The 72,089-nt window shown below is 33.8% G+C and overlaps 5 protein-coding genes across 13 annotated transcripts in view; 1 reads left to right on the forward strand and 4 right to left on the reverse strand.

Annotated features, from left to right (window-relative positions):
• Positions 1-12,655: 12,655 nt before the first annotated feature.
• LOC125860873 (dormancy-associated protein 1-like) lies at positions 12,656-16,203 on the reverse strand. 2 transcript variants are annotated; one of them, XM_049540906.1, is made up of 3 exons: positions 16,075-16,203; positions 13,616-13,859; positions 12,656-12,968 (listed from the first exon to the last, which is right to left on the reverse strand). In XM_049540906.1, exons 1-3 carry the CDS (start codon positions 16,157-16,159, stop codon positions 12,932-12,934), a joined length of 366 nt encoding a protein of 121 aa, XP_049396863.1. In that variant the 5' UTR covers positions 16,160-16,203; the 3' UTR covers positions 12,656-12,931. The 2 variants fall into 2 exon arrangements, with proteins under 2 accessions (XP_049396863.1, XP_049396862.1); XM_049540905.1 differs by lacking the exon at positions 16,075-16,203 and adding an exon at positions 15,062-15,226.
• Positions 16,204-29,876: 13,673 nt separating this feature from the next.
• Positions 29,877-42,175, reverse strand: LOC125858539 (protein FRIGIDA-ESSENTIAL 1-like). Its single transcript, XM_049538341.1, has 8 exons — positions 41,798-42,175; positions 41,114-41,263; positions 40,856-40,957; positions 32,685-32,852; positions 32,379-32,580; positions 32,010-32,230; positions 30,526-31,904; positions 29,877-30,429 (listed from the first exon to the last, which is right to left on the reverse strand). The coding sequence occupies exons 1-8, from the start codon at positions 42,054-42,056 to the stop codon at positions 30,400-30,402; spliced, it is 2,511 nt and encodes an 836-aa protein (XP_049394298.1). The 5' UTR covers positions 42,057-42,175; the 3' UTR covers positions 29,877-30,399.
• A 5,461-nt stretch (positions 42,176-47,636) lies between these two features.
• LOC125860145 (receptor-like protein 4) lies at positions 47,637-53,871 on the forward strand. Its single transcript, XM_049540045.1, has 9 exons — positions 47,637-47,837; positions 49,269-50,324; positions 50,493-50,640; positions 50,864-50,935; positions 51,257-51,328; positions 51,585-51,656; positions 51,737-51,814; positions 52,783-52,964; positions 53,166-53,871. The coding sequence occupies exons 1-9, from the start codon at positions 47,777-47,779 to the stop codon at positions 53,294-53,296; spliced, it is 1,872 nt and encodes a 623-aa protein (XP_049396002.1). The 5' UTR covers positions 47,637-47,776; the 3' UTR covers positions 53,297-53,871.
• Positions 53,872-57,796: 3,925 nt separating this feature from the next.
• LOC125859680 (ethylene-responsive transcription factor 8-like) lies at positions 57,797-58,688 on the reverse strand. Its single transcript, XM_049539476.1, has one exon. It carries the CDS (start codon positions 58,602-58,604, stop codon positions 57,897-57,899), a length of 708 nt encoding a protein of 235 aa, XP_049395433.1. The 5' UTR covers positions 58,605-58,688; the 3' UTR covers positions 57,797-57,896.
• Positions 58,689-68,807: 10,119 nt separating this feature from the next.
• LOC125860715 (protein NUCLEAR FUSION DEFECTIVE 6, mitochondrial-like) overlaps positions 68,808-72,089 on the reverse strand; it is a 4,653-nt gene continuing 1,371 nt past the window's right edge. Inside the window, exons 3-4 of one of the 8 annotated variants that reach the window (XM_049540728.1) lie at positions 70,713-70,774; positions 68,808-68,976 (exon numbers count right to left, since the gene is read on the reverse strand). In XM_049540728.1, the coding sequence (XP_049396685.1) occupies positions 70,755-70,774 (20 nt within the window). In that variant the 3' untranslated portion in view covers positions 68,808-68,976; positions 70,713-70,754. Of the gene's footprint in view, positions 69,191-69,346; positions 69,584-70,488; positions 70,775-71,647; positions 71,794-72,089 lie in introns of those variants that run through there. The other 7 variants (XM_049540727.1, XM_049540729.1, XM_049540732.1 and 4 more) reach the window with 7 other exon arrangements.

Here is a 72,089-nt window from a genome sequence, read left to right on the forward strand (position 1 = left end):
CATATGGTCCCCACGGCCAAACCGATCCATTTTCAAGGTCAAACGCCCAGAGCAGGTAAACCCCACATTTTGCCGATTTTCGTGTGCATAGTCCATGGATTTTTGGCGATCCAAAATTTCGATGTCATTTTTTGCCAAAAGTTTTTATGTACGTCCGTTAATACGTTATCTATGGTGTCAGTATGTCCCCACGGCCAAACCGACCATTTTCAAGGTCAAACATGCCCCAGAGCAGGTAAACCCCCCTATTTTGCCTATTTTCATGTGCTATATTCCATGAATTTTCGGTGATCCAGAATTCCAACGTCATTTTTGCCAAAAAATTTCATGGACGTCTATTAAGACACTAGCTATGAAGCTAGTTTGACCTCGTGGCAAAACCGTCCCATTTTCAAGGTCAAATGAGCCCCAGAACAGGTAAACCCCCCATTTTGCTGATTTTTGTGTGCTATAGTCCATAGATTTTTGGTTATCCGTAATTTCGACGTCATTTTCTCCAAAAAATCTCAAGGACATTCGTTAAGACCTTAGCTATGGAGTCAGTTGGTCCCTACGGCTAAACCGGCCCATTTTCAAGGTTAACGATCCCCAAAGAAGGTAAGCCCCCCATTTTTCCGATTTTCGTGTGTTATAGTCTATGAATTTTTGGTGATTTGAAATTTCGACGTCAATCATGCACAAATTTTTCATGGACGCTCGTTAAGACCTTAGCTTTGAAGTTATTTGGTTCCCACGGCCAAATCGGCCCATTTTAAAGGTCAAACGAGCCCAAAGCAGGTAAACCCTCTATTTTGTCGATTTTCGTGTGCTATAGTCCATAGATTTATGGTGATTCGGAATTCCAACGTTATTTTTGCCAAAAAAATTCATGGACGTTCGTTAAGACCTTAGCTATGGAGCCAGTTGGTCCCCACGGCCAAATCGGCCCATTTTAAAGGTCAAACGAGCCCAGAGCAAATAAACCCTCTATTTTGCCGATTTTCGTGTGCTATAGTTAATGGATTTTTGGTTATTCGGATTTCGACGTCATTTTTGCCAAAAAAATTCATGGACGTCCGTTAAGACCTTAATTATAGAGTCAGTTGGTCCCCACGACCAAATCGTCCCATTTTCAAGGTCAAACGAGCCCCAAAGCAGGTAAACCCCCTATTTTGCCGATTTTCGTGTGCTATATATAGTCCATGAATTTTTGGTGATTCGGAGTTTCGACGTCATTTTTGCAAAAAAAATTCATGAACGTCCGTTATGACCTTAGCTATGGAGCCAATTGGTCCCCACAGCCAAACCGACCCATTTTAAAGGTCAAACGAGCCCTAGAGCAGGTAAACCCTCCATTTTACCGATTTTTGTGTGCTATAGTCCATGGAGTTTTGGTGATCCAAAATTCTGACGTTATTTTTGCCAAAAAAATTCATGGACGTCCGTTAAGACCTTAGTTATGGAGCCAGTTGGTCCCCACGGCCAAACTGACCCATTTTCAAGGTCAAACAATCCCCAGAGCAGGTAAACCCCTCATTTTGCCGATTTTCGTGTGCTATAATTAATGGATTTTTGGTGATCCAAAATTCCGACGTCATATTTGCCAAAAATTCTCATGAACGTCCGTTAAGACCTTAGTTATGGATCTAGTTGGTCCCCACGGCCAAACCGNGGTCCCCACAGCCAAATCGACCCATTTTAAAGGTCAAACGAGCCCTAAAGCAGGTAAACCCTCCATTTGCCGATTGTCGTGTGTTATGTCCATGAATTTTTGGTGATCCAGAATTCTGACGTCATTTTTGCCAAAAAAATTCATGGACGTCCGTTAAGACCTTAGTTATGGAGTCAGTTGGTCCCCACGGCCAAACTGACCCATTTTCAAGGTCAAACAATCCCCAGAGCAGGTAAACCCCTCATTTTGCCGATTTTCGTGTGCTATAATTAATGGATTTTTGGTGATCCAAAATTCCGACGTCATATTTGCCAAAAATTCTCATGAACGTCCGTTAAGACCTTAGTTATGGATCTAGTTGGTCCCCACGGCCAAACCGGCCCATTTTCGAGGTCAAATGACCCTAGAGCAGGTAAACCCCCCATTTTACCAATTTTCGTGTGTTATAGTTCATGGATTTTTTGTTATCCAGAATTTCGACGTCATTTTTGCCAAAAAAATTTATAGACGTCCGTTAAGACCATAGCTATGGAGCCAGCTTGTCCCCACAGTCAAACCGGCCCATTATCAAAGTCAAACAATCCTAGAGCAGGTAAACCCCCCATTTTGCCAATTTTAATGTGTTATAGTCCATGGATTTTTGGTGATCTGGAATTTCGACGTCATTTTTGCCAAAAAAATTCATGGACGTCCGTTAAGACCTTAGTTATGTAGCCAGTTGGTCCCCACGGCCAAATCGGGCCAATTTCAAGGTCAAACGAGCCCCAGAGAAGGTAAACTCCCAATTTTGCCAATTTTCGTGTGTTATAGTCCATGAATTTTTGGTGTTCTGGAATTCCGACGTCAATTTTACCAAAAATTATCATAGACGTCCATTAAGACCTTAGCTATGGATCTAGTTGGTCCCCACGGCCAAATCGGCCCATTTTCAAGGTCAAATGGTCCCAGAGCAGGTAAACCCCCCATTTTGTTGATTTTCGTGTGCTGTTGTCCATGGATTTTTGGTGATCTAGAATTTCGACGTCATTTTTGCCAAAAATTTTCTTTAGTATGTAATGTATTTATAAATTACTAAAAAAATAATACTATAAATTATAAAAATTTGGGAAAAGGGTCTGAAATGTACTCCAACTTTGGTCGAAATTGTTGTTACGATACCAAACTTTATGGAAGACCTTTTACCCTCCCTGAACTATTTAATAGTCTATTTTAAAGGTATATTTGTGCCCACATGGACACGTTACTATTTATAATTATGCAATATTTATGATATTCACGCGGGCACATATGTACCTTTAAAATACATTATTAAATAGTCTAGGGGGGTAAAAGGTCTTTTCCATAATATTTCAGACATTTTTCCCTAAAATTAACAAAACAAAATATTATATAGAAGTGAATATAAGAGGCATAGGGTCATATTAGTTTTAAAAAGAAGTTTAATTGTGAGTTTAATCTTTTTTATATACATTTATGTGGTTGTAAAAGAGTTAACGAATATAAAATATAAAATTTAAAATAAATTTGCTAAGATATTTTTCCCAAAACAACTAAGAAAGAAATAGTCATCTTCTCAAGGAACCTCGACTCAAGTAAATCATATTAAAATCAATTCTTGAAAAAAGAAAAATAGCGAAGATGCCATATATTTCCTCTATTTCAATTTGTTCGTCTTACTTTCTTGGGAAAAGGCATAGATTCCCCCTTGAACTTGTCCCGAAAAGTCAATTACACACTTAAACTATCATGACGACCTATTACACACATTTACTACTTAAAAGTGAATTATTAGAGAAAGAAAGTTTAGTGATAGTGGGTGGGATTTAGTGATAAAAAAGATATAATTATTAGAGAATTTCAATAATTAATTAGAGATTAATTAGTGTAAAATAGAGTTAACAAAAAAAAAGTTAATAAACAAACAAAAAGAAATTGTAAAATATGACGTGGCGCTGACGTAGTGCTTATGTGACAATTGAGTGTAATACACTACATGCTTTGAGAGTGGTGTTACACGTCTCAAGGTGGTATTAAATTCAATTTTAAACAGTAAAGGTGTGTAATAGGTCGTCATAATAGTTTAAGCGTATAACTGACTTTTCAGGATAAGTATAGGGGAGAATTTATGCCTTTTTTCTACTTTCTTTTTTAGTCTATTTCGGAAAAAACATTTTTCCCTTTTTTGATAATTTTTAATTTCAACTCTTCACATTGCACGTTTAAGACTATGAAATTAAAACATATTTTGATATATTTTACCTATTTTCAATTTAAGATCACAAAATTCAAAAGTTTTATTTATTTTTATTTATTTTTAAATATCCATGTCAAATTAAAATTAACCAAAGAAACTAAAACGAATGGAATAAAAAATAGTGGAGAAAAAAAGTCAACAACAAAAAATAGTATGATAAACAAAGTTAAGAAAAAAACAGGTAACAATAAAATCGAAGAACACGAGAAAAAGTAAATAATTCTCAATTACCTATTACTACCTTTCTATCCTAATTATCGACTTTGTCATATCATTTTATCTAGAATCATGTCCTCGATAAATTGTATGTGTATCATGTCGACCTACTTATACCTCTTATAAAACCTATCATATAATGAGACTTGAGCATGCAAACGAGAAAGAAACACATATTACATAGAAATCGCATTTGACAGACGCGTTTTACCCTTTCTTTATCATAAGGGCATTTTTGGTATTTAAAAGCTTACGTCTCTACTGCCTTGCCTGTAAGTGCCACGTGCAATTCTACTTTTGCTTTGCATTTTAATTTTTATCACCAAATAGTTATCTTGTATTTTTATAAATGAAATGTTTTCATGTTTTATTTTAGTGAAAAATTTCTCAATCTTTTTGTACGTATTTTTCGTTCTAATTTATGTAATAGAGTTAAAATTTGAAGATTTAATCAAGTTTTTTTATTGGTACATTTTTATGCATTTTAAATAATTTAATCTGTTAATTATTATGTTTTATAATATTTTTTATGTAATTTCAAATTTATATATATTACATTTCATGAAATATCAATTTATATATTCAAATTCACGATTAAAGTTTAAAATTTTAAATATTCATAATTTTTTTTATTTTACTATTAGAATATTGGTCCGCACGGGCAAAACACCACTAATGTATCAATAGAGATGTACCCATATATTGTTTTCCATATACAGTGTCTCCATTGTAAGGGATAGATAATAGACAATTTGTGTTGAATTAAGTTTTAGTTATTAAGTCTAAAAACTGTGTATTATGCCTAGAAAAGAAATATATCGTCAATGAAATTAATTAATTTTTGCAAACTTAAAGGCTCAAATTTATGTGGAATTTTTATATTAGAGGGATCACAATAAAACTATTTGCAAACTTTTTTAAAAAATAATAATGAAAATTGGGGGTGGGGGTGGAAAGAGGAAATGAAAGAGGGATTATATTGGGTAGGAATAACAATGGAGCGGTGCGGAACGTGGATGGGGTGGGTTGAGCTTAATCCGCAAAAAAATTGATCCCCCACACATAATAATTTTTTTCATTTTTAACCTGTCCCACATAGACCCGCTCCACATAAATTTTGTAATAATTTTCTTTCTAGTTATGTTCGATACTAAAAATTAAATTCATAAAAATAAATTTATTTTTCCATTAAGTTGTATTAACTTAATAGATAATGACTTAAAAATTTGTTTGTTAGAGGTCAAATGAGAAGCATATAAGAAATTGTATTAGTTTTGATTGAACCATTTTTATGTATTATCTTGAATATTTAACTAACTTTAAAGAAATTATGATAATGCTCTATCACTCTTATAACATGTAAAAAGTTAAAATTAAGTTTGAAGTCACATAGACCCGCCCGACAGTTTTTTAAAAACCACTTTAACCCGCTCCACGTAATTTTAAATTCGCCTCACCCGCTCTTCATAGCTTTAAACCGATGTGCATCCCCCCTCCCCACCCCTCCCATATTGTCATCCCTATACCTGGGAATCAACCTTTCACCAACAAGGTAGGAGTTCAGGTAACCAACAAACTAAGCTAGTAAGATTCTCAACTATTTGCAAAATTCTTAGTCTATTTGTCTCAATTTATGCGACAATTTTCTTTGTATTCTATCCCAGAAAAAAATGTCATCATTCTATAATTAAAAATAATTTAACTTTAAGTTCTCATTTTATCCTTAATAAAATGATTTATAGTTACATAAGTAGTCAAAGAATATTTTAAAACAAATTTTTAAACTTTTTTTAAAAAAAAATTGTATCAAGTCAAACAATGTCACATAAATTAAAGGACAAATTACTTAACTACACTCCTTTACTTACCTTAATATCTATTTATCCCTACTTATTTCAAAAATCCCTTATTTTACCTATGTATCCCGTGACGCTATGTATCCCGCTATGTGAAATGTATCAAACGCTATGTATCCCGCATGTATCCTGTGCACAACGCTATGTATCCCGCTATGTGGAATGTATCAAACCTAATGTATCTCGTGCACAACGCTATGTATCCCGCTATGTGGAATGTATCAAACCTAATGTATCCAGTGCACAACGCTATGTATCCCGCAAACATCATTTTTAAGGGATTTTTGGTAAATAGAAAACTAGAAGGGATAGGATGTTATTTAATACTTATAATATGTGATTCCTATAATTTATACTAAATTAAAATCGAAACAATATTTGATTAGTGTTTTTCTCTTAACCAAACAAGACGGCCCAGATTGCACCGACCCAAACTTTGATGCCGGCCCACAAATGTAGCGTGCACATAAGAGCCTCATAAGTTTTGAAAAAATTACGCGACGTAATAAATATTTAGATTATATTTATAATAAATAACATATATTAATATATACGAAACACAATTACATTCATAAATCATATTTTATGAGCTCAAAATTTCAAAAATAAATTATGTTACTTACGACTAACGATGACCATTAAAATAAACTATGTTAGTTACAATTCATGATGACCATTAGTTACCTAATAAATCCATCATAATTCGTCATTAAATTCAAAAAATCAATTCATGTTCTAATACACATGAAAAATACCAAACTGATAAATTCGTGTTTCATGACAAATTGACAATAAAATATCAAAACAAATAACGCTAATCAGGAGAGAGCAACAAATACTAACCATTAAGAAAATCAACATGTACAATAATACAAACAACAAAACAATCAACTCATTTGGCGAAACCAACAGTATAAGCTGGGAAGCAATTACCATCCTACATTAATGGAGGTTGAGCTCTCACCAACAATCAGAGAAGAAAGAAAAGATATTACTGAGAATGAAACACTTGCTTTAATCAATACAATGTATGTGTGTATATACACACACTGATAGAAGTCTAACAATCCTAACAAACTCAACTGACTGTGAAATTACAAACTTGTAAATTCCTAACTAACTAACTAACTAACTATGTGAATGAACAGTGCACAGTCAACTAACTAATAACTAAGCTAAGCTAATCTTATCACCCCCCCCCCTTCAAGTTGGAGGTGAGTTACTTACAGACAACTTGCTCAATAAATTAGTATGTTTGACTCCAATTAAGGCTTTAGTGAAGACATCAGTCAATTGTGAATCTGTGGGAATGTATTGAAGTGTGATCAATCCTTGTTGCAGCTTGGTTCTGACAAAATGACAATCCACCTCTATATGTTTAGTTCTCTCATGAAAAACTGGGTTCTTAGCAAGGAGCACTGTTGCTTGACTATCACAAAACACATGTATAGGTAAGGAATAGTTCACTGATAGCTCAGCAAATAACCTCTCCAGCCATACTATTTCACCCACTACTTGTCTCACAACTCTGTACTCTGCTTCTACTGATGATAGTGGCACTGTGGGTTGTTTCTTAGACTTCCAACTAATGGGGCTATCACCCATGAGAACCAAATAGCCACTCACAGACTTCCTTGAATCAGGACAAGAGGCCCAATCTGAGTCACAATAAGCACTGATGGTGAGGTCAGAGTTGTTAGAGATGAAAACTCCTAAAGTGGGGTCCTGTTGTAGATATCTAAGCACATGATAGGCTGCCTTCATATGAGGCTCTCTAGGAGATTGCATGAATTGACTAAGGTGCTGGACACTATATGTTATGTCCATTCTTGTGTTGGTAAGAAAATTGAGCTTGCCTACTAGCTTTTTGTAGTGAGTAGGATCTGACAAAAGTGTGCCTTCTGTGAGCTTCAATTTTCCAGTGGAGTCCAACGGTGAGGTAGTGGACTTATAATGCAGAGAATCAAACTCCTTCAAGAGATCAAGAGTGAATTTTCTCTGTGAGATGAGAATACCATCCTTTCTGTACAATATTTCCAAACCAAGGAAGTAATGCAGTCTTCCTAAGTCTTTTATTATGAACTTTTCATGTATGAAAGCTTTCAAAGAATCAATCTCATTTATGTCAGTACCAGTTAGGATAATATCATCAACATATACTGCCACAAATACCAGGGAGCTTCCATTCCTCTTATAAAATAGGAAATAATCACTGTCTGAATGAGTGTAACCCTTTGAGCAGAGACTGTTGGCCAGCTTGTCATACCATTGTCTGCTGGCTTGTTTTAAACCATATAATGACTTCTTTAATTTGCAAACTATGTCACTACTGTCCATTGCCAGGCCTGGTGGTAATGTCATGTATACTTTCTCATTCAAATCACCATGGAAGAAGGCATTATTGACATCCAATTGGTACAGGTTCCAACCCTTCTTAACTGCCAAAGAAATCAAAGTCCTGACTGTGGTCATCTTTACCACAGGTGAGAATGTTTCATTGTAGTCTATTCCAGCTTGTTGAGTGTACCCTTTCACCACTATCCTAGCCTTGAACCTTTCTATGCTACCATCTTCCTTGTATTTAATCTTATACACCCAATAACATTCTTTCCTTTGGGCAATTTAACTAGCTCCCAAGTATCATTTGCATACAAGGCATCAAATTCCTGTGTCATTGCTACTTGCCAAGCAGGATTCAAAACTACCTCTTCATAAGATGAAGGTTCAATATCATGTGAAACATTATGAATTAACTGTTGACTATCAGGCTATAATGTAGTGAAACAGACATGAGCAGGGTGAGATATGAATTATGTGAGTGAGTGTTGAAGATTAGAAACATCAGTTATGGGTGGAGAAGGATGTAGGTTGGGTAATGAGTAGGTGTAATCTTTCAAGTAGCTTGGGGGGTGAAGAGACCTAGTTGTTCTTCTAGGTGCAAAAGGAGCATAACCAAGGGCAGATACATTTGGTCCAGCAGGAGGTATAAGGGTTGTAGGTTCAGTGACAGGTGCAATTTCAGGTGCAGATACATTTGGTCCAGCAGGAGGTATAAGGGTTGTAAGTTCAGTGACAGGTGCATTTTCAGGTATGGGAACATGATCACTAGTGACTTCAACCAATGTGTGAGAATTCAACATTTCATCATCAACAAAGTTATTTGTTTTACTAAACATGTGAGACAACTTATCAGAATGATGTATAAGGAACTGTAAGACAGAACTAAAACTGGAACCAACAGGAGAAATAACAAAAGGAAAAATAGTTTCATGGAAAAGGACATCTCTAGACACATGAATTTTCTTGGTGGCCAAATTTAAGACCTTGTAACCTTTTGTATTAAAAGAGTATCCAATGAAAATGTGGGGTGTTGTTCTTGGTTCAAATTTGTCCTTATGGGTTTTTAAGGTAGTTGGGAAACAAAGGCATCCAAAACTTCTAAGGTGAGAATAGGTTGGTTTCTTATGGTATAACAGTTCATATGGGGATTTGTTTTGTAGGAGCTTTGTAGGCAATCTGTTGATCAAATAGGTGGCAATTAGGACACATTCCCCCCAATATCTCATGGGCATTTTTGACTGAAACAGAAGTGCCCTTGCTGTCTCAAGAAGGTGCTTATGTTTCCTTTCCACCACCCCATTTTGTTGTGGTGTGTAGGGACATGATTTTTGATATATTATGCCTTTTTCTTGAAAGAAACAGGTTGCCTCAGTGCTTGAGAATTCCAGGCCATTATCAGATCTGATGGTTTTCAATTTGGTATGAAACTGGTTTTCTATGAGGGATATGAAGGCTTTTATAGTATGGAGTGCATTGCTCTTGCACCTAAGAAGTTGTGTCCAGGTTGATCTACTGTAATCATCCACCATGGTTAAGAAGTAGTGATAGCCATCATGTGTTGGTACATGGTATGGTCCCCCTAAGTCAATGTGAAGCAACTCAAATATTGAATTAGTTGCAGTTATACTTTCGGGGAATGGCATTCTAGTTTGTCTGGCCATAGGACATATTGTACAAATAAAAGGTTGTTTGTTGGAAAATTTTAAAGGAATGGTAGATATGCTCCTCATCTTTACAAAAGGCACATGGCCTAATCTAGCATGCCATAAGAATTCAGTGTCATTACTATGAGTAGGATTAATATCAAGAAAAGAATTAACAGCTGAACATGAAACAGGATCAATAGAACAAGCTTCTTAATTGATTTCATGAGAGTATCTTACATTTGGTGATGAAGCTGTACATTCATTTCCAACTGAAACTTTCTTACAGTAGTTAAAAAGAGAAACAGGTTGACATCTTTCAAGAGGAACAGCATTACCATTTGTAGGTAGATAACTATGACATTTTGGACAGAAAAAATACAAACCATTCCTTGCCTTACCAAGTGCTAGAGGGCTCTTCAGAGAAGGGCCCTGTAGTAAGCAAGAAAAATTGTTAAAGCTAATTATTCCTTTGAGTTGAACAGTTAAGCATTGAACTGATATTAAATTGAACTTGAAGCTAGGTATAAACAATACTTTGTACAGAGTCAGTGTTGAATTCAAACAAACATCACCAATTTCAGTCACTTTAACTTTGTATCCATTAGGTAAGGTGATTAAGAAAGGATAAGGTAGTGTTCTAAGGTTGTAAGATTGTCTTTTGTGTAGGTCATGTGGTAAGATGCTCCTAAATCTATAATCCAAGAGCCAGTAGTCAATCTATCACATTTACATGACAAATCACCTATCTTAGTAATAGAAGAGTAGCAAGCAAGTATACATGTTAGGTTTCCAGTTCCACTTGACATATTTCCTGAGCAATCAGCTCAATTTCCAACCTGTAGGGTCCCAAGTAGGTTGAGTAGATGTTCATACTGGCATTTGGACAGATTCAATGGCACTTGCCTTCCCTGCTAAGAATTTTCCTCACATTGACTTCCATCATCCTCAGAAGTATGCACATTTGCTGCAGATCTTGTACCTCTTCCTCTTGGGGTTCTTGTGTTGGCTGGATAACCATGGAGCTTGTAGCACCTGTCTCTGGTGTGCCCAGTTCGTTTGCAGTATTCACAGAACAGATTTGATCTGTTGCCGGTGCTAGAATTTCCCCTAAAAGTGTTGGTATTGGAACTGCCTGCACCTCTTCCTGTACCTCCTCTATAAGAACTATAGTTTGTATTAAAACCTTTGGGACCTGCATTGTGTTAAGGTGACACAAAAGCATTTAGTTAGGTGGATTCCAAAGCCATGTGACTGAGGGGCTTCATTTCCCTCTGTCTTTCCTCTTGTGACAAAATAGCAAAAGTTTGAGCCATAGTAGGCAAATTGAACATCATGAGAATGTTCCCTCATACAGGAGTGTACATCTCATTTAGGCCCATCAAAAAATGTATGTCTTCTATCCTACTCAACCTTATGCATTTTGGTTTTTCCCCCACAAATACACACACAACTACACTGGGAATTAACATCAATGGTATTCATTTCCTCCCACAATTTCTTCATCTTAGTATAGTAACCAGTGACATCCAGAGTGCCCTGCACAAGGTCATTTATTTCTTTCTGCAGTTGATAGAGTTTACAGCCATTAGTCTGGTCATATCTATCCTCTAATTCCTCCCAAAGTTCATTGGCATTGTTAATGTATTGCAAGCTATCTCGCAGATCTGGAGAGAGAGAATTTAGGATCCAAGAGGTCACCATATCATCACACCTTTCCCACTGCATGAAGGTTGGATCTGCAGGATTTGGTTTCACAATTTTGCCATTGATGAATCCAGTTTTACTTTTAACAGTTAAGGCCCTAAGAACTGCTCGTCTCCATGATCTGTAGCTAGTTCCATAAAAAACAGCAGGAAGTAAAGTAGAACCTGCATTTTCTGAGGGATGCAGATAGAAGGGACTATTGAAATCTAATCGAGTTGAAGTGTTGGTGGCAGTCGCATCAACTGGAGCATCACCCATGGAAGAAGATGAAGATGATTGTGAGGAAGAATGCGATTACAGTAGAATTGTGAAAGTGAACTCACAGTGAGCTAATTCGAATCAAAACAGAGGACCGATAGTGAGATCGTCCAGAGAAAGAAACAGGAAGAAGAAGAACTCGTAATGAGCAAACTCAAATCAAAAACATAAGAACGATAGTAAGATCGTTCATAGAAAAATAGGAAGAAGAAGATGATAACGAAAATAAGGGCAAATCAAACTCAGTTCAGTACTCACGACGAGAGAGAGAAACTGGAATCTCCTAGCTCTGATACCATGGCGAAACCAGCAGTATAAGCTGGGAAGCAATTACCATCCTCCATTAATGGAGGTTGAGCTCTCACCAACAATCAGAGAGGTAAGAAAAGATATTACTTAGAATGAAAAACTTGCTTTAATCAATACAATGTATGTGTGTATATATACACACTGATAAAAGTCTAACAATCCTAACAAACTCAACTAACTGTGAAATTACAAACTTGTAAATTCCTAACTAACTAACTAACTATGTGAATGAACAGTGCACAGTCAACTAACTAATAACTAAGCTAAGCTAATTTTATCATCATTATCTATCGAATTCGAATATAAACAGAAATAGATAATCACTTTACCATTAAAAAAAAATATACACAACAAACTTATTATTATTATTATTTCAAAATACATAGCAAAACAACATTATAGTTTTTTTTAATTATTATAGTACTACTAATGGATATAATAGTAGTAGCAGTAGCTAGAAAGCCACTGAATATACTCAAGTTAGCTTTCATCAAAACCTAATTACACATACTTTAGTACTAGTTAATTAATACTTATAATAATGCATTAACAGAAAACATAGGACTAACATCCACTAATTAATCTCCATGTTTCTGTAGCATAGCAACTCGTACATTAAAAGGGAAAATACGTTATTTACATGTAACATTATTCAGATACCGCTCTGTCACGATCCAAAATCTTTTATTCTTTCATTTCACTGATGCTTGGATCGGGTATCCCCACTGTAGAGCCTGCCATTAAATCAATAAAGGAATTTAATTGAAATTATTAAGTTCCCCTACTGATACCACTAAATTATAAGGTTGTTTAATAATATCTCTCTATGATTTTTTGTGTTAAAGAAATTTAAATTATATAGTAAATTATTATTCTATTTTTCAAGTTATCATATCAAACTCGTCACAAGAAACTCGTACGTTAATATCAAATTATTAAGTTCCCCTACTAACTGATACCACTAGATTATAAGATTGTTTAATAATATCTATTTATGATTTTTTGTGTTAAGAAATTTAATTATATAGTAAATTATTATTCTATTTTTCAAGTTATCATATCAAACTCGTTACAAGGAATTACCTATTGTTAAAAATCAACTTTACACTATCATTTAAAAATAAATTGTCATTACATCAAGCATAAATTCATCTTGTTTATTATTCTTATGTATTTTTTATGATTTATGTGTCACAATTCACAAACTAATAATATTTGCGCGGGATCTTTTTTTCATCTCACAAATATATAGGACCCAAAGTATGTGGACCTTTTGTAAGATTTGAATTTCAACTACTTGTGAGACGAAAAAAAACCTCATTCAACTACAGTTACAAATTGATTATTGATTTATTTTTTTTTGAGGGGTAAAAGGACGTACCAATCATAAACAGTGGGAGCATTGGGGTGAGACGGTTTGTCAAAGACTTCAGCACCAATTCTCTTGGTGGCAATGTTGCTCCCCGGATTGAACACGCTCCTCCACACATTATCTTTACGCGCCGTTGGCGAGTAAGTGTTTGGGGTCACTGGGGTTCCCGGTGTCCCCGGGCTCGACAAGCCCGAGCCCGGCATAGACAGAGACCTTTGGTAGCTCTTGCTTGCTCCTTCTCCTCCTTCCCCGCCTAAAATCATTACCCAATGAATATTAAAGAAAAAGAACAAAAATAAAAATAAAATTTATTTGTGATTTCTACTAGATCTCTATAATAGAATCAGAGGCGTATCCAGGATTTTGAGATGATGGGTGCACTATTACGAAAAGATGGACTAAGAAATAGATTTTGATCAGTTTAACATTTAGGTTCTTATCACTGAAAATCATTCAAATTTTAAAATTATAGGTCAAAAATTATTTTTTATCTATCCAAACCACTTAGAGAGGTGTTACCCAATTTTAGAAAGAAAATAAAACAAGATAAATGAAAGATTCAAATTTCTAGCCTCAGAGGTGCACCCAATCATCATCGCACAACATTATATGATACTTAAGTGTGGGTTCACACATCTGTGTTTACATATATTTTTAAAAATATAACACTACTAAATATGAATTCAGGAGGGGAGCATGGTTTCACGTGAACCCGGTGACCCCCTCCTGGATACGCCTCTGAATAGAATATTGCATAATTTATTGCATATATATAACCAAAAAATGATCATATTTTATAAAAAAAATACCATAAATCTTATCCACGATCTATTGAAAACAATCTCTTGATCTATTCAATCTACCTATATACAATACAGAAATTAAATAAAATTTCACAGACCCCACTTATTAGTTAACATCGATATATTGTTATCAATAAACAAGATTGTTCTAGTTTAGTGCATAAACATAACAACAACAACCAAAAAAAAAAAAAATAGATGGTCATATATTAGATACAAGATAGTATGAGTCTTATCGATCTATAAAAAAGCAACTTTTTACTTGTATAATCTACTTATACAACATAGAAGTAAAATCTATACACAAAATATCCTTCTCCGACTTCATTTATGAAATAACTAATATATAATATATTGTTATCATAAACAAGTGTGTTCTAATTTAGTGAATAAATATAACAACAACAAAAGATCATATATTATAGAAAAAAAAAGTATGGAATCTTGTCGATCTATCAAAAAAAACAGTCTTTCTACTTGTCAATCTACCTATACAACATAAAAATAAAATTCACATACATCACGTTTTTCAAATCTCACTTGTGAAATAACACTAATTTATATAGTTATCATAATTAAACAAGAGTGTTCTAATTTAGTTTATAAATATAGCAACAACAAAAAAAAGGATCATATATTATAAAAAGGTTACCATGAGTTTGGATTAGAGTAATTGACTTTCTAAGTTTGCCAAGGCCTTTATCAGGTTGAGGTCCAGCCATAACATCATCCCAAAGCTTTTCAATTAACACCATCTTTTTCTTTTTTCTCTTTTCTTTTTTAACTCTGAAATGTAAAAATGGTTGTTTGCCTAGTAGAAGTATAAATAAAAGAGCTTTGGTTTGGTGTATATGTATAAAATATCTTCTTCTTTTTCTTTTTTTTTTTGTAAATTTTGTATAAGACACAAAAGCATGGACAAGTGCAGGCCTAATATATATATATTATTATTATTTGTTTTAATTTTACAATATTTTAAATTTTTTAAAAAATAATATATGTGGCACATGTGATATTTTGAAAGTTTTAATATGCAAGCAATCACAATAAAACTAAAATAACTAAATTATCCTCAAACTTAAATTTTATTTCCAGGAAGCACACACGTCGATCGATCGAGACGTGTGTGCTTAGTCCCTCTTATATATTAGTAGTGGATATTTATCTTATAGTTTATGGAATTTTTTTTCCCTTTCTTAAATTTTCCAGATTGATGAAAATTCGCGGTAAAAATAGCCTTTTAATTACAAGTTCATTTGAATTCATAATTTTATTTTTTTATTCATCTTGATTAATTTAAATTTATACGGAAAGATCTACTTTTTAGTATTAACATTTTTAACAAGATTTTTTGATATATTCATAATTCAAACATATAATCTCTAATTAGGAATACAGATATCACCCCACCACAATCTCTATTAATAATAACATATTAAATTAAGAATTGAAGTCTGATAGAATAAAGTATTTCAACATTGAATGTCTCATTTGTTATTCAATATCTTCATTGTAGTCTCTCAAAGCATACAAACCATTAAGAAACTATTAGAAAAAAAAAATTAAAACAAGAACTCGAATCTAAAACTTCTAATGAAATAACTTTTTAATAAATATAATAAAATTAAATACCATCATTATGGAGGTAATATAAAAAGTGATTACCAGAAGTGTTGATAGAGAGGTCCTTTAGAAATCTATTAGTAGGACGAGGCCCAGCCATAACATCATCCCAACCATCTAGAACCATCTTTTTGCTTCAATATTTTTTAACTCTTACTTTATTATTAAAAAAATAAATAAATAATACCAAAACAATAAATGGAAAAAAAAAATTGGGTTAAATTTATAGAGCTTTGGTGCTAATATATCGCCTAATCTTTAGTTATTACACGATGATCTGAATTAATCGGATAAGTGGATAATAAATACCGTTGACTTATCATATTTAATTTTAAATTATTTAAAATGTGTACTTTTTTATCTTTTTGCGCAAGAAATATATTGTTTACCTTTAAATACAGAGACATGATAATTTAACCAAACATATAATTGATCAAGAGTATAATACATAAAAGTATCCGTTAACTTGACATTAGTTGATAGTATATTTTTAATTTTGAACTTATATAAGTAAACACTTAAATTTATATAAAATTAAATAAATTAGTTCACTCATTAGCTATGTATATGAAAAGATTATATAAATACACATTTTATTTTTATCATAATCTTTAAAATTATCTACCATTTAAAAAAAATACAAAATTTCCTCTCAGATATATCGATATCCTCTCTCGAATACATCCTGCGAGCTATGTATCCACAAGTTTCCTGGTATATATGAAATCCTAAAATTTTAAGAATTTTTTATAATTTGAAAAATAATAAAAATAAAATATAATTAGCTCTTAATATTATTATGAGATTTATATAATTTTTACTAAGTATATTATCGTTATTGTTGTGATCGTAAATAATGAAACGATTAATAATTCTGAATTATATATAAGTGAAAGAATTAAATATACTTTATCAGATATAATATGCGAAATTTATGAATAAAAAAAATTGTTAAAAATTTTGGAAAAAAAAGAGGATTTTGGATGGGGTAAATCAATTTTTGGATAAGGATGAATTTGGGACCCACCAAAGAGGATGAGTAGGTTATGGGTTGCTAAACAAGTGTCAGTTGTCAGATTAAAATATTGTCCTTTTATTTAGCTGTATATAATAATGGAACACGTGCCTTCATTTAGGATTTACTTTGGGATTCTCTAGAAATTTATTTGTATTACGTGTTTATATCAAATTAATAAATACAATAATATAACTCAATGTGATTTCAAAAGTGAAGTCTAAACAAGGTGAAATACAATAAAATAACTTAACGTAATTTTAAAAGTGAAGTCTAAAAGAGACTATTTTCAACATACCATTAACTAAAAGAATTCAATTTCAAAACAAGTTTGAAAAAATACAAGAACAAGTTGTATATATTACTACATATATTTCCACTATTCAGTTATGATTTGAAATTACATATTCATAATGAATTTAATTGGTTCAATATAAATATTTGTTAAAGATAAATACTTAATTTGGAACTAGAAATTTAATTTACCACTTCTTTTTTGTCAATTTGACAATATTTCATTTATTTTAATTAATGTGCACTTTTTTATACTCTATCTAGAAAAGAATGTCAAAGTTAAATGAAAAGAATGTTAAAGTTAAATGATGTCACGTAATTTGAGACAAAACTAAATCACAAGAATAGAGCATCATCATCAATCGATTTGTATCGATTGATATTTGATAAATTTGAAACTTTTGTAACATGACCAAGGGTTAGAAATTGTCCTTTTCAAGCTTGGTGTGCTGGACGATGTGGGTTAAACTACACCAAGAATCAATTTCTAATTTTGTATAATATTGAAAATTAAATCGAATACTATACTTTTTAGAGGCACGCATACACAAAAGAAATTCCTTTCTTGTCCAATACGAAATTGATAAAAAGAAAATACTTTCCAAAAAATCTTCACTCATAGTCAATTGGTTGGCGAGATAAAGAGTAATAATCTCAAGATATGGCATAAAATTAGAGATATCAACACAATGACTATACTCTACGACATCTTGCACAGATCCTTCAAAAATGTTGTCGAATTTGCCAAAAAAAAGGCACTGGTTGTGTCATTCACATCCTCCAAAAAAAAAGTTGTTCGTTGTGTCGAGTTGACCAAAAGTTAGCAGTTTTGAAGGATCCGACAAGGATGCAGAGCGCATTTGAGGATCCGAGCAACATAACTTAGTGATACCATCAGGCCTTGAGTCCACAACTATGGAACTTGCTTTAATACAGTACAGCTAATGACAGTAAAGAATGTATAATATAGCAAGAAAGGATACATAGCAAAATGACTAGATCTCCAACGACAAATCAAGAAGCTACAACAACATACATAGTGTAGTCTCAGAACGTAGGGTTCGGAAAGGGTAGAGTGTACGTAGACTTCATGCCTACCTCAGAGATAGAGAGGCGGTTTCCAATAGACAAATCAAGAAGTTTATCCACTTAAAAATAAGATAGCAACTTAAAGATAGTTGGAACATTAACACATTAGAACAACCTTCAAAAGCTCAATGCCTATTAAAACCAACAGCACTGTCTCCATGTCATTCAAATTGCTGCAAATAACAGAATCAATGAAGAACTAAAGAGGATGTAACATTTCTTAGGGACATGACATTCTGGTGTCAAAGAGGGACCATGGGGTTTGATCCAAGCGTTCAATGTACACAAAAGGTAGTCATGGACTACGTTTATGGCACCACACGGATGTTAAGATATGACACTAGGGTTTTTTCACAAGTCAATTCGGAGACCAACCTGCTGTATCAACTACATAAACAGTGCTCAAGCTGAGAGAAATTAGCAAACAATGTGTGCCCTCAAGAGGAGTGGCTCAATACTTATTCCTGCTAGGATGAAATAGAAGTAGAGTCAGAACCATATGTGTTATGAAGTAAACAAGTTTAACAATTTTAATTCAGAATTCTCCTAGATGAGTCCAGCATACTTGTATTCCACATTAGTATTTTAAGGAGTTCCAACAACTTATGATTTGGTGTGTCCAACACTATACCACCATTCAAAAACTCAAAATGAATCCGTTAACAACTTATAACATGACGTTAACAACTTAAAAACAGATTTCCGATTGAAAGTTGTGATACCAAATGGATCGAACACACATCTTAGCAAAGGGCATGCCACGATCAACTGAAAGAGAATTCATTTTATTCCTCAATGGAGTCATTGTAGTCTTGTCCCATGGATGCGTTGTTCCATGGTTGCAGCATTCCTGGATTGAGTCATTTGGTGTTGTTTCATGGATGTGTTATTATACGATTGCATTTCCTGGATTTGAGTCATTCTGGTCTTCTCCATCAACTCTTCTAAAAATCACATTTTTCAGTTTGCCAGCCAAGAGCTATAGCACATAGTATTCGCTAACCCATGAAATGATAACCTCATCTACTATCCTAGCTTTAGTGCTAACATTCACATTCAAATAGTGACAGGAACAAAATTCAAGTGCACATACAACAAAAGCACTATGTTGCTAATAATAGAGTAGCATGCACTAAGGACCTCCAAACTCATCGGCACATAAAGATGTCAAACCCCACAAAGCACTATGTTGCTAATAATAGAGTAACATGCACTAAGGACCTCCAAACCCATCCGTACTTAAAGATGTCAAACCCCACAGTAGTACCAACAACAACATACCCAGTGTAGTACCAAACACCATAATCCGTAGTATACCACAATTTCACCATTTTTTGGGATACCTCATATACTATAATTAGTGTTCAGAGTAATACACACAAATAATACTCATGTGTAATTTGCAGAGGCAACAGACTGCAAGATATTAGTAAAGAGGATAATTGTAAACTATACACAGAATCTTCAAGGTAATGAGTTGGAAATCAGAAAGGATCTTTAAGACAAAATCATGATGCAAACTAATAAGTCATTGTCGCATCGTGAACATGGAGGCTTAGACAGTCATATGTTCTTGCAACTCATCTGTAAAATTTCCCATGAACAGTCACAGAGCCCATCCTGAAGGGAATTTATGAACTCTTTCTACATAAACAGCTCCGCTCATTTGCACTTAAGGACCACTGTTTGGCTCAAGACCGCTTTCCTTTTTCTTTGATACGTTCTGCTCAACTCCAGACTAGAAAAATGCAACTTGTTTTTTTGCTTTGCTTTATTAAAACATTGAGATGACGAAAAGGGTGAAGGAGAATAATCACAATAACAGAGCTTTTTAGCTATGCCTTCCATAAAAGATTGAATTAAACTTCATTCAACTACAGCAGGCAGCTCCGAGAATAGTTTTGAGTATCGAAATGATGAAAGCATGGTTGGTAGGTTATTGGCATGAACTGTAAGTAATTTTGTGACTAATGTAAGCCTAAGGAACAAGGGAAGTTGAAAAGTACAGAAGGGGCCAAAAATCCAAACAAAATAACACAAGGCTTAACTTCAAACGTTCATCTCTCCCAACTTAAAATGAATTAGGCTTTGGAAAAGGAATCAAATTAAAGCACTCTAACTCTAGTTTCTAACGCATCAAATCGTTGGTCATTTGGTCATCCTATTAAAGTTATGAGCATTTTACTAAAGGTTGTTTGTAAGAGTCTTCCATGTGTGCGGACAGAACAAGGCATGCATCCAAAAACAGCACAGTGGGATTTAGCGAGCATGGGCAATCCCGGGCCCCTGTCAGCATGCATGTCCATCAGGTCTGGAACTATTAAACAGCCTAGGGTCGAGGAGAGAGGGTTATGAACACATTTTTATGAATATGATTTCTCTCCACCCCATTCGACCAAGGCATCATTTCCACTCAGCTAAGGTGAGATTTTGGGGTATCTTGAGTTAATTACAACTTACTACTACTACTACAACAACAAACCCAGTGTAATCCCACGAGTGGGGTTCGGGGAGGGTAGTGTGTACACAGACTTTACCCGTTTATCACAACTCACAAACTCAGTATTAACATGATCAGCCTTGTAATCCATAGATTTTTCTCTCAATGAGAAAGAGGCCCTTATCACTGGATATGAATACACCATAAGATTAAATTACACTCATGCCTCTCTCGAATCAAGCACCCCCCCCCCCTTTCCCGTAGTTATCTATCAATCATGTACGTAGGTAGCACCCCCCATTCTGATTAATCTTCAAATAGATCAAGAACACACCAAAATTTGATCTTCAAGATTTAATCTATTTAAGTAATTCCACCACTTTCCAATTCATCTAATGAAAATATTAGTGAGGGTTAAGAGTATTTATGAGATATTTTTTAAAAATAAATAAATTGGGGGGTAGGAAAATTGGGGAGGATTACAAGGTGGGGAATCAAACCATCATCAACAAGGTGAAAGTTCAGGTAGCTAACCAACTAAGTTACTAAGATTTCCCCGTATTTATGAGATATGTTGAAGGTTTGAAGTTGAGAACTCATGAACCCTAATAGTAGCCATTAATGGTGGTAGTAGTTGTCGACTTTGTGATGGCATTCAAGGTAGATTCCAAGCGTTTGATGACCATTAATTGACTTTGAAGCTACCTTTGCTTAAAAGGGAGGACCTTAAGATGAGTTAAAGCATGGCTTTACCAAGGTTCTTTTCTCATAAAAAGCATACTGTCAAGGTGCTTGTAAATGTATTAAATGTGTTTGATTGGATATCTTAAATGTGTGTGATTGGAGCAGACAAGCATGCATTATCCATAAATATTTTAAGCCAAAGTTAACATGCTTAAGTACGGAAACTAGAAGTGTTTTGTTTTAAGTGTTTTCCAATTGTTATGAAATCATACTGATACGACCCCACCTTTGAAGACATATTTCAGAAAAAGAAGGCATGAAAGGGGAAATAGAGAATCTGGAACTGCAGATGGAAACAGTCAGCCAAAATTAAGCAACTGCCTCCTAAGATATTCTCCAGCAGTTACCAATATCATTAACTACTATCAGATTAGGCTTTACAATTTTTCTAGTAGTTTGTTGTAGACAATATGTTTCCTATAAATATCTGGTTAGGATTATTTTTAGGTAGGATTGAGTAAATATTTGAATATCAGTTTCTGGGAATTTTGTCCACTCCATATGGACAAATTTCTTAATTCTTGGTTGTAATTTGTGTTTAAGATTCTTGCACAATCTATTATCAATAGCAATTTCCTTTCTTTCTCATTTACCTTCTTAAGCTTCCAGTATCTAATACATACAAATTTGAAGTTTGTTTCATGCTTCATATGAGAAGTTCGAAGACTTGTTTTACGATTCAAAGTGGAGAATTCTATAATGAACTTTACATGATGCAACCTGCAATCAGCCTTTATTGCTACCATGGCCAGGCTGCCTTCACTACAGCAATCGCAACCACCAGACTGCCCTCAGAAGTCAGAGCCCTAATCGCAAAAAAAAATTAACCCAGAACCATTTCATCTCCGCCACCGTCTTTAGTCACCATTAACCACTTTTCTCTACCTCAATTTCTTACCCATCAAATGATTTTTTTCATCAGAATTATGTCAAACCCAGTAGCAAGTGTAGCAAGAGTTCTTTATGGAGGAGTAGGGTGAACTTGTAGAAGCCGGAGAGGTAAAAGGAAGGGAAGATGGAGAAATAAGGGATGGGGAAAACGAAATGATTCAAGAAAAAGTAGAATAGTTTGTCCATATAAAGCTTCAGATACCAGTTTTTTGCATTACTCGCCTCGTGTGCAGACCACACAAGTGCCACATAGCTAAAAATGGCGTATTAGACACATTTTTGAAAGATTTGGTGTGTAACGACTCCAGTGATCAAGGAGTATGAACCTCGAGGGTAAAATTGTATTGTATTTTTTTATTTTTGGTGTAAAGAGAAAGGTTTAGAGCAAACAGAACAAATTGTAGAATTATTAGGATCCTTGTAATTTGTAAGTATTTTTTTCTCTTCTTTTGTTCCCCTCTGTTTTTTGAAGGTCACCAGCATATCCTTAATGCTGAAAAATACAACATTACCATTTTCAAAAAAAACTCGGGGGTAGACTATGTATTAAGCCTCTCTGAAATTAATGATTGCATGGCTTGTTAGACCAGAGCAGAACAGGTGAGATGGTTTGGTATGTCAAGTAAAAGCATTGCGAGCCGGCAACGGATAGACTAGAAATCAGACAGTGACAGCTTCTAAGTTTCAGAATCACCAACTAGACAATAGATTCCAGCAAGTAAGTTCTATGATTGGGCTTCCCAAAACTGTTGTAAAATTAAAAATTGAGCATTTTAGCATATAGAAGAGATGAGTAAAACAGATGAAGAAGCAGAAGATTCACGAGTCTAAAGAATAGAACATAGGTGATGTGGAAACAGATAAAAGAGAAGAACACGGCGATATAAAAGAACAGAAGAGTGAGGAATAGGAGCACCAAACCAGAAGACAGATTAAAGAAGCAGCATATACACTGAAAGCAGAAGTGGACACAGTCCTAAGTGTGATACGCTGAGCACTTTGCAGGCAGCAGTGTTTCCAATTACCTCAACTAACACAAATGGTACTTCTCATTTTCAATCTGCTACTGAAACTGTAAAGAGAATACGCACTCAAGTCAGTGATATCAAAATAATTATTAACAGGAAATCTCTTCTTTTAGTTTCTAGTTTTAGAGCGTGAGAGGGCCACTTACATTTAACTTGAATCTCCTTGTTACAGTTAGCTTTAAGCCTAAGCACAAAGCGCAGTTAAATCATGGATTTTAATGAAGAAAAGCGCATTATAAATTAACATTTTGAAATACATGAAGTGCAGGAAACGCATAATAGACACAAAAAACAGTTATATGACAAGACGTTATGAATAAGAGGAACTAAACATGATTAAAGAAAACTATGACAAAAAAATGTAGTCATAGGCGGATGGAGAAAAAACGGTGAGGCTTACATTATCAAACGTTTACAGAATCCCATGACAGGTCTGAGGTGAGGAGAGGTGAGGTGAGGAGAGGTAGAGGTAGGCCGAAAAAACATTGGAGAGAGGTGATTAGACAAGAAATGGCACACCTGCAGCTTACCGAGGACATGACCCTACATAGAGGATATGGAGGTCGAGCATTAGGGTAGTAGGTTAGTAAGTAATCGAGTGTCGTCTAATTTGTTGTTGGCACATCGTATTATTTGTTATTGCCTTTGTTCTTTTATTCATTAATTTCATCATGACTTCTTCGTAATGTATTCCCTTTTCATACATGCTTTAATTTGGTTTACTTGAGTCAAAGGTCTATCAGAAACAACCTCTCTACCTTCACAAGGAGGGGTAAGGTATGCCTACAGTCGTACACACCATCCTCCATTTGAGATTACACTGGGTTGCTATTTCATGCCAAAAGGAAACTATTTTTTTTATCAAGTAATAAGATTTTATAAACAAAGGGCATAAAACACCCGCGTATAAGGAGTATACCCAATCTTCTATACATATAAGGACCTCATGGGTGCACCAAAAGGAAATCAGGAACAAATGGCTATTCCTTAGATGTATGCTATCAAAAATTCTCCTATTTCTCTCTCCACGCAGTCCACACAATTGCTAGTGGAGCAACAACCCATGCCCGGTGTCTTCTCTTCCACCCTATGAAGGTCCATCTAAAAGTAAAAGGAGATTGTAGTAAAAAACATCCAGGATTACAAGAGGAGTTTATTGGACTTGGAATTAGAAGGAATCTACAGGACTGGCAGGTTACTACATCAATTTTGGTTTCATAGTTTCCGACTTATAATCCTGCTCCACTCTTGAGTACTCATCAAGTGGTTGAATATCTCAGTAATATTACGTTGGTGATTGTTTAAACTAACTTGTTTCAATGAAGAATCAACTACAACTCATTCTTCTTAGTCAGGTCATAAATTCTTTTATAAGCAAAGGGCATAAAATACCCACATACAAGAATTAGAATTGTAAGTAGTTTTTGGTGTTAAAAGATCGACATAGATTTATAAGAATTAGTAGATCTGTTAGGGTCATTGTAAGTAGTTTCCTTCCCCTTTCTCCCTGTTTCTCTTTTGAAGGTTGCCAGCATTATATGCCGAAGAATACAACATTACCAGTTTAAAAAAAAATACCTACATAACAAGAAGTATACCAAAAAGCAAAAAATCTTACAAAAAATGACTTCCTAGGAGCAACACCTGATCTTCTATACCTAACTAATGTAACCTCATGGGTGTACCAAAAGAAATCAAGGATACAAAGCTATTCTTTAGGTGTACATAGTCCTTCGCTATACTTTTTTTTGAAACTGGTAACTTACCTCAGCATTAAGGGCTATTCTGGCCACTTCCAAAAAGTATTAACAGAGAAGAGAGAGAAAAAAAGAAGAAAAAAGAAACAGAACTTACATTACAAAGAACCTATGAAATCCACTAATTGGATTTCCTCTTCTATATTTTATTCTTTACACCAAAAACCTAAGGAAATACTTACTTTCCATTTAACTTCTGTATTGAGCATTCTTTTCCTTCAAAAATCCTCTGATTCCTTTCCCTTCCAAATATTCCACCAGATACAAGCAAGTACTATCCTCCACCACTTCTTTTGACTCTTGCTGCCCCCCTTTCTGATCCAACAGCTCAATAAGTCTGCTGTGTATTCTGGCATACACTAGTTTAGGCTAGCTAAATTGAAGAAGAAAGCCCATACTGGTGTTGTTACTTCGCAATGCAAATGTTTGTTGGTTTCCAGTGCCTCTTCGCATAGTAAGCATCTAGAGGCTATGTTGATGCCCCTTTGCTATACTGTTAAAAGCTCTTCTTCAAAAAGTCCACATAAATGCAAGTGGAGCCACATCCCACGCCCTGTGTCTTCTATCCCGCCCTCGAAAAGTCCAGCCAAACAGTATTTCTTTGACTGTGCCTGGCATCACCCATTGAAGACAAACCAATACAGTAACTCCCACCACAAACTAACGCCATTGGGCAATGTAAAAGGAGGAGATTGACATCTTCACCCAAATTTTCGCACATTTAACACCAACCGACACATGTAAGCCTCCTCTTCCTTAAGTTCTCAGCCATCAATATTACCCCTTTCACAACTAGCAAGTGGAAAAAACACACCTTTCTCGGTACTTTGGGGATCCACATTGCAACAACAACATACCCAATGAAATCCCACTAAGTGAGGTCTAGGGAGGGTAGAATGTACACAGACCTTACTACTACTTCGTGGAAGTAGAGAGGCTGTTTTTGAAATACCCTCAGCTCGAGTGCATCAAACCCAAATAAAAGAAGAAGAAAGCATAGCAGTTAATAAGAAAGCAGTATAACGTCTACAAGAAAGAAACAATAACAACAACAAAATAGTGTGTTAAGATCCACAACACAAGCTATGGAAGGAGTCTATTTTTCCATTTCTTGTGGTGTTACCATATCTTGCAATCCACACCCCGAGATATGGAATAATAGACTCCTTCCTATTCAAAAGATTCCCATAATAGGACTTAACCAAAAGTACGTCATGACTCATGGTTGCCATGTGACGTACTTTGTTTTTTTAAGCAACTCCATCGTAGTCTGGAACTATGTGACCTCCCAACCTTGCAAGTACCTCCAGAATCTCAACTCCTAATGAACTTCTTCATCTTCTAATCTCAACTACAACATTTAGTGGTTCAAATCGTCAAGGAGTTGCAAAAGCAACAATAACCTATATTGGTTTCCAATCATCATAGGAGAACGATATTTTTTAGGTTTATCTAGTAATTGAAGCATTAAATAAAGACAATCTTATCTTTAAGATGAGATTTTCTCTCCTTTTTTTGAAATAGGTAACTTTGTATTCACACAAAAGAACTCATCAAGAAATTAATGAGGAGGGATTTACGGGGGTGCCATATTCTCAAATCCAAAAACAAATTTTCAAAAATTTACAATTGGCCTATAAACTCCACTAAACTATCTACTTCCCCCACTAAATCCTGCTTACACCAAAAATACAAAAGACTACGACATCTCATCTTGACCATCTGGGAGCTGCTAACCCTCCCTTCAAAGCACCTCTCATTCCTTTCTTTCCATACTGTCCACCAGATGCAAGCAGGGACATTTTTCCATCAATCTTCCTTTGATACTCTCTTCCCAATTCCTTGCCCGTGTGTTAGTACCTCAAAAGTGGTTCTGGGTATTGTCCAATTAACCCCGAGTATACAAACGAACATGTTCCACAGATTTGTAGCTATCTTGCAATGCAGAAATAAATGGCCGTTTACTTCAGCCTCTTGACATATAGCACCTTGAACATGTAGCAAGATGAGATTTTCTCTCGTCTTTTAGCGAGAGATAAGATTTTATCTATTGGTGTTTTTACCTCCTAGTTATAGATAGAAATTTCTTTATTTTAGGAATTCCAAATTCAGAGTTCCTACTTTATATATAGGATACTTACAAAATTTGTTTGCTATACACTTAACTTAAATAATATTTGATAAATTGATATCTCTCCATTTCTTTCTTATTCATTTTCTCTATACTTCCTTCTCCAATCGCTATTTCTGTCTATTTCTCCGATACTTCCTCTCTTGTTTCTCTTTTTGGCACTACATCATAGATAATTTCCAAATTCATAAGTCAAAGCCTAAGCATATGGCTATGGTCTCAACAGATTCCTCACTCAACAATGTAGGAACGCCTAGCCAAATGTTATAAGATCCATCAATTTGTGTATACGTAGTTACGCAGTCAAATACAAAAAGACAAAATGTCAAAACACTTTTTACTCAATATCAGAATGGGTGTTAATGAAGGCTCAATTGAGGCGCATTTAAGCCTTGAAGTTGAACATCGTTTTTGGTTAGCACTTAAAGCTCCAACAACAACGCAACTATAGTGGGAATTTTTTTCGCTTTTAGCCTTTGATAACATCAACATACAGAAAGTGTCAAACTATTCCCACTAGGGTTGCGTATCGGTCGGTTCGGTTCAGTTCGGTTTTAAAGTTAATCGGTTTGACTTATCGGTTATTAATTTGTAGACATGCTAAACCATTATAGAACCGTTAAGATATTGGCTTATCGGAGGAACTTCAATGACTGGGAAATTGATTCAGTCATTAAGTTCTTCAGAATGTTGGAGGAATTTAAAGGGACTAGTGAAGAAAGAGACTGACTTAGGTGGAAGTTGGATAGCAAAGGTAGTTTCAGGGTGACCTCTGCTTACAAGTTTTTGAACCAAGGAAATCTACAAAGACAACATTGGCCATGGAAGCATATATGGAAGATCAAAATCCCCTTCAAAGTTGTCTGTTTTACTTGGTTATTGGCAAGAGAGGCTGTTTTGACACAAGAGAACCTCAAGAAGAGGAAATTCTCCTTGTGTTCCAGATGTTACCTTTGTAGTGAACAGGTTGAGACAGTTAGCCATCTGTTTCTACAGTGCAGGACAACTACTCAGTTGTGGAGAATTTTTGTTAGCCTTAGGGGTATTAGTTGGGTCATGCCTAACAAAATAACTCATTTGCTATATAGCTGGGAGGAAGCAGGAGTAGAAGCTGCTGACAAAGATGGAGGATTGTCCCGGCTTGTATCTGCTGGACAATATGAAAGGAAAGGAAAGGAATTCAAGATGTTTTGAGAGCAAAAATTGGGATCTACAGATGATCAAACTAAACTGCATTAGACTTTTTTGTTTCTGGTGTAAACAAATATACTTAGAAGACACTGACTCAATTATAGACATCCTAGGAACTTGTTATAATTAGAGTCAGCTATATGTCTTTTTTTTTCTGCTGTAAATATGGTGTCAGTGCAACCCACAAATGTTACCTTCTCAAAAAAAAAAGATATTGGCTTATCGGTTATTGATCGTTATCAGTAAGTTTTGTTACTGTTTACTGTTTAACCGTTAAGATTTGACACAAAATAAATTATGGAAAATCACTTAGAAACAAGGTGACAAACTAAATGAACCATGCACATGAGTTGCCAGAATGCATCTTGCTCAAAAGCAAACACTGTCACGTTGTAGAATAACCGAAAGTTTGAGACAACCTAAAATAAAAGTATGAAACTAAACTCTAAGTCAAGGACTTAATATACCAAATGGTATAAATATAATTATTTAATTTACTATCGGGTTATCGGTTAACCCGTTAAGAAAAAGCTTCAAACAGTTAAGAATTGATACCCCGATAATAAAAAAATCAAAACCATTACCAAAATTGCTAACCAATAACCCATTACCGATGAACGAATAACTTTTTTTTGGTTCGGGTTATCGGCTTCGATCCGATTTCGAACCGCCCTAATTCCCACTACAACATGTACTAATACACCTCAAACCAGTTGGGGCCGGCGATATGAATCCTCATGAATCATGTTTCTCCAATCAAACTCATCTCAAACCAAAATTATATGCAAATACAAAGAAGTACTATAAGTTCTCTACATTTTCATTTCTGATAAATGGGCATTTTATAAACAAACAAAGCACAAAGATTGTGCAGTGATTACATCAGGATCCTTGCAAGTTTTTTTGAAATTTCCATATCCAGGAACCTTCCAAAAACTCAGTTCATACCTACTGTAGCCTGAGAGGTAACTGAAAAAATCTAAAAAATCTATCTACATCATATTACATTTTCATAAGTTATGTACAACCAAATTCAGATAACCTTTTCACTGGCCCAAGTCCCCATTAGAGAAGTACTATTTAGATATTGATTAGTGCCATAGGCAGAAGGTAAGTTTTCTTTTTACATATTTTAGTGTATTTTCTTAGGTTGAAACCATCTCAAAGTAAAACCCATAAGCCAGTGGAATAGACCATGATACTCTTTGTGTGCCAGAAGAATGAAAACAGAAGTTATTGAAACCTATGTGATCAGAGAATAAGAGAAAAGGAGCAGATATATTGATGACTTGATAATTTGATCAATAAATGACGCCTATTTGTAGGTGCCAAACACATACAAATATAATATTACGACCCGGACAACATTTAGCTTAAAACCTTAAACAATTTTAATATTCTAAACTAACAACACTCAATACTCTTAACAACATGAATCACAAAAACCTATTTAGGAACTGCCATTGCTATAACCCCAATGAGATATACGATAGTTGACTTCAGTCATGGACACAAGTGCTACAACTCAGTAAACACAACAGAAAAATTCTTCCAACCCATAAAGGTAGCAGAAAAGTTCCTAGCTAAACAGACAAAATCCGTACACAAAATAAATGGTTTCGAAGTCTTCATTCTAACCCCTAGAAGTATCAAATTAGGCTCACAAAATTGTGCTTTACCAATTCACTATTGTTGGCAATATGCTTAGCATAACTGATTTAATAGATTCAAGATTTTCCATATATATCCACGCACCCCTTATGCTGACCAAAGCTCATTTAATGTTATCACGATTTTCCATATTTTTCCACGTACGCCTGCAAACACAAATTACTTGTCAAATTAGGGATGAACAGACTTCACATGGACTGAACTCTTTAAAGCATAGGTATTATTTTCGAAGCATGTCTGACCTCAATGAGCTTAGCAAGTTTTTGCTGAGATAAATCAAGATACTGTCTGATTGATTCAGCCGTACCAGGAATCTGATTGGGGTGTAAAGAGTTGACAACTTTATCAATTGTCTTCTTGACTATCATCTTGTAAGCATCCTTACTCATGAGACCTTCACTCCAAGTTGGCCTTAATAGTTCTTTAACAAATTCTACAAGAGCAGCATGAAAATGCTTCATAACTCTAGACTCTTTGTTCACAGATCTGTCTGTCTTCCGGTCAAAATCAATTTCAGTTCCGTGTCTGAGCTTCTCAGACTCTGATTGTGTCTTTTTTCTGGTCCTGGTGCGCGGTAGTTCAGTAGATAATTGTTTATCTGCTTTTGTGGCACCTCTGAGGTTTGCGGATCTTGAATACTTCTCTTCTTTTGAAGAGGTATTGATTTCCTGATGAGCAACTGCTGTATCTGCTGTATCTGTTTCATTAGTAGACATATCTTTCTCGGACAGGTTGTCAGGCAATATATCCCTATGGTAGATATTACCAGAAATTGGAACTTTATTGGAGCTCTGTTCTGGACCCAAGGTTCCTGTTGAAACTGGATCAGCATTTGCCTGCATATGCTTGGTTACTACAGGCCCTCCTTTTGCAGAGGAAGACAATTTTGAGGGTCCATCTCCTACATTACTTTGATCAATACTATCACGAATAGGATCATATAGACTTTCAGGACATCCGATCATTTGACTAAGCAAGAATGATGGTCGAAAAGGAACAGATGGCTCCCAATCGTCAAAAGGCGCCATAGTTCTATAATCAGATAAGTATCGTGTGTCCCATGATAAATCAATCCGAGAAAGTTCAGTTTTGGAACTAGGAAATGCTGAAGACTTATGATGCAAAGAGGTGGATCTAGAAGAAGAATACTCTTGGCTACAATCCAAAAGCTTCTGATCATCAAGGGCATCTATGTTCCGCGAAGAAGAACAATGATGAGACAACCTATCTACAGAGTCATTAAAGACTCGCAAACCATGTTTTTCAAACACAGACCGGTTCCTCTTATGATTCATATCATCCAAACCTGAGGTGTAAGGGGAAACTACTGTATTTTGGTAACTGTCAGACAACAGGACTGAGTTAAGCTTTCCATCATGGAGGATATTCTTATGTAAGAAGCCATCTTTGAGTAATGGTGAAGAAGAGGTGCTATAACCAGCCAAGTACGGTTTACATCCAAGACTCTCTCTTCTGAAGTCTGGGGTGGACGAAGGTCCATCTGTACGCATATGCAATTCCTCGTCACCTCTCAATTTCAGATTTTCTCCAGATTGAACTGCTGATTGTACTGAATCAGAAGAACCATCCAGCACTGATCTTTTGCCACTCTCTTCCAAACCTAAAGGTAATAAGGAACCTCGTCCCAATTAGTTAAGCAAGGTTTCACAATATCAAAGTAAAGTACAAGTTAACAAAAACCTAAAGGACTACGGTTCAGGATTACCTTTGTCATCTGCAAGTTTGCTTTTTATCATTGTATCATCTAGACCACCATCCTTATCATGGCTAGTCACATGATCCTTTATATGAAGAAATCTACAAGAGTTCCCTTTGATGCACCAACCCCTGGCAAAAAACTCACATCTCATTGCTAATCTTTTGCTTTCGCCCCTAGAATCAGCAGCAGGGGACGAACTTCTTTGCCTTGTCTTGAGAACATCCAACCTGGAAAGACTAGATACTATCAAACTTGGTTCTACTAAAACTATATGGAAAAGAACTTCCAATAAGAGACATTCAAAAGCAGCATAAACCCGCAACTTCCAACTACAACAAAAAATACCGAACAAGGAATCGGCAGTATAACTAAAACCTTGGTGATGTTTGCTTTAAATCGTCCATAGCTTCTTGATCACCTCCATCAGTAAACTGAACACCAATAGCCACCTTGCCAGAAACATCAGTCAATGTTTCAGCATCCAGTTCTTGACCAGAACGCTGGATTCTCTCTGTATTTGTTTCACCATCCTCAAATCCAGAAGCTTGAACATCAGAATCTATGTAGGTTCTTTTTCCTGCAAGAGCTCCAAATGGATCTCTGTGAGTCTACAGAATACCATATACAATCTTTCCTTCAAAACTACCCACTGTTCCCATATGATATAATACGAATTCTCACCATCTATCCTCTCTCTTGTTCCATCTGAATCAGAAATTCTGCAACTCTCATTAGCACCCTCAATCAAAGGGGTATGCTGTGGTAAATTTGCTACAAGTTCTTGTTGAGAAGAAAAGTCTGATCTTAACAGGTGTTCAAGCGCCAAAGGTTCCAGAACTTGGATACCATCTACAAGGAAGAAATATATCAATAAAGACTCTTGCCAATGTAAATGTCTCCACCATAAAACACAAGCAAGCTCTCTGTGGCAGAACCTCCATGATGAAGTCAGTCTAAACAGAAAAAGAGGTTGTGTAATCCTAACAGATCGCCCAAGGACACTGGAAACTTAGTGCATCCCAGAACGAGAACATCAACACAAAACACAAAAGAAGCACTTTAAGAAGATTCTAGACTCTTTTTTTCCTGGATCAACCCTACATCTTGAGATTAAGACTGTTCAATGCACATGTAAAGTTGAAAGAAATTTCTACTGAATTCTGCAGACAAGTGATATTAATCTGGGTAAGGTGTTGTTGAGTGATATTAATATTAATAACATGTTAAAAACAATGGAATCGACCTTAGTATGAGAAGACCCAAATATAGTAATATATCTGGACTGTATGGGCTAAACACCAATACAAATAACACACATGAGGGCACACGTCAGACACTATCATGTACCTTTTTTATTTTTTGATGAAGATCCCGTTTTCTCCTCAGACTTGTATCCTTGACTTACACATCAGCCTTCCTGAATTCATACAAAATGTGCAGATTGTTTCCTATATTAGATTGTTTGGTCACCCCTAAATCTTTATGAGAAGTATGCCACCTTATAACATTGCTAAGATGAAATAATGTCTTCATGATTTGTTATTTACTCCATTAAATATCAATTCCAAGCTATATGTTTAAATTACACAAAAATATTGTACTAATGGTATCATGTTCCCTAATTTAAAATGTGTCTTTATTCTCAAGTTGTGCCTGATCATGTCTATGTCCATGCTTTAAGACTCCTTTCTTATATTCTGAAATTCTTTTATAAATTAATTATTTTACTGAGGTCATGTGAAAACCAAGATAGGAATTCAACTAAACTGAAGGTGACCTTGTGCGTACACCAATAATTCACAAAAAACAGAAAAGTCTATCCTACTCAATCTCCAAAGTACCCACATGGGTCAAAGGAAGAGCATCCCTGTGCATCTTCTTCTCATTCTTCTGAAAGTTTAATAGTGCATTACATCCTTAATAGTAGGTAGGCATCAACTATGATATACCAAAGAGGTTCAGCACCATCCACCCTATGGAAGTACCACAACTAACTTGTGACAGGCAGTGCTCTAATTCTTGTCAATCGTTTGCATAAAGCATTAGTAACATAGCTGTTTTTCCAGTAAGATTTTCGGCGATCAGAATACCCTCCTTACTGACTTACCTGTCTCAAAAAAATACCCTCCTTAGTCCTTACAGCCAGTAAAAAAAGTGAATAAACCTCCCTTGGCTCACTAAAAATCAAAACAAAGAGGTCCCCAAACCTGTATCCTCTCTTTTAGGTAACCTGTGGTACTAGGAATTTCACCTAGAAGGCTAGAACAATACCACCTTCCATCCCAATTCCTAAGTGCCTTCTTCCAACTGTGTGATGTTTTGTTTACAAAACATTTCATCAAGTTTTGGAATTTATCTCTCCCAATCTTGTGGATTTTTCCTGAACTTCAAATCCCAATAAATATGTCATCTTATGTCCTGCCTTGTAAACCTCATGCGTCATCATATCCTTTTGGCCAAAATGTAGTTGATAGTCAGAAAGGAAATTATCATAATATCATCATCACACCACCTATCCTTCCAAAATCTGAACTATTTCACTGCCAACTTTAAAAGTGATGTGATCGCTAAACTTCATCTCTCTTCGTGATATATCCCCATAGTCCAAATCCATAGGGTAATAAAATGTTTCTAGCCACCCGGCCTCATTCTTGTTGTCATGTGTTATCACTTGCCCTCCACAGAGTCTATATCCAATATATGAACCTCCAAGGACACTTTCCAAGAGATCCGTCACTTGAGCACACCAAACCTTTTAAGAGATGTGATACCACCTCCCAATGCGTTAAATATAACTTGTTTATTGTATCTTACAACAATTCTTTGTAGCCTCTTCAACAATTTGATACCACCACTAGTGCATGTGCATGAGACGTGAATACACGAGTGCTTGGTCCTGATGGTTTCTCTTGGCATTTTTCCAGCGGTGCTAGAATACGGTCAAAACCAATGTGATGGATACAATTGTCATGTTCCAAGATAGAGGTGAATTCAATAAAAGTATGAATGGTTCATTCATAGTCATCATCTCCAAACGGTTGGAGCTTCGAACATGAAGGACTATAGACCTATCAGTCTGGTGGGAAGCATCTATAGGATCATTTCTAAGGTGCTTTCCATTACACTAAGAAGGTGTTGGACGAGACCGTCTCTACTTCGCAGAATGCTTTTGTGAAAGGTAGACAAATTTTGGAGGTTGTGTTATGCAAATTTGACATTGAAAAGGCTTACGATCATATGAATTGGAGATCTCTAGATTTCATTATGCTACAAATTGGGTTTGGGGAGAAGTGGAGGAAATGGATTCATTTTTGCATCTCTTCGGTGAGATTTTTGTCATGGTAAATAGTAATAATGTGCAGTTTTTTGTGAGCTCAAGGGGTTTGAGACAAGGGGATCCCCTACCACCGAAGTTTATTTTTGTTACAGAAACTTAGATAACGATGATGAATAGAAGTGTTCTAGGGGATAATTTGAAGGATTTAAATGTTGTGGTTGAAATTTTAGGGACCGTTTCAGTGTCTCATTTGTTATTTGTGGATGATACCTTGATTTATGTGATGTAGTGAGACCCGATTGGATTACTTAGGCCAAGTCCTTACTTGGTTTCAAATGGTATCAGGCCTCAAAATTAATTTGAGGAAGTGTGAGATTATTCCAGTTGCGAAGGTGAATAACTTGGATCACTCGCTCTAGTTTTGAATTGTAGGGTTGGGGCCCTTCCAACTACCTATCTTGGAGTACCTTTAGGCGCTACGAACAAGAATCAAACGGTGTGGAATTCGATTCTTCAGAGGATTGAGAAGAGACTAGTAGGGTGGCAAAAAAGATATTTGTCCAAAGGCAGAAAGAAATGCTTATTAGGAGCTGAGCATCCCCACTTACTACTTGTCTTTGTTCCTTGCTCCAACTTTGGTCACTGAAAAGTAGGAAAAGATTCAGAGAAATTTTGTATGGGATGCGGAGGATGGGCAAGAGAGTTTCATTTGGTGCGTTGGGAGACAGTCACATCTCCTCAAAAAAAGGGAGAATTAGGAGTTGAAGATTTAAAGGTTTTTAACAATTTTATTGGGTAAATGGTTGTGGAGGTTTGAGGTGGAGGTACAAGCATAGTGGAGGGGGGTGATAGTAGATTAAAATGAGGTTATGGAGGGGATTGGAGAACTAGAGTTATCATTTTGCCATTCGGTTGTGGGTTGTGGAGATATCTTGAATGGGCAAGATAATTTTCGGGAAAATATCTCATTCAATGTGGGAAATAGGAGGAGGGTAAAATTTTGAGGACGTGATTATGAAAGATGAATTCCCAAGTTTGTAGAAAACATCTTGCCAAATAGACTTGACAGTTCAACATATTAGGAAGATAGGGAGATATTTTTGGGGACTTGAGATTTAGAAGGGAATTTCATGATTGCCCTCCAAACACCCACCCCATATGTAATATTTACCTCATTTGAGCACAAAGAGTTGGTATGCCCATACTAATGAATAATTGCTTGCTTCCAAAGAGAGGACTCTTCTTCACAAAATCTTCAAAGCCACGTCATCAAAAGGCTATTGTTTTGGGTCCTCGGATTCCTTATTCCTAGTCCTCTTTGGCCTTTGCTAGATTGAGTCACTTCCCATTTTACCAGATTATAACCCCTCTTTTATTCCCTCTCCGCAAAAATTTCTTCTTAATTTGTTCAGTTTTTCCACCACATTGTCCGGGATGAGAAACAAAGAAATCATATAGGTGGGCAAGGAATCCAACACTGAATTAATCAATGTGACCCTTCCCCCTAAAGATAAGTATTGTGACTTCCATTGGGCTAGTCTGCTTTCAGACTTCTCTATAATTCTATCTCATATCTCTACCTCTTTGAACTTCCTGCCTAAAGGCATGCCTAAGTACACATTGGGTAAAGTATCCACACCACATCCAAGCACACTTACAAGATAGTTGAATATTTTGAGAAGGAGAAGAGACTTGAATGTTTGTGACTCTTTAATAGGGAAAATATTGTTTTTCCTCCAATTCACCTTTAGACCAGAGATGGCTTCAAAAACCACCAGCATGACTCTAATATAGCTAGCTTGCTCCACTACAGTTTCACAAAAAATGATAGTGTCATCTGCATATAGCAGATGAAATATCTCTAGGTCACCCTCTGCAATTCTGAAACCCCTCAACCAATTGTTGCGAATTGCTACTCTCATCATGTTGCTAAGTCCTTCCATTGCAAGTATGAACGGGAAAGGAGATAAAGGATCCCCTTTCTTAGTTCTCTTTCGGGAAAAAACCTAGTAGGTTCTCCATTCACTAAAATAGAGAACCTGATAGTTTTAATACAAAAACTAATCCACTTCAGCCATCTTTCCCCAAAACGCATCTGTTTCAAAACACTCAGTAGATAGCCCCAATTCACACGGTCATAGGCCTTATCAATATCTAATTTGCACATCAAGCCAACTACCTCACCCCTGATCCTTGTATCTATATATTCATTAGCTATTAAGGCAACATTCATAATTTGTCTTCCTTCCACAAAATCCAATTGATGTTTGTTGACCAGTCTCTCCACTACTTTTTTTAGTCTTTCATCTAGTACTTTTGCAATTATTTTGTACACTCTTGAAATCAGACTAACGGGCCTAAAGTCCCTTAGTTCCATTGCTCCTGCTCTTTTAGGGATAAGGGCTATGTGTGTAGCATTCAAACTTCTTTCAAATGCTTGGTGCTCATGGAAATAATAAATTGTACCCATGATGTCACCCTTAACTACCTCCCAGAACATATAAAAGAAATTCATATTGAAACAATCTGGGCCAGGTGCCATATCAATTGCACATGACTTGATGCTCTCCCATACTTCTTCCTTATCAAAGTTCCTCTGTAGCCACATCTGATCTTCTAATGAAATGATTTTTGCACCATGTATATTGAGATCAGGTCTCCACTCTTCAGTTTCTTCATACAAGTTTTGGTAGTAGCTTTGAATGGCACTCTTGATTGCTTCCAGCTCAGTGATGACTTGACCTTCTACCTCTAATAAGTCAATGGATTGTATCTTTCGTGGTAATTAGCCATCCGATGGAAGAACTTTGTGTTCTTGCCTCCACTTTTCAACCATTGTACTCTTGACTCGTTACCAACCTATGTGATTTCTTCTCTTTCATATGCCTGCCAAAGTACTCCAAGTTCTAGACAAATTGAGAAGAAACTTCATATGGCATGGCAAAAGGGAACATAAAGATTTCAATTGGGTGAAATGGAACATGGTGCAACAGAGTAAGGAGTAGGGAGGTATGGGGTTAGAAACCTAAAGCTCCAAAACAACAGTCTACTTAAGAAATGGTTGTGGAGATATGCTAAAGATAGACCAGCCTTAGGGAAGAATGTAATACAATAGAAGTATGGACAAAATGGGCAGTAGTGCACTTATGAGTCCACTGACACCTATGAAGTTGGACTATGAAGGACAATCAGGTTATTCTTGCCCAACCCGAGGAAGGGTATCACCTTTTAAGTTGGCAATGGTAGAGAACATCTAGATAGCTTAGGGAGGTTTTTGATTGATTGGGAGGTTTAAAGAGTGATTGCTCTACTTGGCAGAATAGGAACCTTTACAGGGACTATCAATGTGCCTGATATCATCAAATGGAGTCCCAACGCTAATGGGAAATTGCAACAGAGTCTACAAGATAGGCCTTCTAAAGACGACAGGGAGAGATAGAGAACCCTGGAAAGCTACTTGAAAAAGCGTGGCACCTTAGTAGGTGCCATGCTTCTCCTGGCAGGTAGTAAGAAAGACATGTCTCACCCATAAGGCATTACAGAAAAGGAAATATCACTTAGCATCAGTGATTTAGACGGCGAAAGACAACAAAAGGCAACAAGGGCCTGCCTCGCCATGAGGCAAGGCACTCTCCTTTTTGAATTAAGGTGCCAATTAATACCAAAATTTTAAAATTTTAATTGCATATATAAATATCCAAAATCTTAACAGCAATAACATATATTAGCAAATATTTCAATTCAAAAACTAATAGTAGATACTAAAAGTCCAAATTCACTATTTATGGACAAATAAATATTATATTAATTAGTATAAAACTACATTAAGTAGGGAAAAAGTAATTATAGAAATATTATTTTTAAAAAAAAATATAGGCAAATTGCATATTGCAGATTGTGGTGAGCAGAGCACTACAACATAGAGCACTCAGTTCACTACCACTAAAACAGAGGGAGTTCACTAGTCACTACCACAACCACTGAAAATCAGAGCATAGTCTCAGTACTGAAAAACAGAGTAGAGACTAGAGAAGAACTAGAAGAGAAGAAGAGAAGAATTGAACTCTGAAGAAGAAGAAAAAAAGGTCTCCTACAGTCGTACCTGAGCAGCAGTCACGATTCGCGAAGACAGAGGTCTCCAGGGGTCGCACAACTTGCGAAATCTAAGGAGAAGAGGAGGAGCAGTCTTGCGAAGGTGAAGTTTGCAAAAATACCCCCAAAAAAACCCTAATTTTGGCTTTTAATTATCACATCAGATAATTAAATGATCAAAAAAAAAAAAAAAGGTGACGCCTATTGCATTGCCACGTCGCCTTCGCCGTGGTGCGCTGAAGTAGCCTTGCCTTGCTGGAACTAGGCGATGACCCCTCGCCTCGCCTTGTCACCAAAGGCGAAAGGCAAGCGTCTTTCATATCACTGCTTAGCATCCATATGCCCTCTTAGTAAGGAGCCAATGAAACAAACAACCACATCTTCCTCCACTGCAAGGTAACTTCCCAAGTCTGGTCCCTATTCATTACCTTGGCTGGGAAAGCCAGACAACGCCAAAGCACACTGCTAATCTATTGAACTGCTAGATCAAAAGGGGAGGGAGCAAAAGCCAGAAGAGATGGTGGAAAATTGTCCCAGCTTGCATATGGTGGACCATATGGAAGGAGAGGAATGAGAGAATTTGCAAAGAAAGATCAGAGGGAAATACATTTCTACTTTATTTTATTTTTTTAGAAAGTAACAACATTCCTACTTTATGTTTTTGGTGTACAGAACAATGTATAGTAGATGAAATACAGATGGTGGATTTTCTAGGCTTTTTTGTAATTAGTTGTCTATGTAAGCACACTTTTGGAGGTGGCTAGCATACGGGGTATGGCGGTATGTTGAGGAATACATGTACCAGTTTCAAGAAAATAAATAGATGCATCGGCAATTAAAATTGTAATTGGATAAGTTATCAGGAATATGACAAAAAAGAACAAACGGAGGAAACAAAGTAGATAACGATAATAGATTGAAGCCTTGTAGAGAAGCAAATGGAGAAATATGTGATGGGTAATAGCATTGAATAAAACGACAATAGTAGATCCGAGGCTAATCACAAGAAAGGCAAGTTTTAAATGTAAATTGATTTGTTTCTTTAAAAAGGAAAATAATGCATACTCTTATTGAATGTTTTTTTGTCATTGGCTCTCTAAGTCTCCTTCAGGCGCACACTCACACATACACACACACCCTAAAAACGGACACAAATCAAAAAGGAAAAGGCACGAAAAATAAAAGCTTGCATGAGAGCGTAAATAGAAATCCCAATAAGACTTAAAAGTAGCAGACGCACTTTTCTCCCTAAGGCAATTAATGTTCAATTTCTTCTCACAAAATGACAATGATTTGGCATGAAAAACAACCAGACAAACAATGAAAGTTACTCGACAGAATAGCAAGCAAGCAAAAGTGACAAGACAATTAAAGATAGCAAGAGAGTAGACACCCAAGTATTATTTCCAAAAAAAAAAAACACATAATAATGATTAAGAACTAAGTATCAGCATCCTAGAGTTGATAATACAAAAGAACTAACCTTTTTGATCATCTACATTGAGTAGACTTGATCCTTGACCTTTTTCTTCTTCACCTTGTATTTCTTGTTCTTCCTCCTCCTCCTCCTCCTCTTCTACCTCTTCTAATGAAATAGCAGGCAAGCAATACAAAGACACATAAGTACAATTAAAAATAGCAAAAAAGTAGATACCCAAGTATTGTATCTAAAAGAAATTCACATAATAATGACTAACAACTTAATATCAGCATACTAGAATTGGTAACACAAAGCACTAACCTTTTTTATCATCTACATTCATTGGAATTGATCCTTCACCTTGTACTTCTTCTTCCTCTTCCTTTTCCTCCTCCTCCTCCACTTCTTCTTCTTCTTCTTCTTCCTCCTCCTCCTCCTCCTCCTCTTCCTCCTCCTCCTCCTCTACCTCTTCTGATGAAATAGCAGGCAAGCAAAGAGCATACAGACAATTAAAAATAGCACGAAAGTAGATACACAAGTGTTATTTTAAATAAGAGTGAAGGATCANTCTTCTTCCTCTCCCTTTTCCTCCTCCTCCTCCACTTCTTCTTCTTCTTCTTCTTCTTCCTCCTCCTCCTCCTCCTCCTCCTCTTCCTCCTCCTCTACCTCTTCTGATGAAATAGCAGGCAAGCAAAGAGCATACAGACAATTAAAAATAGCACGAAAGTAGATACACAAGTGTTATTTTAAATAAGAGTGAAGGATCAAAAACAATTCTTATTTTTTTAGTTTTATACCTGAATCATAGGGTGTGTGAGTTTCCTAACTAAACTATCACCAAATGATTATCGAACACACACCTCACTTGAACATTTTGGTATGGTTCATGTATGAAACTCAACAAATCAAAATACTTAGGTGTGTTTTTGACCTTTTAATTCTTCAAATAATAATGATCAACAACTTAGATATCAGCATACTGAGTTGATAACACAAAGCACCAACCTGTTTGATCATCTACATTCGGTGAAATTGATCCTTCGCCTCCTACTTCTTCCTCCTCCTCCTCCTCCTCCTCTACCTCTTCTTCTACCTCCATTTCTTCTTCCTCTTCTTCTTCTACCTCTATTTCTTCTTCAACTTCAATCTCCTCTTCAACCTCAATTTCTTCGTATTCCTCGTCTTCATCCTCTTCAACCTCTGGATTAGGTATCGATGATGAACTCTTGATAGATGGATCAACCGCCGCACCGGAAGAAGGCATCGGGAATGGCGCCGGTAAGAAAGAGGCGATGGGCACGGTGGTTCGCGGCGGACGGAAGCGGTACAGTGACGCCGAGTGATGGGAGGTTCACTGCAAAATTCTTTAAAAGCTTCTTGTAATCATTAAAAAGATTTTCTAAATATTTATATTTAATTTTTTACTTGCCAAAAAAAATATATTGGTTGCCACAAAGAAAAAGAAAAACAACTTATGAAGCTAAAACTATTAGAGCAACTTTTACATATAGCAAACAAAAAAATCATATTTGTATGTTATAGCAAAGTTTGCATAATTGCGTTTCATAGTAAATATATATATGTGTGTATAATTCACTATACATATACACGCTATACATATACAATTGAAAGTTGTCTATTTCGCTATACATATATACAAAAAGAAGCAATTGTATAATTCGTTGGCTCCTCTTCAGATTTGTATAATTTCGTTAGCAGACCATTTGTATAAATTGTTGTTAGCCTCTCGTTTGTATAAATCATTGACAAAAATAGAGTTATTTCCCTGAATAGTCACCCAAGTTTGGGAAATTACCTTGAAATATCACTTATGTTTGTTTTAGGACCACAATATCATCCAACTTTAATTCTTTTCCTCAAAATATACTTACACAAAAAAAAAAATTATCTCTTTCCTAATAGGATACCATGTCACATTATTCCTTTTTCATTATTAACATTTTTTAAAAAAAATTTAGACAACCCATATTACCTAAAAAAAAATAAATTACATTGCCCAAAAATTTCTACCTTAGTTCTAGGGGATTAGGCGGCAAATCCAAATATGAGCTCCTCCGATTCTTCAAGAAAATATGTGTCTTCCTCCGATTTTTCAAGCGAGATAATGTTTTTATATGGACACTAATGGACAATGACACCTTTTTGTTGAGTCCGGAGCCAAAAGTGTAACTTTTTTTCTTTAAAAAACAAAAACGTCACATCAAAAAAAAAATTAAACCAAAAGGAAAAAATCGCTCCTGACGAAGCGATTTTGTTCTGACAAAAATTGACGCCACTCCGCTAAAAGAAATAAAAATCTCTGCCGATTTTCTCAAAAAAATATTTTTTCTTTAAAATCGCTGCTATAACAACATTTTTATATTAAAAAAATTAAAAGAAAAATCGCTACTATTGCAGCGATTTTGTTTAAGAAATTAAAAAAAAAAAGTGCTGAATTGTTTAAGAAATTATTATTTTTTTAAAAAAAATATCCTACCCTTGCAGAGAATTTAATAAAAATTAAAAAAATAAATAAAACTGAAGCCAACGATTTTCATAAAAAGCTTTTTTTAAAAAAAATCTTTACCCTTTTAGCAATTTAAATGAAAATTAAAAAAAAAATTAAAACTAAAAATCGCTACTTCGGCATCGATTTTTTCTTTAAAAAACTTATTATTTTTTTTAAATGGCTGCCACCAAAAATTTATGTAATTTAAANTTCGAAATAAGATCAGAATACATAATTATTCTTTTTATTTTGCGAAAATTCAATTTTCAAATTTTGAAACTTCAAACTTTAACGGTAATTGGACATCAATCTTTTATTAAGTTTGTGAAAGAAAAAATAATAACAATATGTTATTGACAATAGTGGAGTTTAATTATGAAATAGGGGCGGAAAATAAGTGTTTTTGGTAAGTCGATTGAGATGGAGAATGAAGGTTAATTATTAAGATGATTTTCGAAATAAAAATTCAATCCCAGTATCTCATTGGAAATGAAGTAACTGGGTCCATTCAATTTTTCATGGTAAAAGATAAAAATTTCAAGGTATATTTGATGTGAGTGTAAAAAAAAAACTAATCGGAATCTATTGTTACTTGTTAGCAATGATGGAGTTTCATTATAATTTAACAATCTTAACAAAGTGCCAGTTTGGCATTGCTGTTAAGAGACCAAAAACACTTATTTTAACGAAAAAAAACTTTTTAAAAAAATTAAGGTGTTTGGCTAACATATAAAACTATTTTAAATTGGAAGCAGAATAAGTTTTTCTATTGTTGAGAAGAAATTAAAAATTTCTCCTTCTTAAAAAATACAGAAGCAGAAAATTGTTTTTTCAAAACCAGACTATTCTTGCCATTTATACATATTTACCAATATATTTTTATATTTATTTATTTATTTATTATGGTGAATTTTCATATATAGTGATTTTAATTTGTAATGTAACTTTGTGAGATACACTATAATGTAATTATCTCTTCCTAAAATCATTACCACGATTTTATTTTATTATTACAAATGCTAGTTTTCCTGAGTGTTCTTTTCTTTTTAAAGGGATAATATTTATTTGAGTGAATGGGAAAAATAATGAAGTCAATATTTTTACGATTTTTATACTGTGAATTATTATGTGTGCAGATTTATTGTTTGGATTGTTTATCGAACACACTTCGATTAAAATCTAATGATATGTGTAGGTGAAGTAACATAAAATATAGCCGAAAGAGCCATTTCACTGGCATCATTCAAAATGTCTATACACTTTTTAAAAAATTTAAAAATGATGCCAAGCTATATAACACATGAATAAATAATTTCATTGTGGCAAAACTTAAATAATGGAGGGGTTAAAAGTCAAAGGGGTTATATTCGGGTAAAAAACTAGAGAGAGATGTCATTGTAAAAAAAAAGGAAACTTTCATAAATATATTATATTAAAAAAATATTTATCATTTATAGCAATAATATTTTTTTTTCACTTGATCACTTTTAATACATTTATAATGCAGTTTTAATATATATTACAAATAACAATTTGTTATTCACATATAATTTAAATTTTATTGATGGGTAGTACATTTATCATGCATTTTAATACACTTATAATACAATGTATAAATTTCTTACCAAACAAACATAATATATTTAAGAAAATAGTTATAATACATATATATTGCATGCATAATTCACATTTAATACATATCGCATATTTAATATAGTATTGTTATGTATTGCTATAAATTGTACTCCTCTGTCCCTAATTACTTGTCTACTTTTGAATTGACACACCTATTAAGAAATCAATTAATGACATAGTGAGTTTACCATTTTACCCCTATTAATTATGAAGTGGATGAAAAGTTCTATATTTTTCAAAGTAATTAGTTATTTAATTGAGGGTATAATAGGTAAAAAAAAATTGTCCTTTCTTGATTTGTCAAAATGGACAAGTAATTAGGGACAACTATAAAAGGAAAAGTGGACAAGTAATTAGGGACAAAGGGAGTAATAAATAAAAAATATCGCTAAAATCAATAATTATTTATTAAAAGGTACTCATCCAAGTAATTTTTCCTAAAAAAAATAGATCTCAATTAGGGGTGGCAATTTGGCCGGTTAGGTTAAATTTGGCGGGTCATAATGGGTTCAAACAATGATCGGGCCATACAGCCAACCCAACTCAACTTTGTTTGGGTCAAAATGAGTTAGGTAATAGGTTACATAACGGGTCAAGACCCAATCTAATCCAATTTTTATCAAGTTTAATTATTTTACTTGGTCTTTTAAAATATTTTAATATTTAATAAAAAAATATTTATTATTCCTATATATAACATATCAAATTAGAAAAAAGTTTTTTTTAAAAATGTTTTGACAAGATAGCTCATAAGCCAATTCAGGTTACATATCAACCTAACTTTTAATGGGTTGAACTCATGAATGACCTGCCCAAACTTAAACGAGTCAGACTGATTGGACGAATCGAGTTTGATTTTGTCGCACCTAAATCTCAATTGTGATTTTCATCAAACTACTTCTTCTCCGATAATGATTTCGTCCCAACAATGGTTTTTCACTTTTGCAAAAGACATTCACCAATGAAGAAAAAAATAATCAACGAGAAAAAGAAAAAGAAAAAGAAAAAGACAACAAAATGAAGAAAAAGAAGATGGTTGAGAAAATCTACTATAAAGAAGAAGAAAAATGAATAAGAAATGATGAAGAAGAAGGGGAGAGCTTAGGAGTAGGGCTGTATATCGGACGAATCAGTCAGATAGTATGTCATATCGTAACTAATTCAACAAGACATCTATGTTAAATACAATAGAAAGTCGTATCGATTCTGTCATGATTACATGCCACATTTAGAAAATGCACTTCTTTAATTTCCTCTTCTTTATTTGCAACTCTAACGCAATAACAATCCAATATGATTTATAACTAGTCCAATATACATAACGTCCAGCTTGAATGTAATATAAAATCATATCAGCCAATCATAACTTGCATGTTACATTTTTTGAATATATTTTTCCAACGTGATAATTTATAAGCATATCAAAAAAAAATAATATTAAAATATAACATAAAATCATATCATATCATATCCGTTATAATTTACATGTCATAATTCGCTGATTTTAATTTAGCTTGGCATTGGAGGAGCCCCTACCTTTGGCACCCGTTAATGGCGCAATGATTAATGGCCATTTGATTCCAATTACGTGTATCAAAGTCCAATGAAGCATGAACAAATTCAAACTTTTTCCCACTAATTAAAGGACATTAATGTAAATTTAAAAAGATATGGGACCCAACTCACTTTTCCAAATCTTAGAGGGAAATATTCTCATACGTGTGCTCTTATCATGCACTCGCATTTTGTAGCTTCTAAATATTTTCCACGTTTGTTATTTTTTTCCCTAGTATTTTAGTTACTACTCATTTTCGTCATTTACTATTTTTCATAACTGCTTTGAAGTATTATTTTCCCGAAAATAATTTCTTTATTTTTAATGGTAAAAATAAGATCTGTATTTTTTTTTCAAATTGCAAACGGGACATTTTATTTAATTAATAAAGTTCGTCTGAAGACATACAATTAGGAACTGAAAGGGGAGTATTATTTAAACGTTCATTAAATTTATAAATATAACTACTATAAAATTCTTAATAGTTGTATTAAAATTTAAAAAATGAGTATTATTTAAACGTTTCAAGATAATAAAAAGGCCATAGACATTGAAATTAAAGAAAGTTATAGAGCAACAATAGAGTTTTCGTGTGAGTTTATAGGTTGCGAAGTCAAATCGTGAAAACATCTATTAATACTTGCATTAAAATAGACTATTCCTTCTTCAAATCCTAGGTGACCATGAAATACTTACAATAATAACATCTTCAGTGAAATTTTATATGTGGGGTTTGGGAAGAGTGGAATCTACACAGTCCTTACCACTAATTCACGGAGGTAAAAATATTGTTACCGAAACACTTTTGAGTCAATTACAATAACTTCAGGTATAAAAAAGAGGAAAATGTAACAACGAATAAGAAAAGTAGTGATAAGTCAAAAGAAAAGAATATGAATAACAACAAAAATAGTAAAGTAATGGAGACACTAAACAAATGATGATAAGTATCAAAAACTAGAACTCCAAGCATATACTATAATACACGACCTCCACATCCTCCTACCGAATTAATTTCAGCCTAATGTTTGGTAAAGCCAAGTGGCAGTTGATTAAGCAAGGGTACAGGGGAAACAATAGGCTGCATAAGCATAGGATCATGAACAAAAAAAAAAGTCCATAATCAAGTACTATCTACTGCACGTCCCATCAATTACTCTATACTAAGTCTACATTCCTTTTCTCTATCTATGGTGGTTGGTTCCCACAATGGGCAAAAGGGAAATGTATTTCAAGAAATTATTAGCAAATTGAAGAAAATTCAGAGCAGAAATTGGACGTAAAAATGCTCAAATTTCACTTTTTGTTGTTCTTCTTTGCTTTCAAGATTGCTTTTTGTCTACCTGGTTAGCTCCTTTTTATGGTTCTCTTTTTCTTTTTGTATAGTGTGAATTTGATTAAGGGGTTTAAAGGGTGTCTATATTATGTAGTTATCATGTGTTTAACTTCTTTTTTTTTTTATAACTGTGATGTTTGGGTCAGTTTGTGTGCAGCTTGACTAATGGATGATGTAAAATTTGTGTTTGAATTCAATTTGTTTTGGTTTGATTGATTAATGTTAACTCGGAGCAGCATTTGGACTCAAAATGCTCAAATTTCACTTTTTGCTCTTCTTCTTTGCTTTCAGGATTGATTTTTGTCTACCTGGTTAGGTTCTTTTATGTTTATTTTTTCCTTTTGTATGATGTGAATTTGATGAAGGACTTTAAAGGGTGTCTAAATTATGTAGTTTTAACATGTTTTGAGTAACTTTCTTCTTTGATATTCGTTATGTCTGAGCCAGTTTGAGCGCAACTCGACTAATGGATGATGCAAAATTGTGTTTGAATTCGATTTGTTTGGCTTGATTGTCTAATGTTAACTAATTGCAAGTACTTAGCTGTTTGTGGTTGGTTCTATGATTATGTTGTTGGATTTAGTCATGGACCTTATGGTGCCTAAATTTTCAATATTGGAATTGAAGCAAATTGAAGAAAACTCATAGCAGCATTCTCAAAAAAAATCCAACTTTTGTTGTTCTTCTTTAACTCTCCCCGTCTCAGCTCCTTTTATGTTTTTTATGCAATGTGAATTTAGTTGTAATTATGTAGCTGTAATTGTGTCTGCATTAAAATGTTTTAGTTTTGATTCACTAATCTTAACTTGTGTTGGAAGTGCCACAAGCATGTGAGATGTTGCGATTAGACTCTTTATATGGTCTTGGAAAATAGTTAGCTCATGTGCTAGATTTTTGCAAGTACTTGGCTGGTTGTGGTTAATTCTATGAGTATGTTATTGGATGTAAGATAGGATTCCTAATTATTCGTAACGTAATTGCACGTGCTCGTCAGTATAATCCTGTATATTTGCAAAATTTCTAATCGCTTCACTCCATGATATGATGAAGTATCTTGAGTCTTGTGTTAAAGAGGAAAAATAAATAAGTGAGGTGTCTTCACAAACTTAATGAGCAGCTAGAAGTCTGGTTTTTTCATAAGAGATAAATTTTTTTGGTGCAAACATACTAGGTGATTCTTCTCATATGTCCCCTGGAATTAGTCGAGGTGCACGAAAACTCGTCTGGACACCATGGTCATCAATAAATAAATAAATTGTTACAACGTTAGTGTAACTTTATAAGACGTTATTGCTTCCCTATATGTACTTTTTCTGCTGTTTTTTCCATTGCTAGCACTGTTACATGAAAAGAAAAAGGCTGCTCCTTTATTATTGATTAGCCTCTTTCAAGTTGCTCTTTTGTTTACTATCTAATTATCTATCCTGTTTATTCACTGCAGCACCATATGTAACGCGAATAAGCTGTGGAGCTCAAAATGATGTTCGTAGTTCCCCGACAAATACCCTCTGGCATAAAGATTTTGGATATACAGGAGGCATACGTACGAAAGCATACCGCCCAAGTTACATAACACCTCCACTCGGCACATTACGGTATTTCCCTCTATCAGAGGGTCCTGATAATTGTTACAATATCGATAAAGTGCCACATGGCCACTATTCAGTGAGGATCTACTTTGGATTGGTTAAAGAACCAAGTTTTGATAACGAACCTCTATTTGATGTTTCTGTTGAAGGGACCTTGGTTTATTCTTTGCCGTCTGGTTGGAGTAATCATGATGAACGAGCATTTGTTGAAACTCTTGTATTTCTTGAGAATGGTACTACCTCACTTTGCTTCCACAGCACTGGTCATGGAGATCCTGCTATACTCGCAATCGAGATTCAAGAAGTAGATGAGAAAGCATACTATTCTGGTCCTGGATTTGGTCGAGGGACAATCTTTAGAACTAGCAAAAGATTGAGCTGTGGAGATCAGGATCCAAAGTTTGACGTTGACTACGATGGGGACCGTTGGGGTGGGGATCGGTTCTGGAGCTCAATTATGACCTTTGGTCAGAATTCTGATAAGCCTATATCTACTAAAAGCACCATAAAGTCAGCGTCTGTAGCTCCAAACTTCTATCCACAAGCTCTTTACCAAACTGCTCTTGTTAGTACCGACAACGATCCGGATTTAACGCACACAATAGAAGTCGATCCCAACAAAAACTACTCTGTCTGGTTACACTTTGCCGAAATTGATCCTTCAGTTACAGATGTGGGACAAAGGGTTATTGACATTTCGATTAATGGTAACATTGTGTATCGAGATATTGACATTGTGAGAATAGCGGGGGGTGTTAACAGTGCTCTTGTACTGAACACAACCATTCCAGTCAGTGGCAGGATTTTGACAATCACATTACATCCAACAACGGGGACTCATGCCATCATTAGTGCCATTGAGATTTTTGAGGTTATACCAGTTGAATCTAAAACATTACCAGAGGAAGGTAAGTCAAATGTTTCACTTGTACTTCTTGGATGCTACATGTTTTTTCATCTCATACACTTTACACTCTCGAAAGGGGCCAAATGTAGTATGTTATTTTTTCCATTGTTCCGTGGTCAAGCTTGTGCCTTTCTAATTAAGATAGTCTTTATCTTCTTTTCTTTTTCAGTAAAGGCTTTACAGTCACTGAAACTTGCACTTGGACTTCCCCTTCGTTTTGGGTGGAATGGTGATCCATGTTTTCCGCAACAACATCCATGGAGTGGAGTAGATTGTCAGTTTGACAACTCCAGCAATAAATGGGTCATCGATGGGCTGTACGTTCTTGACCTTGACCTTAGATAGAAAAGTTCCTCCCATTCCACACACGTGCACAAGGACACACCTGTAACACTCATTGACATATATTCCTTCTATTGATGTTCTGCACCCCAATTTAAAAGTTTTGCTGGACGATACTTGGCTTTCTTTCTATATTATGTGATTTTGTTATTTTATCTTAATATGTGTCCTCTTTATCTGTTTTTCCTGTAAGCACAGTGACCTGGACAACCAAGGTTTACGAGGTTTCTTACCAGATGATGTTTCTCAATTGCATCATCTTCAGAGCATGTAAGTTTAAATGCTGCTTTTTTTTAATATAATATTTGGATGAAAGATGTGCATCTTCCAACGGTCTTCTACTGCTTAAAATGGAGTTGATGATCAATATGAGTTTTAGCAAATATATTGACACTTTTTTTCAAAATTATTTGGACATAATGTATCTGAAGGAATTACATACTAAGCGGTTAAGTAACTTCCAATTTAAGAGGTTTTCAATGTCTGAGCATTTTTTAGAATGTCTTTTTGCTCATGTATATTGCAATGCCGGCGCCCACTTCTCAAACATGATCTTCTCTGACTTATGCTTTGCTTGTGTGCATTTTACAGAAATTTGAGTGGAAACAACATTCACGGGCCTATTCCCTCAGCTCTTGGAACAATAACTAGTCTGGAGAAATTGTGAGTACATTTGCGGAGAGTTGTGCTTTTCTTTACTTGATATTATATTCTTAGCTGCCAGAGTAATAGTATCTGAAAATATGGAAACAGAATAATTTTGTAATCTACTCTGTGAGTATGTTAGGCATTCAATATATAATTACTGTTCTTTATCATCTATATGTGCCGCGGGAGTAGTGATTGTGCATACTGTTCGTTGGTTGTTTATATGATTAAATCCTCACTTTGTGATTACCTAACAAAAGTTGCACAACAGGGATCTTTCATACAATTCCTTCAACGGGTCGATTCCTGAAAGCCTTGGGGAATTGACGTCGTTACTGACACTGTAAGATACTTCAACAAGCTCAGTTGAGGACATTTGATGGATCAATAAAGAGCTCTAATTTACTACTTTATTTATTACAGGAATCTCAACGGCAATTTGCTCTCCGGAAAAATTCCTGCAGCGTTAGGCGGAAGGCTCTTGCACAGAGCTAGCTTCAAGTATGTTCTCCTAACTGCACGTTCTTAGCATAAGGCTTCTTCTTAGTGAAGCATCCTTCAAAAATTGCATCGTAACTATAGAAACATAGAATGTACCAAAATTACTCCCTATGTTTCAATTTGTTTGTCTAGTTTTGACTTGACACATAGTTTAAGAAAGTAAAAAAGACTTTTGAATCTTATGGTCTTAAACTAAAGATACGTAGAATGTACCAAAATATCCTTTAATCTTGTGGTCTTTAACATGCCATGTGGAAAGTTGAAATTAAAGAGATTGACGAAATAGGAAACAAACATTCATTTTGAAATGGACTAAAAAGGAAAGTAAGACAAATGAATTGAAACGGAGGGAGCATCACTTTCACGTAGTTTTTCTTTTGTCCAACTTTTTATCGTCAAAAATACATGCTACTTATGGTCGATATTCAATTTCTAGATGCGTCGATGAAGGTCTCCTTGTCACCATTTTGTGTTGATGATAACTGTGAAAAGAACAAAGAAGTCTACAATCATAGCATTTGATTAGAACACATTATAAGTTAAGGTTAAACAAGTGTACCGTTAAACTCCATTGATTTAGCATCCACAACTGGCGGTTAGGCCTGACACCAACTTCCACAATCCACTAGCTACTTCGATGGATGGGCGTTAACTATTACCACATATTCAACAAATAAATATGCTAGGCTTCTTTCTGGGCCACGTCACTGTCCTTTGAGGCTATAACCAATTAACATAAGTCCAAATTCTAACAGTAGCATTTAGCATATTTCCATAAAAGAAATGCTGCGGTAATAGGTGTCAGTGTCGTTTGTTTTAAGGCAGAGAAGCTAATTAAACCTTACTATTCATGTGGTGAAACTAATATGACAATTCATCGGTGTATTAACTCGAGGATCAGATAAAAAAACTGTGAATTTTTTTGTTCATTAGTACTTATGCTAAATACTTACTTTGGATGCTTTCAGTTTTACTGATAATGCAGGCCTTTGTGGTATTCCTGGATTACCAACATGTGGACCACATCTTACTGTTGGTGCCAAAATCGGCATTGGCTTAGGGGCGTGTGTCGCTGTTGTAGTTATCGCTACATGCATAACATGTTGGTGGAAAAGGCGGCAAAATATCCTCCGCGCTAAAAGAATGGCTGGTAAGAGTTTTTCAACATAACATGCTCTATATCCATAGTCAAATGTATTTCCCATCTCTTTCATGTGTGTTGTTGTCAACATGGTGTTTTTGAGAAATGAATTTCGAGTGAAGATGTATCTCTACACGATGAAAGTAAACGAGTTTCATGCTTTCTCATTGATGAATCGCTGTTTTTTTTTCCTCTTCATTTTTTATACAGTGAGAGACGCTCCTTATGCGAAGAAAAGAACACATTTAAACCACATCCAAATGACAAGACACCAACACAATGGTCATCATCACGAACATACTCGGACAGCTGTTGAGAATGGACCTCCTTTGCTTGTCTGAGTTCGAACAATTTTTGAGTCAACTCACACTAGAAACTTCTTTCACGTCAAGAGGATTCAACAATTTATACATATACCAACAAAAACATTGTTCGTATCCTACTTACACAGTATAATTTTTTGACAAAGGAAGGATCATATGAATCCCATCCGCAGACCTTGTAACTCCATCGCAAGCTTAGTGAGAAGATTTCCAGATACAATGCTGCTGTTTTGTGGCTAGAAAATGTGTATAGTGGTTTATACAGATCAGGAATCAATTATAAATGCCATAGATGTAATTCAGTGCAAGAGATCTATGTTGTTCGGACTCTTCAAAAATGTCGACGGGTGCGTGTCGGATTCTCTAAAAATAGTGTATTTTTGAAGGATCTGACTCGTGTGCGGCAATATTTTTGGAGAGTCCGAGCAAACCAGAGACAGTGTGTTGTATATTTTAACTATATACATGTATTCTTGTCAGTAGTTTTGGAGCTTTTGGTTAAAGACACTCATGTAAACTGTGAAATGGTGAATTACAATAGAACCACAGAATGTGATCGCATTATACGGTCTCAATTCGACAGATTGAGTAAATTTTCGTGTACCTCGATTATTTCTTGATATGGTAAGTGAGTGGAATCAACTTCACTTGGATGTTGAAATTGAACAAGGAAGAGAATATGAACTTAAACAACAATAACTAACTCAGTGAAATCCCACTAAGTGGGAATAGAGAGCTTAAAAGGAATTTTTTTTATCATATTCTTTGTTTCAACTTATTTGTTGTATTTCTCTTTTACATGCCTTTTAAGGAATATCAATCAAGAGGAACTTTTGACTATATAAACTGCATTTATGTCCTAAATATTTTATTTATTTAGTTGTTTGTACATTTCTTCAAAAACAATTACTAAGTACTAATGATAAAAATAAATAAAAGTTAAATCATTTTTTTTCTCGAACTTCTAAATGACAAATAATATTCCTTCCTTTCCAGCTTATTTGACAGGATTTCTTTATTAGTTTTTTTTAATAAAAAAGTAAGATAATAAATAAAATATGGTAATTAAATAATAATAAATAAAAATAAGATTAAGTGAGATTGGTAAACCACAAAATACCAGGACCCATAAAATGCGGCAGCCGCGTTTCCATTTCATTTTCCACATGGGCCCTTTCATGGTCGCCTAAACTACTTTTGGTAGTAAAATAAAGTAAGTGAAATGTGATCCTGAGGTCACGAGTTTTGATTGTGAAAATAACTTTTAAAATATAAAATAATAAATTTATCGAGGTCATTTGGTAGATAATGCGGAAGTTCATTATTTGATATTAAATTTTATATAAATAATATCATATTTAATAATATAGATTATTCATATATAAATTTAATAGTATGATGTTTAATTTATAATATAGAAATACATAAAATATTTATACTAGTTATGAAAGAATCTATATATTATTGTAGTTTATATAAAATAGAGGTGGAATTATTAATACGACAACAACAATAACAAAAATTTATTTAATCTAATCCCACAAAGTAAATTTGCGGAGAATAATATCATGCATAACTAATGTATAAATTTTCTTATAACTATATGCCTTACTATTACTACATAACTATAATTAGTTATCAAATAATTCCTTATAATTTAATCCTCCAATCCACACTTTCACTTATTATACATTTTGGTCTATCCTACCTACTGAACTACTCCTATATATTACCAACCACCACGCTCATCATTATTCATTCGGTTTGGCGCATAAACGTTACGTATCGTTGATAAAATATTAAAAATGTGAATCGAAGAAAAATGTTATTAATTTCTAAAATTATTATTATATGACTTGAGATTCGGATTCAACAATTAAACATATCGAATGATAATATATGAAGCTTGAAGACAAATCAAATATAACATAGTAAAAGTGGTACTAACCTCAATGTATGAGCTTGTACGATAAAATTTGTCCTCATTTCCGAAGATTCAGACCTTTGATCTTTATTGGTCAATTTGATTTTGAACTTCAAAGCCGCAAGGATAGTAAAATTTCAATTATAGTTCAAGATAAGTTGAAGAGTGTAACCGTTTTTAAAGAATTCACAATTCCTTTCAGCGATTACGCAGTTCTACATATAACGGAAATAACATGCAGATGTAGATCACTATGGGAACATAATTCACGTGAGACATTTCCTAGAATTTCGCTTTAAATGTATTTGTATCCCTTATTCGTATTCCATTACAATTTTCATTGTTTGCTTGTTGTTATTGAAGTTCTCTAACCTAAATCTCTCAAGCTGTGCTTTTTCGATGGACGCTATCGGACTATCATATTGGCAAATATGCTAATAATATTTGTTACTTATATCTTATCAATTACTTTATTAACTATTATTTTCACTTGTTATCTTAACTACGTTTAACAAGCAAAATAACATTAATAATGTTATTATTTGATCATCTCAATTTGCATGTTTTTGAACGACATCAAAATATTGATTTAGGGATAAACAATTATCATATAAAATGACACACATATATGAATAATATATTTTTTAAGAGAAAAGGGTCAAATGCCCACTCAAGCTTTAGCCATATTTCCAACTACACACTTAATCTTTGCGGGGGTCCTATTACCCCCCTGAACCTTTTTTTTTTTATATTAGTTCACCCTCAGACGCTGATGTGTCCACATACGTGAACTCACCTCCGTGAGGCGCGTAAGAACATAATAAAATGTCCATGTGGAGTCCAAATAAGCCTCCCAACAGTAACTTTACTCTTTATTTAACCATATATTTATTTTTTATTTTTTTCCCATTTCATTTATCTCCATCTCTTTTGTTCTTGAACAAAATCTCTCTTCTTTGTTCTTCATCCACCATTTTCAAAGCTTGAATTTAGTAGTTGTATCTTCTCCAACTAAGATTGAATTTAGGATTTGCAATTTTCTCGAATTTCGTATTGAACAATCGAAATCTTCCCCAATTCGATAGCTTGTTTTTTTTTTCACTTTGTGTTATTAGGGTTAGTAAGTAAAGATCTAACCTTTTCTCAAAAGAAATAGTAAGTAAGCTTTCCAAGCAACGTCAATAATGGAAGATCGTAGAGAAAAGGAAGAAGAACTAGAGATTAGATTAGGAAGAAGATGGTAGAGATTAGATTAAGAAGAAAAATGAGGGTCAATTAGGTTCATAAAAGGTAAAGGTAAAGTTTTGTGACACGTGTCAATTTGTGAGTCGTGTAAATTCATGGGGTCCACTAATATATACGTGGACAGCGTGTATATATAAACATTTTTTATAAATCTGGTTTATGTGGACACATCAGCGTCTGAGGGTGAACTAATATAAAAAAAAAAGGTTCAGGGGGGTAATAGGACCCCCGCAAAGATTAAGTGTGTAGTTGGAAATATGGCTAAAGCTTGAGGGGGCATTTGACCCTTTTCTCATGTTAATGCACTCGTTTAATTTGTTCAATGTTTTATTTTACATAGATATACTAGACAAGAGTTTGTCTTAAAATATATGCTTATTTAATTTTAGCTTGGATTAACAATATTGTCTTTTTAAGGTAAAAATCGATTATGTGTCACAACTTAGGACAACGAATTATGCATTATATATATATATATTCATCATAATCCACTTGTATCTATTAATATTCATAAAACCTACTCCCTCTGTTTAAAAAAGAATGACGTCATTTTCTTTTTAGTATGTTTAAAAAATAATGACTCCTTTTTTTTACAACACTTTAACTTTAACTTTCCACATGACATGTTTAAAACCACAAGATTAAAGGGCATTTTGGTACATTTGATATAACTTTAATTTTGAACTATAAGATTTAAAAGTCTTTTTTATTTTCTTAAACTCCATTTCAAATCAAACTAGGACATTCTTTTTGAAACGGAGGGAGTATCAATTATTATTTTATTGATTAGACTTTTACTTAACTTGAATATAAATAAACCAAGTAGATTAAATTAGTTAAGAAATAGTCCACGTGGCAACAAGGTCCATAATTGTCAAATAACTTCTTTTTTCGCTTTGGCGGTCAAACCTAATCTATTGCCTCAATATTTGTGCAATGTCCATACTATCATTAACCCACACGTGTCAAATTATCCTTTTCTTTCTCCCTTTAATCGTCACCGCTACACCACCGCCATCATCACTTCCTCCGGCCTTCGTCAATTACAAAACTAATCATTCCACGTTCATGTAAGATTGAAAAATATTTTATCCAAAAAATATGATGTAAACAGTTTATTCTAATACGAGCAAATACAATACTCTACTAAAACCATAGCACTTGAACAACATGAAAAGATTTATTTATTTCCAGCTTCTTTTCTTAAAAGTTCAGATTTTTCGATATTCACATTAGTAACTCGATGAACAGAACGTCATCGTTTTCCCCTATATATATTTTAGACTATAGTTTCCCTTATCTTTTTGTCCCTTAATTACTGGTAATTAAAAGGGGAATTAACGCTAATTAAACAAGCTTACAACTAAGTAAATAAAGCAAAAGTTCAAAAAGCATGCAGAATCTCCGATCATCAACTCCGGCAACTTTCCGATCCATACAGAAGAATTTTCACATGTCTTCCGGTGCCGGAAGAAGATTAAGGTCGAAATTAGCTTTTGGCTTGAGATCGTTACCCATAAAATCTATCACAGTTGATGAATCGGATTCACTCTTCATCATCCCACTCTGGCCGCCGGCAGCAGCACCTCCATCTCCACTACCGCCGCCGCCGCCGTTACGAATCACTCCAGCTCCTTGTAAATAGTACGTCGGCGGAGTGATTCCTCCGGTAGGAGAATTCTGGAACAAAAACTTACCTAAACCGTTGCTAAAAATACCAACGGATGATGAGCTTCCTAAGCTTAGATCCAACGGAACCGATTCCACCATTGCCGCCGCCGTCGCCGTCGAAGTCACCGCCGTCGCCGCCGCAACCGCAACCGCAACCGCCGCAGACGATGACTCAACGGTACTAGTCTGACTCGGACTCCGATTCACATCCGCCGGCTGCATCACAATCTGAAAATTAGTTTTCGCTTTCACACCTCGAAACTCTCTCGCAGCTTTATCATACGCTCTCGCTGCTTCCTCAGCGGTATCAAACGTACCTAACCAAACACGGCATTTTTTCCCCGGATCTCTTATCTCCGCCGCATATCTTCCCCACGGCCTTTTCCTTACACCTCTGTAATGCACCTCCTTCACCGCCGCCGCTGTCACTGCCGTTGCCGCCGTCACTGCCGTCGCCGCCGTCGTACATTTTTGCTTGGGCGCCATTTTCAGTTCGCCGCTTACCGGAAATGGACAATTATATATATATACGTATAGAATTTGAACAAGTCATTAGAGAATTAGGGCACGGTTGAGAGAAAACGTAGGGGGGAAAGTGCCTCTTTATATAGGAAGAAAACAACAGTCAATGGAGTCTTTGACTGATGAAAATGTAGGGACCATATAATATATGGTAGTTTTTTTTTTTTTTTATTTCTTAAAATGGAAAAATTTGTAATATTAGTATATCAAATTTGGATAAATATTAATATTGGTCCTCATGGTTTTCTAGTCAAATACATTTTAAACAAATTGGGAATAAAGGTTAATATAAGAGGATGTATTTGTTAACGGTTAAATTGATAATCCAAATAAGGAGTATTATATATTAATGATTTTAACATTTTTATCCTTTTTCTTAAATTTTAGTATTATTTTAGTCGTAGACAACTTAAATTAGCATTACTCTCTATTATAACACCTTTTCTCTTCTCGACGGAAATTAATATTATGTTCATTTTAGATTTGATTGTGACAAACGCAAACTATTAATGTTGTTACTTCAATTTATTGTATGGGTTTTTAGAAGGAATTTGAACGATTATGTGTTAAACAAAAATGATCAATGTAGAAAATTGTGTTGGACTTGTATTTTTGCTACTATTTATATTTTAATGAACATCATGTATATATGATCATATGAGCCTTTTTTTTATTGGTTAAATCGAAAATCGAATTATTAAGAATCAAAAATTGAAAATGATGAATTTGAGTAGGAATAATTAAAGGGTAAATATGTATGGTAAAAAAACTATAAGAACCGAATCGAAATATATACATAAGTAAAGGCTTAAAAGTGCAATTATATATATGTACATATCTGAATGCCTGCATGGGCTATTTGTTTTTATTTTATTTCTAAATGCCACGTGCATATATCCACACACTCAAAAAAAGAAATAAATAATAAATGGAAAATGCTAATTTTTAATTTGGAGTTATTACTTTTTACCTACTTCAAAAATATGGAGGAGATTTTTTATTATATTTTATTTTATTTTTTTGTGATTTTGAGGGAAATCACCAAATAATAAACAATTTTTTTTCTATCGTTGAATTAAGTCATGAAAAGAATGATATATATGTTTGAGCTCATAATCAATAATAATTGTCCTTTACATTATGTGATAAAAAATTAAATATCACGCGTACACCATCGTATAAATTTGATTTGATCGTATATAATGATAAAAAATATGCCGTAAAGTTTTTAGTTTTGCAATAAATAAAATATGATTTGTATAGTATAAATATCTTCCATATAACTTAGTGAATTCAATTTTGATAATTAAATATTGTAAATGGTACATATTTTATATTGAGTATTTTTGAATTATCAAACGATCTCGGACATAATTTAAAAAAATGTATAAAAATCTTTATTTTTACGTTCATAAGATATAATTAGAGGTTCTAAATGAAGCGTAATATAATTACTTAAAACCAATATGAAGGAGAAAAAATATATTATTTTTTTCAATTTAGGTTCTATTGTTTTTTTAGGTTAGAAACATGGAGGAGACTTTTTTTTCTAATGATTTTGATGAAAAACACCGAATCATGCTGTAAATTAAAATTCTTTTTCCCCCTATCGTAAACTTTGGTGATAAAAGATTATTATAATATATTTATTTAAACACAATAATAAATTACATATCACATGCATGTTACGTTACCATATAAAATTAATTTGATTACATATGCTTATAAAAGATTACGTCGTAATGTCTTCGAATAGACTGTCGTAATTAATAAATAATACTAATTGTCTTTTACGTTACACGACAATAGATTATATATATCATGAGTATATTGACGTATAAAAGTAATTTGATTACGTATACTTGTAAAAAGATTGCGTACGCTTAAAAAAAGTTATATCGTAACGTTTTCGATTCTGCAATAAATAAAACATGACTAGTGAGGTATAAATGCATTCAAATTTACCGAATAAATGATAATTAACTCAATTTTGCTAACTAGATGGTAAATGACAGAGCTTATCTTGGACATTTTGGACTTTCAAACGATCTCGAACATAACTCGTAATAATTATCTTTTACGGTACGCGGCAATAAAATACATATCACGCAGACATCGTCGTATAAAACTGATTTGATTACGCATGCTTATAAAAAGTTATATCGTAACATTTTCGATTCTGCAATAAATAAAACATGACTAGTAAGGTATAAATGCATTCAAATTTACCGAATAAATGACAATTAACTCAATTTTGCTAACTAGATGTCGTAAATGACATAGCTTATCTTGGCATTTTGGACTTTCAAACGATCTCGAACATAATTATCTTTTACGGTACGTAATAATAAAGTACATATCACGCAGACATCGCCGTATAAAACTGATTTGATTACGTATGCTTGTAAAAAGTTACGCCGTAACGGTTTTGATTCTGCAATGACTAAAACGTATAACTTGTAAAATATATCCGCCTTCAAAACAACCGAGTAAATAACAAATAACACAATTATGATAACTAAATATTGCAAACGATACAATTTTTATCTTGAACCGTTTAGACTATGAAACAATGTCGAACATAATTCAGAAGACATACCGTTTATATTTTATATGAAATAATTAGAGGTCCTAAACAATGTCGAACATATCACGCAGACATCGTCGTATAAAACTGATTTAATTACGAATGCTTATAAAAAGTTACGCCGTAACGATTTTGATTCTGCAATGAATAAAATATATAACTTGTAAACTATAATCGCCTTCAAAATAACTGAGTAAATAACAAATAACGCAATTATGATAACTAAATATTGCAAATGATACAATTTTTACTATGAAACAATCTCAAACATGATTCAGAAGACATACCGTGTATATTTTATATGAAATATAATTAGAGGTCCTAAATAAAATGCAATATAATTACTTGAAAGTTCAAAAAAATAAAATTTAGTTCTTTTAATCTAAAATAGTGGATGTTTCACAAAATTAAAAAGATATTTCATTTTTGTTTTCAAATTTGCTATGGAGACATTTCTAATCCCTCATGAAATATTACCATTTTAAGCTAGAACATCAACTATGTTGGACAGGGAGGAGTAACAGGTAAAATTAAAAAAGTAAAGAAACTTGTAGTACTAGTAATTAAGTATATTATTAAAAGATATTTATGAGATCAAAAGCTTAATTATCTTGAAAATGGAAAAGAAAAAAGGAACTTGCAATTTTTTGAAAGTTTTCTTGAAATTCTATCTATTTCTACTATTGATAACACTTTATTATATAAAATACTCATCAGATTCACTTTTACTTTAACCTGTCAAAATAATTTATATTTAATCAAAATTATTTCTAATATTAATTATTTATTTTTCAAATTATCTTATAAAATCTAATGCTAAATATAAAATAAAAATAATAAATATAATAAAATAGTCATATTAATATATTTTTCAAAGTTCAAATTTGATGAGTAAAGTTATGGTGGTCTGTGGAGTGTTAAGTACTATTCCATTCTTAACCAAAGTTTTCGAATTTTAATTCCCCTAAATATAAAACCGTCTTTCTTAAAGAACGTTTTATCCTCTAATATTGGACTTTTCGACCAAACCCAAAAAAAGAAAGAAAAAACATGTATGAGAGACTGAGAGTAAAAGAATATATTCAGTACTACACCATTTTTTTTTTCAAAAAATAAAAAATAAAAATTTCTACACGTGTCAGCTAGAGAACTAAAAAGAAAAAAATACAGGGTAACCGGAGACAGACGGTAAAAATTGAGTTGTCGGCGGCGGTTGGATAAATCGCCGCATAAAATGGATTTGTTTTATTTATTTTTTATATTAAGTGACGTTGGCGGCGGCTCAGTTTGTATTTTATGGCTTGGGTGGGGGCCACTAATATTTGATCGGCTGAGTTGGCGGAGCCAAGTAAAAAGAAGCCACGTATATGTACACGTGTTTGCTTAAGAAGAATTCATACTATTGTAGTAATACTTTTACTCTCCACTTACTACCAATCAACAAATATGGTGGATGGGGATGCCTAATTAACTTCTTTTGTATTTTTATTACTTAAAAACATCATGTATGGTATGGAGGAAAATATTTTTTTATTAATATGTATATTTTTTTTTGTTAAAAAAATGATTTAGTTTGATTTGACATAGAGTNACACCTTTACTACTTAAAAGTGAATTTATTTACTCCCTAAAATTGATGTGTCAAAAAAATAAAAAATAAATAAAAAACTGGCGCGTTAGAAAAAATTAAAGCTAAAAAAAGAATTTAAAAAATCAAAATCTTCTTTTCCCCTTCCATTACCCTTTAGAAAAAGAATTAAAAAGTCAAAATCTTCCATCCCCACCCATTACCCTCTTCTTCTTCATTCTTTAATTTTCATCACAACTTTTTATTTTTCATCACAACCTTAAAGATTCACAATGACGTGAGTGTAGTAGTGGTGTTGTTGGTTGTCCAGATTATTTGTTGGTTTTTCAGATCTGAAAGTATGGAGCTCTTTGGAACTTCATCGGAGCCCTGGCTGAAGCTTTGAGCTTGCCGACGCACCTTTAAAACAAATCAAAAGAATAAAATCGCAAAGGGATAAGGTAAGGGGGTTTGGTTTGGTGTTTGTTGGTGATTGATTTGGATTTTGAGTGGTTGTTTTGTGGTGGTTGTTGGCTGATGGTTCGTCAAAAAAGAAGAACAAATGGCGTTGTGGAGGTGGACTTATGGTGGTGATGGGTTGGTTGTTCTTCGCCGGAGAAGACAAAGAAAATTCTTGTATAAATTCAAATGAATGATTTCTCCGATGAGATTAGAGAAAGTGGGTGGGATTATAAAAAAGATACAACTATTAGAGAATTTTAATAATTAATTAGAGATAAATTAGTGTAAAATAGAGTTAACAAAAAGAAAGTTAATTAATAAAGAAAAGAAAACAAAAAGAATAGAAAAAAATATAAAATTTGACGTGACACTGACATGGCGATGACGTGGCAGCGAGTGTAATACACTACATGCTGTGAGAGTGGTGTTACACGTCTCAGGGAGTAAATAAATTCACTTTTAAGTAGTAAAGGTGTGTAATAGGTCGTCATAATAGTTGAAGTGTGTAACTGACTTTTCGGTATAAGTTGAAGGGGGAATTTATGCCTTTTCCCTTTTTATTAGTACTTAAAAACATCATGTATGGTACAGTATGGAGGAAAATATTTTTTTTATTAATATGTATATTTTTTTTTGTTAAAAAAATGATTTAGTTTGATTTGACATAGAGTTTAAGAAAATAAAGGATGAATTTTTAGTTTTGTAATCCTAAATTAAAGTTATGTTAACTGTATAAAAATGTCCTTTAATTTTGTTATCTCAAACATATCACATGGAGAATTGAAGTTAAAGTGTTACGAAAAAAAGAAGGGTCATTTTTTTTTAAATAGAAAAAGTAGGTTATTTTTTTTAAAATGGAGGGAGTAATTTATTTATGTAATTTTTTTTATTTTCGATATCTAATACCACATGTTATTTGCTATATTTAAGTGATTGTATTATGTTATTAAAGCACTAGGCATAAAAAATCACGATCTTTTAAGAATTATTGTCTATATATTCTTTAAGGGATGTCAAACGATATATTCTCTATCAACATATAATAAATCCTGAAACATATATGCAATTGAATACGCTACTTACGAGAATACTTCATATTTATAGAATTTAATAAGAAGACTTTTCATGAAGAGTCACTCAATTTTTGAACACACAAAATTTTTTATTGCTTCCTTTTTGAACATACAAAATTTGTTTTAATTTAAAATTTAAACGTTAAGTCCAAATTTTAAATAAACAATTTGTTCAAAATAAATATTTAATTTTAATTTAAAATTCGATCTAAGTCATTTAGATATATATTATTAAATATATAAACATAGACTTACTCAATTAAATAGACTAAATGAATTAGGTCTTAAAAGAAATCTAACTGATGACTTCTCTCACCAATGTGAAAACTTCCGCTTTATGTTACAACTATCCTGAAATGTTCCGCACTGTATTGCTATAGTGTTATATTTCTCTCCATTGTCATTTTTTCTTTTAATTCTTACTTTAATTTTCTTTACTAATTAAGCTAATGATCTTTCGAAAATAATCTTTTTATCCTCAAGAGATAGCATGACAAGATCAGGATATAATACTTTCATATAAATCAAAGTATTATATGAAAACTAGCAAAATATTATAATGATCATGAGATGAGATTGAAAGTGGGGTTTCAAAAACGTTGGGTAGATGGAGAGGAGACAATTATACACTTGAAATTTACATATAAAATTTATATTTCCTACTTTCACTAGAAAAAACCATTTTTATCCTTTGTAACAAACTTAATTTTTTAAAATTATTTTAACTAAATCACATGGAATCAAGTAGATCTATTTAAGAGTTATGTCCTGTTCCATTCGAACGTATTTAATATAGTAATTTTATTTTTTTGCACAAGTTAATAGAGTTTGACTGAAGGCTTTACTTAGTTGTATTTTTCCTTACATTATTTTGGAAGCCTCATTAATTTTTGTGTCTATGTTAGGTGGGGGGAGATTTAGGTAATAATTTCAAGGTTATGAAGGTGTGTTTGGTAAAAAAAAAAAAAGAGTGCTTTTCTTTGTATTTACTTGTGTAATTAGTACGTAGGTATATATAGTAGCATGGATGAAGTTAGGTGGGAGTTCGTAGGTCTGGATGAATCTAATAAATTTTTCGTAGATTATGTATTACTAGAAAATTAAATAAGCATATATATATATATTATTATAATTTGTGAACCCCTAACAAAGTTGATTAATGATTCAATGATAAGAAAGAGATCGTGAGTCTGATTTTCACGCTAGAATTGTAGGTTCGAGCAAGTATAATTTATATAAATATTATGAAAAGGGGGAGATAAGAGATATGCAAGGGAGAATTTGTAGCCTTAATAAAAGGCACATGAACCAATGCATGGTCTGTTCCTAAAATTAGGTATTTTGTGTACATATATTTTTAAAAGGATTTAATATTAGCTGTTGACGTCTATGCTTTAAAAATGTTGAATGATTTAGTTATTTACACAGAGAAACAATCACAAAACCTGATGAATCGATCGAATATATAAAAATTGAAAAAAATATCTTTTTAATATGGAGTTATACATTGAAAAAAACATATTGGTTTATTATAGATAAATAGTTTTATTAATATGGATTGTGACGGACATTCGAGTTCTTGAGAATGAAAAAAATCATGTTGGGAGAATTGTCTTTACAAATACAGGATTATGCAATGTGCAAATTCAGATTCAGTCAGACTTTAATGTAAATATAGGACATCGAAAGGAAAACCAAAACAACAACATTTTTCTTGAAAACAATGGTGGAAAAAAAGGAGCAAAATAGTGGAATGAAGAAACCATTTCTTTCTCTTTTTATTTTCTTCTAATTTCTTTCTGAAAAAAAAGTATATTTTTTCCCACTTAACGTGTGTATAATCTCTTTAATAAGTTCAGATTAATGGAAGTCATTCTGAGACCACCAAAAATATTATCTCTAAAGAAATATACTCCCTCCGTTTCGAATTGAATGACTTGATTTATCTTTGTACATAATTTAAGAAAATAAAGAAGATATTTAATCTAGTGGTCTAAAATTAAAGATCTATCAAATGTACTAGTGCTTTAATCTCGTAGTTTCAAGCATGTCAAGTGGAAAATTGAATTGAAACTAATAAGTTACAAAAAATAAAATAAAAAGGGTCATTCTTTTTACAACGTACTAAAAAAAATAGATCAAATAAATTAAAACGAACAAAATACTACCACATAGTTTTGATGGAAAGTGTCAATGGTCAGATTGTGACATTATTGTCTCCACCATTTTTTGTTGTTATATTTTAAGTTATATGTTTTGACAATGCAATTTTTTATATGATCGATATAAATTAGAAATATGTGCACCGAAAGAAGCGGTTAAACATCCTTTACAATTGAATGTTCCTTTCATATAATATAATGGACAAGTAAGAGTGAACGAAGAGGGTATCTGCATTCACATTCACATTTTCAATTTACTATACATGAGATTTCACATTTAGTGTGTGTTTATATATAGAGAAACACACACCACGAGAATAATGTCAAGAATTTGAAAATATTAAATGTGTCCCACAAATTTGTGCTCAAATTTTAATATCTTTGAGAAATTATAAGTCAAGGTTTCTCAGTCATTTTTATTTGACTATTTTTACTTGTTTTCCCATTCTTCTTGTGGTGTTATTTTAATAATTTAATGTAGTACAGTACTTGTTTTCCTATGAATTCTTTGTGCCCAAGACCTAGGGCATTGTCTTGGGGGGGGAGGGGGTGACAAGTCCATGCAAAGCATGTTTCAACTCCAATTCGATCAGTGGCGGAATTGAGATTTTTATTAGAGATTCAAAATATAAAAAATAAACAAACAAAGAAGTAAAAAAAAGTTCAATATCTACTAAATATACATTAAAAAAATAATAATTTTAACCAATCGAAAGGGGTTCGGATGAACCCCCTTCTCCCACCTGGCTCTGCCCTATAGACAAACACGATTCAGAATAAATTTTGAGTACCTTTATATGCTTCAATCCGTTTATTTTATGCGATACTATTTTCTTATTAATCTATCCATATATATATTAACTTTAATTTTATATTATTGACCTCAACTACCACAGAGGGGATTTAAGAAGAATGAACTGAATTTAATATATTTTTTGATGATTGATTGACAAATTCATGTCAATTTGAAAATAATAGCATCATCCTTACTAGAAAATCAAACACATTGAAACAATGGCAATTTGTTGGAAATTCCAAGAGAATAATATAAGAGCAATGTTGTTTATTGAGAAAAAACATCAAATAATAGTTCATCTATATCTGAAAAAGACTGTTTCACCCTCTAACTATTTATCCCCTCCCCCACCTTTTGCTTAGCAATATCAAATTCTCTGCGGAAGTCGAGAATTAAGGTAGAAAGAGTTGAATATTTTCTCTCTTTTACGTGAAAGTAGTTTGATACTAGTTCAAAACACTTTATTTAGTTCCCTTATTAGTCTCGCTAATGTGGTTGTTCCTTTTATTTTGATTATCTTTACTGTTTTGTTTTGTTGTAAATATTTTTCTCCTCTTCAATTTTCTCATCATAACTTTTTACTTTTGTACTTTTCACTTATTTTGAAAATATCTTCCCAACCTCTCTATCTCACTCAACCTAAGACAAGAATAAAATTTATGTATATCCTACCTTCTCTAACCTCCACTTATAAGATCATCTTGAATATATTATTATTGTTCTTACCTTTACAAGGACTCGAGGTATAACACTTAATATGGTAGATCCTCCCATTTCGCCAACCTCTAAAAAACTCCAAGTACAGGCCTAGATCGATTGTACACACCAACTTTCAAAAGTAGCATGTAGACCAATAAGAGCTTCATATATAATATGATAAACACTCGATTCTCATTAATAGATGCATTGTTAAAACCATATAGGCGCAGGCTTGATGTATCGTACTCCCATCTTTTTTATGGGTAGAGTACGATTGAGAGATGCAACATATGACATTGTTGTGAGGTGACAAAAAAGAGTAGGATTAAGGGTGTGTCCGTTATGGCGGAAAATGTTTTCCAAGAAAATAAATAAGTTTCTTACCTATCTTTTCATGTTCGGTGCGTAAGTAAGAAATATTATCCTAAAAAATTGTATATAATCTAGATAAATATTATGAAAGGTGAGGGTGAAGATGAGATGTGTTTGGAGTGGAAAGAATACAATTAATATAGAATATAGTAGTAAAACTTGTTTTCCTAGAGAAAATATTTTTAAAAAAATTGACCAACCGAACATGAAAAAATTGAAAAACATGTCCTGAAAAATGTTTTCTTTCCTACCACACACACCCTGAATGAAAATTTCTCATTAGCATCATCACAGACAAATGGATAATTATGAATTCCATATAACTCAAATGATTTGTTGTTTAACTAAAACTATATCACTTTTCATTTAAGGAATTATGAAAACTAGTAATTTCAATCTAAAGATAGCTCACGAAAAGATTTCTGCATGAATAAAAGGTATTCCAAAAGAAGGATAATTGCTTATGTAGTCCTACTCTATGATGGCAAAGAATACAAAAAAGTTTAGCTCCAAAATTCAAACAGAAAATGGAGAAGATTTCTGGGGTTCTTAATGTTACATTGTCCATCGATATCCGTTGAACTATGAAGACATGCACTGCATAACACAATCATCCATCTACAATCCAAGAACAGAAGAAACACTTACGGGAAGGCAACAGAGATAGACAAATTACTCGTAAAACAACAGAAGTTGGCAAAAAACAAGAGAAGCAGAAGGCATCAATATGATTCTAAACACTACGTTCAACGAAGTTTTATTGAAGTTCATAGATTGATTGTTACAAAATCTTGAAGCCGAAAAGGAAGCCAATGAGCATGTAATCACAGCCCTAAACAAGGAAAAGCCAGTCGTCAAAACTACTATATGAAAAAATAGATGTTTTAAAATAACCCGAAATATCATGCAATAAGGTTCTTAGAGATCATTCTTGACTTAAATACTAAGGTTGTCATGCAGTTTAGCGTAGAAGTAGTTCCTAGCATACTGCCAGAGATATCAATAGTTGATGCATCAGAAGAATTCAACAAGCTACAGAAAAATCTAAATTCACGGAAAGGGAAAAATCCCAGTTTCACAAATGGGAAGAATAGAACGGAAATCAAATGACAGTCATAGAAGAAACCAAATATTTCTTCTTCAGAGCTCATACAGACATTCTCTTAGACTGCATGGACATAATACTTCGGTTGAACCCTCCGACATCATAAATCATCATTGCAATCTGATTGAATACCAAGTATTAGAATAACCCTAAACATTATTAAATTAGAAGAACTATATTGAGAAAGAAAATATTATGTGCTAAGCAGATTCAGTCCCTCAGATAATCTGATTAAGTTATCTCAAGGCCTATTTAAGTTTTTAACTGCTAGGCAATCAATGACAGCCACATCACAAACTGATCAATCTAATTATTGGACAATCAGGTGCAAATCACCTCAAACACATCATTAAAAAACTCCGCACTTTTCAAGGATGTAAAGATATTTTGGTTAAGCACTACTGTGTTCAATATTAAATGAAACTTCAAGTCATTAATCTTCCTATTTCAGCAGGTTGAAATTTACGTAATGAAGATAGACTCCGAATATCAGCAAAAGTTGAAATCTAATCAGTTCAATGTCATTTATCACGAATTCAAGTTCGATCTACTAAGAGATTTATCTGGCTACAAGAAACTAAAGTGTAACAATTCAGTAGCTTATGAGTACTAGAAGAACACTGGGAATAAATACAAGTTAAACCTACCAATTTCTTTTTCCTTTTCAATACCTTACTTCAGCTTTTGTTTGCATATTTTGATCTGCTCCTAGTAGTATAACGTAGAAATCCGATTTTTTAACCTGTAACTTGCAAAACCTAAGATCGTACTTAAAATATCAAAGATTTAGCCTAGGAAACATATATTTTTCATCATGTTTCATTCTTTTGTTAAATTACTCTTCATCATGTTTCATTCTTGAGGCTAGTTTAAGACTAATCTATGATATTTCAAAACATGAATGCTTCTAATTGTCCATAGGCTCCCATGACACACTGTTAGGGTATACAGTCTCAAAAATTTTCAGTAGCAACTTGGCATTAGCAAACAAAACAATACAAGAAGCCATTAAATACTTTCAAGAACAACATAGTCCCAAGTAACTGTCTGGTAGATTACTAAATAACTTGATTTTTTTTACACCATACAAAGACAATAGATTAAGCACTAGTATAAAAATGCTTTCAAGACATTCAAATTTATCCTTGAAAAGAGATTCGCCATTGGTAATAAACTACAAAGAATCAAAAGTTCAGAAAAAGGAAAAACATCCATGCTCTCATTCACTATCTACTTCTCATGTTCTTACACCGCATGGATATTTCACTTTGCTTGTACTCTCTGACATTCATCATGCATCATCATTGCAATCTGATTAAATGCCAAGTATTAGAATTATGCTTACATCTTCACAACTACAACTGGAAACGCAACATATGTATGCTAAAAATTTTAGGTCCCACCATCAATCTGACTCAATTTTTTTGAGGCTTATCAATGGAATTAAATCATCAACAATCAAATACAGCAGCATGATTCACCAAATCTGATGTATTTCGATCAACGATCAGACGGACACAACAAATAACATCAAATGCTCATTTCAAGTGTCAGCTTCATGACATAATTCAATGATGTTCAGAGGAGAATAATTTTAATTCCTTAGGAAATTGAAGTCAATTAATTAAAAGTTTCCATTGGAGTTTATATACTAGAAACTTGACCATAAAGTATTCTCTGTAGATAGGAAGGAAAAAAAAGAATAAATGGATAAATGGAGACAATCCTACAATACGACCATCAACAACATACCGAGTGTAATCCCACAAACCACAAGTGGGGTCTGGGGATGGTGGTGCGTATTCAAACCTTACCTCTACCATTTTCGATAGACCCTCGGATCTAGTAAAGCATATCAAAGCAGGTTTGAAAAGGAAATACAATAGTAAATGTTGTACATGTTCTCCTAAGAAAATCATGAATCAGAGAACATTGTCACCTTACTCGAGTTTGAAGCATGTATTATCAGCAGTACTCGTACGATTTGGAAGTTGAAGGGATAGTACTATAATACTCAATATCACATCAACAAGTTTAGCTATGTATGCGAACACTCATGTGATAGTTAAGCCGTACATTTGACAATGGAGACTAGTAAAAGAGAGGTGGTAATAAACAATTGATCCTTTCCACATATGCTAACACTTCTTCCTTTGCCAAAAGCAATAAAAAAAAATTGAATATCAATTGTTTAGTTAGCTACACCATAGGGGGAAGGTTCCTCACCAGATCTAAGAAAGGAACTGTTATCAGTTACTAAAATTGACAGACTAAAGATATTTGTATAACTTGAACTCCATTTCGTGATCTTCATCTAGTCTTCTCTTGTCCTACAATATTCAAGAATTACTTTTTACTGCAGAAAGAGGAAGTACTGATAGAAGAAAATAGGTTATGGCTGGACCATAATAAATTGCAACATAATTGATTCCTAGAGAATTGAGTTCATGAACACAATAATTTAATGAATTCTACAGTCAACACTCAACACATCTCTATGTTACTACTATGTTTTTCCTTCCTCAACCTTGTTCTCCTTCATATACTTACTTTTCCCCTTTCCAGGAGTTCACGCTCAGGTCAACAACCTGAAGTTCAACGGAATGCTGCAACTGACTTCACCCCT

Source organism: Solanum stenotomum, chromosome 3 (assembly GCF_019186545.1).
Source record: "Solanum stenotomum isolate F172 chromosome 3, ASM1918654v1, whole genome shotgun sequence".
Taxonomy (NCBI): Eukaryota; Viridiplantae; Streptophyta; class Magnoliopsida; order Solanales; family Solanaceae; genus Solanum; species Solanum stenotomum.

What these genes read in the sequence shown, in the direction of transcription:
- LOC125859680 (XM_049539476.1), bottom strand. Translation starts at nt 58,604, where the DNA reads ATGGCGCCCAAGCAAAAATGTACGACGGCGGCGACGGCAGTGACGGCG.
- LOC125860873 (XM_049540905.1), bottom strand. Translation starts at nt 15,164, where the DNA reads ATGGTGTTAATTGAAAAGCTTTGGGATGATGTTATGGCTGGACCTCAA. An exon ending in TACTCTAATCCAAACTCATG is followed by an intron (nt 13,860 to 15,061) that starts GTAACCTTTTTA and finishes TAATGATTTTAG; the next exon opens with GCGGGGAAGGAGGAGAAGGA. An exon ending in GCTCCCACTGTTTATGATTG is followed by an intron (nt 12,969 to 13,615) that starts GTACGTCCTTTT and finishes ATTTAATGGCAG; the next exon opens with GCTCTACAGTGGGGATACCC.
- LOC125858539 (XM_049538341.1), bottom strand. Translation starts at nt 42,056, where the DNA reads ATGCCTTCTTCCGGTGCGGCGGTTGATCCATCTATCAAGAGTTCATCA. An exon ending in GAATGTAGATGATAAAAAAG is followed by an intron (nt 40,958 to 41,113) that starts GTTAGTGCTTTG and finishes CTATTTCATTAG; the next exon opens with AAGAGGTAGAAGAGGAGGAG. An exon ending in AACTTGCTAAGCTCATTGAG is followed by an intron (nt 30,430 to 30,525) that starts GTCAGACATGCT and finishes TTGTGTTTGCAG; the next exon opens with GCGTACGTGGAAAAATATGG.
- LOC125860145 (XM_049540045.1), top strand. Translation starts at nt 47,777, where the DNA reads ATGCTCAAATTTCACTTTTTGTTGTTCTTCTTTGCTTTCAAGATTGCT. An exon ending in TTGACGTCGTTACTGACACT is followed by an intron (nt 51,657 to 51,736) that starts GTAAGATACTTC and finishes TATTTATTACAG; the next exon opens with GAATCTCAACGGCAATTTGC. An exon ending in CCGCGCTAAAAGAATGGCTG is followed by an intron (nt 52,965 to 53,165) that starts GTAAGAGTTTTT and finishes TTTTTTATACAG; the next exon opens with TGAGAGACGCTCCTTATGCG.